The sequence below is a fragment of the Vipera ursinii genome, assembly GCF_947247035.1.
Source record: "Vipera ursinii genome assembly, chromosome: 8".
In the NCBI taxonomy this organism is placed as follows: Eukaryota; Metazoa; Chordata; class Lepidosauria; order Squamata; family Viperidae; genus Vipera; species Vipera ursinii.
In genome coordinates, this window is record NC_139519.1 from 1,142,891 (window position 1) to 1,203,838 (window position 60,948).

The following is a 60,948-nucleotide window of genomic DNA, read 5'->3' on the forward strand; positions in this document are numbered from 1 at the left end:
AATCAGATAAGGCACATCTTCTTGCGCAGATACTCGTGTTGGGCTGTAGGAAGTGGCTTGTTCAGCATATCAGCAATTTGGTCATGTGTAGGTACATACTGCAATTTGACAAAACCTTGTTTAACTGCTTGTCTTATGTTTTGGTAACGGATGTCAATGTGTCTAGACCTGGAACCTGTAAAGCTATTCTCAGATATATAAACACAGATTCGTTGTCCTCCATCACAGTGATTGGTCGAATCGGAGGTGTCCAGATATCTGTGACTAAGGCATCAAACCACGTTAGAGAATTACATGCATCTGAAACACAAGCATACTCAGCTTCTGTAGAAACAAAATTCTGTTTACGCACATGATGATGATAACTTTATTGTCACTTTGAATGTACATCAATTGGCATACATCAAAATGAAATTTCGTTGCATACAGCTCTCAAAGGGTCACCACCTCCGATATATACTCCTTGTTCGGGGCCCGCTCAAATTTCACATTGTCCATTTTAGTCTCTAGGGAGTGAACGATGGCAAACAGGACAGATGGAAATGGGGCTCCATGTGGATTAGCCCTCAAATTCGCTTGTATTCTGACAACCTCGCCTTCTTTCCTTTTTCTGATCCTGACTCTTCCACCCTTTCCTTAAAGAGGCCTTGCTTCTTTTCGCCCCTGGAGCACGCTGCTGCCGCCGCCACCAACTCCTCCAAAAGCTCCTCTCTCTTCCTCTGGGCCTGCCGACAGCCTCATCCAGTTCCTTCACTCCATAAGCTCCAGGTCCTCTCCTCCTCTGTCTCCTCTGTAAACAGCCCTGATTTGCAGTAGAATCCATCACTGGGCCAGCAGTCAGATCTTGCTGCTGGCAGAACAAATTCAAACAGCGCTAACAACTTTTAACGGTCTCACCAACAGTTCCAAAACAACTAGAAACTCGCTAGGCCAGCAAAGATTGTCGGTCGTATGTTACCTTAGTTCCACTATGTTGCTCAAACACGTTAAAATCTTCCTGATCATGTGGCCTATAGCCCTTACTATCCCTCCCAAAACTATTCACCTTCAAGAGCCAATGCAGCCGCAGCCATTCCAGGCGCTGCCATCTTAGAATAATATAACCTGCCAGTAAACAGCACATCCATTCAAAAACATCATATAACCTGAAGTGCTTTTATGTGATTTCTTATCACTTGCCCAATCTGAATCTGCATAACAACATAACTCTGCATAGTCAGTATGTGTGGGTTCTAACAATAACTTCATGTCTTTGGTGTGTTTTAGATACCTCAATAATTTCTTTACACATGTCCAATGAAACTGTTTTGCCTTGCCTATGTGTCGTGATAGGAGATTAACACTAAGTGCAATGTCAGGTCTAGTCCAACTACTAATATATAGCAGTGACCCAATGACTGAGCGATAAAGTGCTTGATCCTCGAACTCAGGACTTGGTTCATGTGTCAAGTTGTGAAAGTCGGTTTGCATGGGTATACTCACAGGTTTAGCATCCTTCATGTTGCAGTGATGCAATAGTTGTTCAATCTTATCTTCCTGTGTAAGACTGAACCCCTTCTGAGTTTTGGTAACTTGAACACCTAAATAAGTGTTAATATGTCCTAAAGACCTCAATGTGAAAAACTGTTGTAAAGCTTTAGCAAAAAATTAACTCATCTGCTTATTTGGACCAATATAAACAATATCATCAACATAAACAAGAATTATCTCATACCTATTATTTATTTATTTATTTATTTTATTGGATTTGTATACCGCCCTTTGCCAAAGGACTCAGGGCGGTTAACAGGGTAATTAAAACAAGAAATACAAAAATTAAAAACAATTAAAAAGATTATAACAGTCCCTGAAAAAGTAAAAACCCCCAATTAAAATTAGAATTAAAATTCTCAGCCTGGGCCAGAGAGCTCGAAGAGCCAGGTCTTCAGGTCCCGGCGGAATGAACGGAGGTCGGGGGCAGTCCTCAGCTCCACGGGCAGCTGGTTCCAGAGGGCAGGCACACCCACTGAGAAGGCTCTCCCCCTGGGTGTTACCCGCCAGCAATCTTTTACCGGCGGCACCCTGAGAAGACCCTCCCTGTGGGAGCACACTGGACAAAGGGAACTTGATGCTGGCAGCAGGTGTTCCCTCAGATATCCCGGACCCAAGCCATTTAGGGCTCTATAGGTCATTACCAGCACCTTGAATCTCACCCGGAGGGCAACCAGAAGCCAATGCAGCTCGTGGAGTAGAGGTGTTACATGGGAGTATCGGGAAACCCCCATCACAACTTGCGCGGCTGCATTCTGCACCAGCTGAAGCCTCCGAGTGGTCCTCAAGGGCAGCCCCATGTAGAGAGCGTTGCAGTAGTCTAAACGGGAGGTCACGAGTGCATGAGTGACTGTGCGTAGGGCATCTCGGTCCAGGTAGGGTCGCAACTGGCGCACCAGGTGAACCTGGGCAAAAGCCCCCCTGGTCACGGCTCCTATATGGTCTTCAAAATTGAACCGGGAGTCAAGGAGGATGCCCAAGTTGTGAGCCCTATCAACGGGGGGTAACACCTCACCCCCCATTGTTAAAGGTGGAACCAGAGTTAACCCGAGATGCCGATATTATCAGATCTTTTTGTAAACATGCATTCATCTGTTTCGGACTTAATAAAGCCCATTGAATTTAGTTTGTCAGAAAGACATAAGTACCACATTAAACCAGACTGTTTCAGACCATAAAGACTTTTGTGTAGAAACCAAGTATCCCCTTCTTGCTGTCGGAAACCTGGAGGACCTTTGACATAAATAAATAAAAATAAATCTCTTCATCAAGATCAGCATGTAGATCAGCTGTTTCAACATCAAACTGGAAAACGTCTAGACCAAGGATAGTTGCAGTGGCTAAGGCAATTTTCACACTCTCAGTCTGCACTGTGGGTGAATAGGTGTTTGTATAGTCCTCAGGATAACGTTGAGCGAAACCCTGGGCTACAAGTCTGGCCTTGTACAACGACTCACCATTTGGCTTCTTTTTAATTCTGTAGACCCATCGAGTGCCAATGACTTTCTTGTTTGCTGGAGAACTTGCAGGCGTAAACACCTGAAGTTTCTTTAGACTGTCCATTTCAGCCTGCATTGCCTCAAACCATTTATCTTCCTCTGATTCAGGAAGATGTTTGATTTGTGTGAACGTCTCAGGAGGAAGTGTAACATTACAAATCAAAGGTAAAGGTGCTTTCGTTACTTGCCACGAATATCGCTTTGGAGGAATTCCCTTTGTGGTCCTCTTGGAACGTCTCGGAACAACCGTCCATTCTTCTTCCGTTTCATCATCTTCATCATCGTCGCCAGCGGCAACATCGGTGGCTTGCGAAGACAGAACAATGGGTTGAGAAGAACTCGTGGAAGGAACATTCGCCTGTGCATCAGGCTGTGTGGCATCAGCAGCATCATCTCTATGAAAATAAACTCCAGGATCGTTAGAATGAATCCTGGACCAGTCAGCATCTTCCTCAAAAATAGCAGATTGTGAAATGACTACGACGTGATGAGAGTCCATGTATTTGCTCCATTTTGAATTATCATCAATGCCCATAAATCTCATCCTTTTTGCTGCAGGACCCCCTTTCTTTCTTTGGGCTAAAGGAATATTGACCATAGCATAGGAACAAAAATATGGAGACGTGAGAGGTCAGGCTTATGTCCATATAACATGAAATAAGGGGTCTGATTTATCACACTACTCCAAGTACGGTTGATGATATGGTTAGCATATTTGATAGCTTCACCCCAGTGTGGAAGACTGAGGTTAGCATCTTCAAGAAGGCAACGCATCATGGTTTGCAGAACTCCATTTCTGTGTTCTGCCACTCCATTTTGAGCCGGAGTGTAAGGAGCTGAGGTCTGGTGTAGTATCCCATTCTTGCTCATCCAGTCCTGGAAACGCTGAGACATGAATTCAGCACCACGATCACTCTGAATTCTGGCAATGCTGACTTCGAATTGGGTATAGGCAAGATTGGCAAAGTCTTTAAAGATCTGAAAGGTCTCAGATTTTTCTCTCATAGGAAATACATAACCATATCTAGAGTAATTATCAACAATTGTCAAGAAATATCTTTTACCACCAATTGTTGGTGCAAAAGGACCCACTATGGCAGTGTGTACCAAATCAAAAATGCGTGTTGACAGGCATGTAGCGCGTTTTGGAATTGCTGCTGCTTTAGATTTGGCTTTCTTGCAGACAGCACAGTCCAAGAACACCTTACACCCCTTTAGATCCAAACCTCTTGTGAACTCTGGCATCTTCTTCAGAACACGGAAACTGGCATGACCCAATCTTCTATGCCACTTATGGATACACCTGGAATGCAAAGTTTTACCTGTTAGTGAATTCTCAACATTACCATTTTTATTAGGAACCTCAGGCTTGCTGTGAGCAACCTGTGTCTTATTTGTCCTTTTATTGGCTTTAGGAGCCTTTGGAGTAGCAACAGGATCTCTCTCTGGGACATCTCTCACTGGGCCTGTGCTCTCCCTTTTTGGAACTGGTATACTTGCCTGCTCTTGCAGCTTAGACTTTGGCTTTATATAATAAACACCACCAATCAACATTGTTTCAGCAACAATATCTCCATCTTTAACTACATAACTTGCTTTTTCGAGATGATGGACCTGGAATTTCGATACCCTAGACAAGTGACTCTGACTAAGCAAACTACTATTAGCTGATGGTACGTAGTAAACATTGGGAATGAATGCACCAAGCTCTTCAATGTAGACAGTTCCTTTTCCCATGACCTGAACAGGATGATTTGAAAAAGAGTACAGTTCACGAAGTTCAGGTTCAGGCTCATGCATCTCTGTGTAAAGCTCTTTTCTGTAGGTAACATGTAACGCTGTCCAAAGTAGGCATCTGTCGTACTCTGGTTGAGTCTGTGGATCGTTGGTTACAACCAATGTGGCAAGTGGAGCTTGAGGATCACGCCTGGGACCACGACCATGACCTTGTCGTCTGCCTCTACCTCTGCGTCCACTGGAATCTGTTCCTTTGGGCTGGTACATGGCGGACGCTGGGAACCGTTGGGGACAATCCCGGGTGGCATGTCCCACATGATTGCAGATGTAGCATCTTGGCATCCTTGGAACATAGGCTCTTCCACAGAAGGGACGCCTCACTGGAGCCTTCGATGCAGGTGGTTCCCTTAAATGTGGCACAGCTTGCTTAAGTGCCTCTTCTTCGGTTAAAATTCTGCATACATGATCCACTGTGTGTTGAGCAATAGGCACTTGATTAATCTTGGAAATAGCATCTTTCCATTCATAATTCAAAGAGTTAATGATAATGCTGATCATTTGAAAGTCATCAATAGGATAGCCTTTTTCACCCAGTTCTTTTCGTATTCCTTTCATTTTAGTTAAGTATTCTCCAATATGCTCACCAGGTTTTAATCTAGAACCATGGAACTCAGACAAAAGCAAACAGGTAGACTCAATGGATGTAGGCCGGTAACATGCTTCTAATTGGGCCCAAATTTGTTGGGCAGTTGCATCTTGTGAAAATGTGAGCTGCAATTCAGAGTCCATTGACATCAATAATGTTGTGCATGCTCTATTATTCAAGTCCCATATGTCAGGAGGCCATGGCTGGGCAGGAGGATTAAACACCATCACATGGGTACCTTCTCTACGAAGCAAAAGTCCAACTTCACTGACCCATGCCCTGTAATTCTGTCCTGACCGCTTCAGTTTTGAATCACCAGCCAGTGGTACAATAGAGGGTGCCTGTTGAGGAACATGCAATTGGGGTACTGGCTGTGCAGGTTGTGCAACTGGGACTTGGCCTGCAGGAGGCACAGGTTGTGCAGGCTGTGCCATCCGGACGTAGCCAGCAGGGGGCACCAGTGGTGCCTGAGCCAGGGCCTGCGGCAGTTGCATTGAAGCTGCTACAGGTACTGGTGCTGGGGGTGGCTGTACTTGAGCTGCAATGCCACCCTGGCCAGCAGAAGGTGCTGGTGCTTGAGCTGCTACAGTAAGTTGGCCTGCAGTTAGCACTGGCCTGTGTATTTGAGGAACCAGTGGAGGCTGCACTTGGGGCGAAGGCTGCTGTGCTCCATCTGAGACAGGAACTTTAATAGTAGCAGGCTTAATAGGCATTCTAGCTGAAGCTCCCAATGAATGAGGAGGCGTGGTAGCTTGGAGTGATGCCTGCTGAAGGGACATCTGTGAAAATGCATTCTGCATTCTTTGAAATGCATCTTGTAAAACAGATTCACCAGCAGATGGTGCTATAACATTGGATTCAGGCACCATTGTATCCTCATGTGTCATTTGACACAGAAGGCAGTCAGGCTCCCATTCCTCTGACACAAGATTCCACTGTGGGCGTGCCTCTGTCTTTGAGGAAGAAGGCAAAATGGTGATCCCTTGTGGGTGTGGCTTTGCTTGTGAAGAGGGAGGCAAAATGACCGATTCTGACAACTGAATGCCAGCAGAGGCTTTCCCATGCTTTTCATACCATGCTGCACACAACTTTGTATTTAGCAGCTCCTGCTCAAAAACTGCAATTTGTTCATAATAACTTTGCAAAGCCTTCTCCTGCACAGTTTGCTCAGGGCTTGGAGGATAATAGCTCACTTCCTTCCCTAGTGAAGCCTTAGGTCTAGCACCAAATCTCTCATAATCAGCCTGATCCCTATGAGCAGAGGTTACTACTGGGGCATCAGCTTGAGAGTCTGTAAAAACAGGGACTTCTGGGGCTGAGGTCACAGCAGACAAGCTGGAACATCTCTTCGGATCGCAGTTTGTTTTCCCGATACTGTGCGGCTCTACATAGCCATCGCCAGCTGGGGATCAGCAGGCGAAGAAGAGAGGACGCTTGGCAATTGCAGGGAACTTGCAAAATCCCTGCTTAACAGTGAGAAATCCTCTCGTGGTGCCGGTATTGAAGGCACCTGAAGAATGGCTGCCCTGGAGCTGTGACTCAGCAATTTAGAAGGAAGCTACTGACATTCCAGGCAGAGTTAAGAGTGAATATCAAAAGAGAATGAGAATCCCCCCCTTCGTTTGTTGATCGTTTGAGAGGTGAGCAGCATGAAGTATTATCCAGCCTTAATTGATTAAAGCGGCAGACAACAATACAGGCTTTTAACAATAGCCGCCTTAGAGTGACTCACAGGCTGATTTGAGGATTCCAGTTACTTCTTTGGTGTTCTTCTTCGATGGACAGACTCTTTTTAAAAATTTTGATAAGTGTTTTTTTTCTCCTTTTGAAATATCTGGGATCTGGATGGTGATTTGTTAATTCGTTAATGCATAACAGCCTGGAGACCTCCTTTTCTATTTGCTCTGGCATCGGGTTTTTTCTTTCTGCTTCTTTTTTGGAGGTTTAACATCGTAACATTTGTCAGCAGAGAAGAGAAGAGGAACTGAACTGAACTGAATTGGACTGCCACGCTCCCTTGAAGAATAAGGAATTTAAATATACTGAACTGGGTTACATCCCCCCTTTTTGAATATTGGCTTATTCATATTATTACTTATTTCCTTTCTTTTTTGCCATTGATAGGGCCTATTTACTATATTCTCTCTATATTTTTCTTTTTATGCCTTATATAATAACAACATATTTAACCCCTACTTTAATAAACTTAGAGAAGAAATTGGGTGATTAGGATAATATTGAGAGTACGAGGTGCTTGGGGAGGAGTCTTGGAGATTGAGTAAGTGTAGGCTATTTTGGAAGAGCACCAAAGAATAACAGAAATGGTGACCATAACAACTTTTGCCAAGAAGAAGACCATAGTGCCTGTGCCCACACAATCCCCGTCAACTGCACCCCTGACAGCTCGCAAATTTCCGGATGAGACAGTGACAGGGAATAAAGACGCTTTATCTATACAGGGAGTTCAGGATATGTTTAAGTCACGTCAAGACTTAATGTTGAAAAATCAGGAGACTACAGCTATAGGATTTGAGGAGTTAAAGAGGGAAATGAAGGCTGAGATGGGTAACCAGATGGAAGGTTTAAAGGGAGAAATAAGGAGTATACATACGAAGCTCCAGGAAATGCAGGCAATGGTAGTGAGTCAAGAGGAACGGATCCAGGTGGTAGAAACGAGAATGGATAAGACAGATGTAAAAGTGGAAAGTATGGAACACCGGCTGGTGATAGCTAATAAACGCCTGGAGGATGAAATAATTGCCCTTGAATTAGATAAATCTGCCTTCTTCCTACATTTACAAAACATTGAAGAGGAGCAGTTGGAAACTATTGTGACACTATTGAAGAGGAGCAGTTGGAAACTATTGTGACAGAGATTTTGGCTGGAGTGCTTGAGGTGAACCCACAAGAGATATTGAGGGATATAGATGACGTATTTCGGGTTTACACTAGTTATGCACGTCAAAACAAACTCCCGAGAGAGATACATGTCCGACTGAATAAAACATCAGTGCGGGAGCAGGTCCTAAGGAAAGCAAGAGAGAAGACTATATCCTTTAAAGGAAGATCAGTAATTATTCTTAAGCAGCTACCAAGAAGAGTGAGAAATCAGAGGAAAAAATATGATTTCCTAACAAGTCAGTTTAGGAAATTTGACATTCGCTACCGATGGCTGATTCCAGAAGGATTGGCTTTTATGTGGCAGGACAAGAGATATCGTATTGATAACTTACAGGATGCCCATGTATTTTTTGAATCTCAGTTCAATCAGGAGAGTGAGGAGGAGTTAGAAGGCAAAAGCCAGGAAGAAGTTCAATTGGATTCCAAGGGGAGAAGTGGAGAATTAAAAGAAAAGAAGAGTATAGATAAGGAAGATGCTGGGGAATTGGGAGGCTCAGGCAGACACGGTTAGCAAAAAAAATAAAGAATACAGCGAAGCAGTGACATTCAGGAAGAGGTTCGCCTTTTTTCTGTCAATATTAACGGTCTTAATGCTCCTACTAAGAGGGAAAAAAACTTGGTCCAAACTTTGTAAATTAAAATATGATATAATTTGTATCCAGGAAGTCCATATCATTAAAAGTCAACAGAATGTACTAGCGTGTCCAAAATTGGGGGAAGTTTTTGTGTCCTTGGCAGAACAAAAGAAAAGGGGAGTAGTGATTTACGTCCAGCGAAATATTGAGGCCCACTGGGTGTATTCAGATACAGAAGGTAGAGTAGTGATGGTAGAACTTCGATTGGCTCAGAAGATGATCTTATTGGTAAATGTGTATGCACCAAATTGTAATCAGTGTGCCTTTTTTCAAGGTTTATATAAAGTAATAGCAGGGTTAGAATACGAGCATATATGCATCGTAGGAGACTTCAATGCAATAGTAGATGTTGATAAAGACTATACCCCGGAGCAATGTTTACTTAAAGGGGTAAAAAGAACATTGCCTAAGGTATGGGATCAAGTGAGGGAGGAATTAGGTATATGTGATATATGGTGAGATTTTCACAGGGAAGAGAGGCAATATACTTATTTCTCTCCCAGGCATCAAACATGGACCCGAATTGATATGATATGGGCATCCCATGAATTGAAAGAGATGGTTAGGGAAATAGAGATTACGACTAATGACTGGGCAGATCACAGCCCGTTAGTTTTGGTTTGGAAAGGAGAAAAGAAGAGGTATAGATGGACAACGAGAGCAGCTCTTTTAAAAGAAGAACAATTCAAAAACTTGTTGAACCAGGAAATGGGATACTTTTTTGAGGAGAACAGAAGGGAAGATACACCAATTCAAATTATATGGGAAACTGCGAAAGCAGTGATTCGAGGGATAGCAATTAAGTATTCGGCATATAAGTGGAAGAAAGAGAGGGTTAAGAGATTGGAGTTGATGGGAATGTTGACAAAGGCCGAGGAGGCTCTTCAGAAAGACCCATCCTCAGTAATAGCGAGGGAGAGAAAAGATATTACGCGACACGAGATTTCCCTCCTGGATCAACATAAATTAGCAGAGAAAATTCAAAGGAATAAACAATTTTTTTTTAACATGCCAACAAGGCTGGAAAATGGTTGTCCTATAGGCTTAGGATGATACCACTCTAATGGCAGAAAGTGAAGAAGAACTAAAGAGCCTCTTGTTGCGGGTGAAGAAGGAGAGTGCAAAACTTGGGTTGAAACTTAACATTAAGAAAACCAAGATCATGGCATCTGGCCCTCTCAATTCCTGGCAAATAGATGGGGAAGAAATGGAGGTAGTGACAGATTTTATTTTCCTGGGTTCCAAGATCACTGCAGATGGGGACTGTAGCCAAGAAATTAAAAGACGCTTGCTCCTTGGGAGGAAAGCCATGGCAAATCTAGACAGCACACTAAAAAGCAGAGACATCACCCTGTCAACAAAAGTACGTATAGTCAAGGCTATGGTCTTCCCAGTAGCAATGTATGGCAGTGAAAGTTGGACCATAAGAAAGGCTGAGCGCCAAAGAATTGAGGCCTTTGAACTATGGTGCTGGAGAAGACTCCTGCGAGTCCCTTGGACTGCAAGGCGATCAAACCGGTCAGTCCTAGAGGAGATCAATCCTGACTGCTCTTTAGAAGGCCAGATCCTGAAGCTAAAACTCAAATCCTTTGGCCACCTAATGAGAAGGAAGGACTCACTGGAGAAGAGCCTAATGCTGGGAAAGATCGAGGGCAATAGAAGAAGGGGACGACAGAGAATGAGGTGGCTGGATGGAATCACTGAAGCAGTAGGTGTGAGCTTAAATGGACTCCAGAAGATGGTAGAGGACAGGAAGGCCTGGAGGAATGTTGTCCATAGGGTCACGATGGGTCGGACACGACTTCGCAGCTAACAACAACAATAGGCTTAGGAAGCGAGCAATCGCGAGAAAAATAGAATGGTTACAGGATGGGATGGGAAATATGGTGGGATCAAATGATCAAAAGAAAAAGGTGATTCAGGAATTTTTTACTGCATTGTATAAGAAAGACCCAATTTTAGAAGAAAGGATTGGAAGTTACTTAGAAACGGTGGATTTACAGGAGGTTCCTGAGAATGTAAAACAAATTTTGAATTCAGAGATCTCAGAAGGGGAAATAAAGGAGGCAATTAAGAAACAATCGAATAGGAAAACCCCGGGAACGGATGGACTCCCGGCGGAATTATATAAAGAGATGTTGGAAATGTTTAGTGGCCATTTAAAAGATTTATTTAATGAGGTTTTGAGTGAAGGGAAAATACCCCAGTCATGGACAGAGGCTTATATATCTTTGATCCCAAAGGAAGATTCAGATCGTACCTTGGATAAAAATTATAGACCCATTTCGCTATTGAATGCAGATTATAAAATTTTCTCCTCAATTCTGGAGGGCAGGCTTAAAGTTTTCTTAAGAGAATTTATACATCCAGATCAGAATGGGTTTCTTCCAAATCGGCAAATAAGAGATAATTTGAGAATAGTGATGAATACGTTGGAATATTATGAGATGCACCCTAGCAAACAGTTGGCAATGATGTTTCTTGACGCTCAGAAAGCATTTGACATGGTTAGTTGGGAATTTTTAATATGTCATGTTAAGGAATTTGATGTGCAGAGGTCTCCTTGTGCTACCAAAGAGTTGCACAGACAAGGAAGGGTACTGAGAGTAGTAAAAGTAGTTTACTTTTGAGGTGGTGTAAGAACAAAAATGCACAGTCAAAAATAAACAGTCCAGGTCATAAACAATAGCAACAGTCCAAGCTACAAAATCTTCTTACCGGTCCAGAGGTCAATACACAGTTTAGGTTACAACAGTAGTAAACCAACAGCAGAGCAAAAACAGTAACAGTAGAGAGCAGTGAATTCAGAGAGAGAAAGAAACTACGTTCCTAGCTTCCTCTTATGGCCATGAGAACACTTACACACCCATTGGCCAATTAACTTCTTAAAGACATAGCATTATGGTTAATATATTTTCAACCCAACATTGTAGGCTAACACCATATGCCTAACATTCTCCCCTTTGGGTAGAATAATATATAACTCTTACAATCTTATGCACATTCTTTCACAATTAGCATTGTGTTTCACAGCACTTTGTACCTTCGTAAAATGGTCTGCAATATTTACATCAGATGAACAATACTCTAGCTGTATTAATTTATCTTTGACACATTGTCTGACATTTAAATAACGAAGATCAGTATATTTAGATCTTGTTCTTACTGCAGCATTGTTAGCCATTTTTATTGCAGCTTTCCATGATACCTGTTCCTTTTCAGGATACATCCTGATCTCATCATAGTTAGAAGGTTCTACACTAACTTGACATACTATACTTGCTTCATAGCGATCAGGTGGACGTCTGATACGCGTTGAACGCCAAGGAATTACAGGGTTTTGAATTTCTGACTCCTTTCCTTCCTCTGATTCCTCTTTTATCTCCCCTATCTCCTTTTCATCTTTTATATTTACAGGAGATGTATTATTATTACTAGTTATATTATCAGAGGAGTCCTCAAACACTAGAGGATCAGTATTAACAGTTCCTTGCTCTAACCTATCCCAACCAACGTGCTCAAGGAATTTTGCACACGCACTGTTATATACATTAGTTGTGCCTCGTTCCCAGAAACGATAGGATCTATGGTTAGCTTCATAACCTATAAAGTATAATTGCCTAGCCCTATGTTGGCCTTTACTCCTGAGTTGTGCAGGAATGTGTACCCAAGCTGGGGTGCCAAACGTGTGCAGGTAATCAAGGTTTGGTCTTCTACCATGCCATATTGTATATGGTATTTTACCAGTAGAAGTATTAACAACTAAATTCAGAACATGGTTTGCACATTTTGCTGCCTCCCCCCACAGTCTATCTGTTAAGCCTGAATCTCTTAACATGGTTCTCATCATGGCTTGTAATGTTTGCCCACGTCTCTCAACAAATGCATTATGTTGAGGCCTATAAGGAGCTGAACGTTTATGCTCAATGCCAGCAGATTCTAACATATCAACAAAGCGTTTATTTGTAAATTCAGTACCATTATCAGTAATTATGCACTGAACCTTTCTCTTTGTTTTTCTCTCCACAAACTTCAGCCAGTTTGCAAATTGTTGGAAAGTGTCTGCCTTTGACTTAAGCAGATAACAAAAACCATAACGAGAGTAGTGGTCCAATATACTTAAAATATAACATGACCCTCCTAAACTTGGTTTCATGGGTCCAATTAAATCAGTAAACACAACTTCCAAAGGTACAGTTGTTTTGAAGCTGTTTATCCTGTTTGCAGGAGTTGCCTTGCTCTTTTCCTGATTACAGGCATTGCAATTCAAATACTTACTACATGGCTTCAGTTTAATTCCTACTAACTCAACTGTTTTACATAGTGAGTTAAAGTTTACATGCCCTAATCGCCTATGCAATAAATGTATACATTCATCATGTGGCTTCTTGTTCTCACATATTGAGTTAGCTTTAACTGTACTAATCTGGTTACTTGTGAGAAAGAATAAACCATTTTTCAAATTAGCAGTTACACAGGTTCCATTCCTCTCAATAGTGCATTGCTCCCCTCTGAATGTTACCACAAACCCAACTTTAACCAATTCCCTTACAGATAACAGGTTGAATCTTAGTTTAGGTATATAAACAGGTTCATCAATGCATGGACAATAGGAATTACCTTCACCAGAGGCCTTCATCCTCCAACCGTTGGCTAGTGAAACATATTGGTTGCTGTTTTTCATATTAACAAACCTATCCTTCACTTTAGTAATGCATTGTGAAGCCCCACTATCAACAACCCACAATTCATTATTTCTGGATGTTGATTCACCAGAAATAGCCAAACCAATGCCCTTCTTTGCCTTTCCACTGCTATTTACATTCTGTTTTTTACCCTTCCTATAGAATTTGGCTATATGCCCTCTAGCCCCACAAGAATAACATTTCTTGACGTTGTAAGCAGTGGTAAATGGTTGCTCCTCTTGTAGCTGTGTCTCTCTCAGCTGGTCTCTGTCACGCCTCCTTCTGGACTCTTCCAGCAGTCTCCCAGTAATGTTAGTCAATGTCAGTTCCTCTCTGGTCAGGACTTCCAAAGAAGAAACATACTCATCATAACTCTCATCCAAAGATGACAAAATAATGTAGACCTGATGCAACTCTGAAAAAATCAGCTCCTTTTCATGAAGCTCTTGAAAAGTTGCCTTCATGTAATTTAAATGGGTCAGCATATCTCCATTCTTCTGCAGACGAGCCCTAAACAGCTTACGTGTAAGGTGTATATGTGCACCCACACTGTCTCGAACATAAAGCCTTCGCAAAACGCCCCAACACCTAGCAGCAGACTCCTCACCACGAATATGGACAAGCTGCTGGTCATTCAGTGTTAGTCCAATAATGCAAAGAGCTTTCTCATTGCTACGTTTAAAGTTGTCTAACTTCTTTGCATCCTCTTCGTCATCTGGATCCCAAGCAGTAGTATCAGGTGGGTTATTTACAACAGTCCATAGTCCTTCCTTGCGCAAAAGCAAGCAGCATTTCGTGGACCAGGAAACATAGTTTGTCCCATCCAACCGGGATATCCAGGAGATGCCTGACAACAGTTCTTGTGCCATTTTACACCAAAAAACTAACACAAACTCAGCTAGGAATACTGTGTGTACTAACTCTCAGTACAGGCCTGGGCCCATAACCAGTGTTAAGGAATTTGATGTGCAGAGGTCTCCTTGTGCTACCAAAGAGTTGCACAGACAAGGAAGGGTACTGAGAGTAGTAAAAGTCACACACAGAAATACACTGAGTTCTAAAAACAAAAAGTAGTTTACTTTTGAGGTGGTGTAAGAACAAAAATGCACAGTCAAAAATAAACAGTCCAGGTTATAAACAATAGCAACAGTCCAAGCTACAAAATCTTCTTACCGGTCCAGAGGTCAATACACAGTTTAGGTTACAACAGTAGTAAACCAACAGCAGAGCAAAAACAGTAACAGTAGAGAGCAGTGAATTCAGAGAGAGAAAGAAACTACGTTCCTAGCTTCCTCTTATGGCCATGAGAACACTTACACACCCATTGGCCAATTAACTTCTTAAAGACATAGCATTATGGTTAATATATTTTCAACCCAACATTGTAGGCTAACACCATATGCCTAACATGTCAGATGATTAAAATGGGATTTGGACCAAATTTTGTAAGAGCTATACAAACAATTTATACTACGCAATCTGCCCGAGTATTATTCAATGGTGAAATGACTGGGAAAATTGATATACAAAAAGGTACGAGACAGGGATGCCCCCTTTCACCTCTACTGTTTATTCTGACTTTAGAGCCACTATTGATTATAATTAGGCAAAATAATAATATTAAAGGATTAAAAATAAATGATCAGCAATATAAGCTTCAAGCTTTTGCTGATGACTTAGTTTTTATTTTGGAAGACCCATTGGAATCAGGCCCTAAATTATTGGAGGAAATTAGTGGCTTTGGAGAAGTAGCAGGTTTAAAGATTAATCGAGATAAAACTAAATTTTTGGTAAAGAATATTGGAACTGAATCCAAGGTACAATTACAAGAGGTGATGGGGATCCAAATAGTTAAAAAAGTTAAATATTTAGGTATCTGGCTATCTTCAAGGTGTCCATCTATAAAGGAATTAAATTATCAAAAATTGATGACTGAGATGGAGAAGAAATTAGACAGCTGGAAAAACATTCAACTCTCAATCCTAGGATGAATAGCAGTGATTAAGACTCATATTTTGCCAAAGTGGTTATACCTATTCCAAACTACTCCTGCAAAACTAGATAAGAAATTTTTTAAAAAACTACAACAGATAGTTGGTAGATTCATATGGAATAATCGAAAGCCGTATATTAAAAGAAGAATGCTGCAGGAGCACAAAACAAGGGGAGGACTGGAGCTCCCACATTGGGAGCTGTATTACCATGCCTCTGCCTTGGCTTGGATTAGGGACTGGGTTGTGTTAAAGGTGTCAAAGCCGTCCACGCTGGAAACAAGACAATGACAACATGGCACGGTTGACGGCAAGGATCTCTTTACTTCAGAAGTTCCAAGCAGTTACAAAGTCAGCGTTGGGAGCCAGTCGTCCCAACGCGCTTTTTAACACTGAGGGTTATCGGCCCCACCCTCCCCCGGCAGACCAGCATCCGGCTGAGCCTGCGTAAAACCTCGCCCCCTTCCCATCTCCACGTGTGGTGTCCCGCCCTCTGCTCCCGAGCCCCATATGGTTTGGTGAGGAAGAGGAACATGATGGAGATAAGCCAACTCTATTGCCATAGTAACAAGGGGTAAAACATTTTAAGTCCAGATAATTCAGATCAGATGTGGAATTGGCTTGGGCAGACAGCACCTTAATTCACCAAACTGTAGCGAGAAGGAGGAGTTCCAGCATCATCAAACTTCCAGGGTTCTGTTTTATGGCCCATGTTACCTTCCCGTAGAATTGCTTTCTGGGGCTGGTCTGCCTAGTGGGGCTGACACTTGACAAATTTTGTTTATATATTTTTATTATATTAGTTAAAATACTTGGATACTTGACTACTCTTAACTAAGATGCCTTGGTGATGGTAACTCAAGCCCTGATTGCTATACTGTATAGAACTAGCAAAATGTTCCATGAGAGAACCTGGAAGCTCCAATTAATCCAGAAGTATTTAACACTACTGAGAAGAGTCAGCTAGATTTTAAAGCAGCCTACATGATCAATGGATTAAACTAGAACAGGGGTGTCAAACTCAATTTCATTGAGGGCCACATCAGCATTGTGGTTGCCCTCGGGGGGCCTGGTGGGTATGGCCAGGGTGGGCGCGGCCTACTGGGTGGGCGCAGCTTGGAATGCGTAGGGCCTACTGGGTGGGCATGGCCAGCTCTACATCATTGGCATCAAGGGTGCCTATGGGGGCCTGGGCAGGAGTGGGACAGATCTGGGGGTCTCTGGCAGAAGGAGGGTCTCTGGGCCAGGGCAGTGGGGACTGTTCCCTCACTGTTTCCAGGATGGCTTCGGGGGCCACATGAAACCACTTCGCGGGCCGAATCTGGCCCCCGGGCCTTGTGTTTCACATGTCTGAACTAGAAGCTGATCCTGATACAGGAGGGGAAGTAACTTCAGTGACAGTGATCAGGTTTTGATTTAAAAGTTCTTTTCTTCCAGTTTTATCAGTAAGATCAAAAATTCCTCTCAAGAAAGCTACAGTTTAATTTAGGGAATATTTATTATACAGGCAGTCTCTGGGTTAAGAACATCTGTCTTATCGACAACTTGTACTTATAAATGGACTGCCTATTAGTAAAAATGCCAGATAGTATTCTGTGTCTTCGAGTCAACACACATTGAAGCCAGGCAAGGTTTTCATGAACTGCTGAAGCTGTGTGTTTTTAATTTATAGACTGTTTTCAGCAGTTTTCATAAGTACAGGTTCCAACTTAAGATTGAAAATTGATTTAAGGCACACTGTCAGGGCCCATTTCAAAACCTCATCCTAAGAAAGCAGAACTCATGGAAGCAGTTTCTTCCAAAAGAAACTTTTATTAGGAGAAGCTGATAGCAGGCCTAATAGACAGGATCTGAGGGTTTCCCGCTCAGATCAATAGGTTAAAAGTGTTCCAAGTGAACCCCACCCTATAGTTCATCTGGTCAGTTCAAATGGGCCAATCCCCAGGTGTTTATTCCATTGTGGGAAAGAGAAGATAACACCAGGCTGTCTCAGGGTTGCAGCAATGTTTTGTCAGCTCTTCACACCTTCCCTTGCCAACGCAGAGATAACCCAGTTGCCGGAGGCACATTCCTTTCTTCTCCCCCCTCTTTCTAGCTGACATCAAGGGGTAAGATAGTTCACAGAGGAACTATGCAGAAACAGCAAAGTGTTACAATGTAGCAATAGAGGAAACCAAGGTAATAACCTGCAATGCTCTTCCTCCAGGAGTATGGCAGAACCCAGAAATGTAAAGAGAATAGAGTGAGTTAAAGAAAGAAAAGAGATCCCTTAGAATGTGGGTTTTGACACACACTTGAGAACACATCTCATTTTTAACCTGGGAATTGTCCTGACTGTTGTTTATGGAACTCAGGGTGACAAAACAAAACAAAAATCCAGCACTGAAGAACTGAGCATCAACCAGGTGTCCACAACTGTCCCCGGTAGAGACTTTTTTGGACAGAGAATTATCTGTTCAGTTTGGTTGCCAGGCCCAGATTGTTTGCCTGCTCTCTCTTGATTAGGATTTCAGACGAGGTTCCCCCATTCTAGATGGAAACCAAATTCATGCAGTGTTGAACAGATACAGACAGAAGATTCTGAAGGGTCTTATTTTGGGGCATCAGCTGCTAGATATACACATGTATCACAGTTTCCTTGGCAAGCCCCTCTTGGTTTGGATATAGTCAGCAAAATTTGGCTTGAGAGCCAGTTTGGTGTAGTGGTCAAGGCACCAGGCTAGAATCAGGAGACTGTGAGTTCTCCTCCTGCTTTTTAGTGGCAGGAGGAAAAGCTGCTGCCAAGGTGTTGGTCAGATAAAAGAGACCTGACTTGGGGCAAAAATGGAAAACTATTTTAGACAGATCCTTCCCTACTTCATATCCTCCTCCCCCTAAAGGGAATCTTGCAACATTCAGTGTTACAAGATTCTGTTACAAAAGGAAGATTCTTCTTTACAATAATCTTGTGCTGACTAACGGGCCCTGGTTTCCTAATGTGGTCCACCTTAAAGGGCTGAGACTTGGGCATGAAGCCAGCTGGGTGGCTGGGCTGGCCTCTCGGGGCAAGCAGCTTCCAAAGATTTTGCCAAGAAAGCTACAAGACATCCATCAGGAATCTTACCTGATAGTACCTCATACACACACACATGCACACACAGAGACATGGTTTAGCATGTCATGTGAACCCAATGAGTTGTAGTTTTATTAAGTAATCTATTAGTAGTTTTATTAAGTAATCTATTGTTAAACCATGGCTTAGCACAATGTGTGTACTCGCGGCCAGCTGTAACTAACTCACTAACTTGCCTTTATCCAGGATTTGTTGATGGAAGTCACACAATTGGCTAGGATAACACAGCATTCTAAGCCACAGATAAGTTATCTAATGGCCCAACGTGATATGTGAAACTAGCTCCTTGCATGCTGCAATTGAAAGCAGGAAGGCCTTGGCCTCCCCTCACTGCTGCTGTTCCACTCTGCTCAGGCTGGCTGCCGACGGGGCTGGCCTCTTGCCAAAGCTTCTCTCCTGCAGACCGATGTGGAGGCTTCTAGAGGCCAGCTTTGCCCAGGTCACAACTTGGGGCTGTAGCAGGCTGTGATGCAGAGGTCTGGTCGATGTCAGGAGCTTCAGGGACGGATGGGGTGTTCATTCTTGGCTGCAGCTCTGGCCTTGCTTGACAGACCGAAGGCCCTGAGAAGAGAGCAGGGGAGTCAGGATGGAGCACAGAAGGATGCACCCGAGTGGGATGACGTCTCATCTCTCTGTAGGGCTCGGAGCTCCTGTGTTTTATTAATGCCCACAATCAGATTGAAGCTGCACAGGTGAGATCAAGGCCAGTTGAGCAGCAGCCTCCCACCTGTCCTCTTCAGCAGCATTTCTGTCAGCTCTTTGACAGACACCAGACGGACATCATCTAGAACTAGAACTAGAACTGCTTCTATTGCACCAACAGAATCCTGCAACTCTGAAATGTGCCTCCCCCCTCCCTCCCTCCTCCCTGCCTTTAACCTAAAGAGGAGGGTCAAATGTGAGCTGTTTTCTCACATTACATCCTGCAGATTTTCCCTTCCTCAAGGTTATTTGCACAGCCCATTATAGTTTACAGCTCTTGAACAAAAATATATTATGTCTTTCTCCTCATTTGCTAGAGAGTCACAGGCACCAAATAATGAAAGCGCTACAAGGAGGCGGAATGCTGCTGATAAAATAATACCTAATCCTAGGAGCAGTTTGTCAGAGGAAGCCCTTGGCAAAGGGCCATTTCCTTTCCAGGATAGGTTCAGGGCAGCCTTTTGGATTCTGGTCCCCTCCAGCCTTCCTTCAGGGAAGAAGCCCTCCCTGTGCCACACCCCATTCTTCAGCATGCATGCACGCACACACGCACACGAACATACACATACACACACAGAGCCATTGACTAGGAGGCATTTCTGTTTTTTACTGTAATGTGAAATGCAACCACACCTATAGCATGTTTCCTACTTCTGGTTTTTGAGCCAGGAGGAAAGTTCCAAATGGAAGACCAGGACAACAGACAGACCCTTTCAACAAGTCTGCAGAGGCAATTCATGGAGTGTGGAGAGCCTCCTTTGCTTTTATAGGGCAGAGAAGCCACAGGATCTGGGGAACAAGGAAGAGAAACATACCAAAGTAGCTGAGGATGACAGGCAGAAACACCAGGCCGTGCAGTGTTCCTAGGAGTGTGATGATGAGGTTCAGGCGGAAGAAGAAGAGTTGGATCACTTGAGCCTTGGCAAATGCCAGGACCAGAATGCCTGGCAAGTTGGTCATTGCCACACCAGCAAACACCTACAAGAAGGGGAAGGGCACTCAGACTGGTGGGGATCAGGGCTGCTCCTAGGAATCTCAAGGGAAGAAATTCCTTTGCCCTGGAGAACATTGGATTGGCAGACTTGAGATCACCCACCAGCACCACAGGTAATGGGAGCAACAGCTGACCCCATGGCTGCAAACTTGAGAAGTGAGAAGTGGTCATGCACAGCTAAGGCCAACCAGGCAATCGGAAAATAGCTGCTCCTTTGGGAAAGCTGCACTTGGCAGCTTCTGAAGCCTAAGCAATGTAGCCAGTGAACTGCAGGCAAGAGACCAACTGGGCTCAGAGCCTCAGAGTCCCTGGAGATGCCCAGAAGCAACAGCTATCGGAGCTGCTATCTCCAATCCCAGTGCCCACAATACGTGCCATTTGTGGCACACACATCCCTCCACCCCAGCTTATTTAGCCCCATTTTTGCCTCCTTCTCCTTACCGCACTTCCCATGTTGATTGTGGCTTCTCGGGAACGTTCTAGTTTGGTAGGTTGTTTGCTGATAGCAAATGAGTGGGTGATGTGGGAGACAAATTCCACAGAGATGCCCACTGCCTGCAGGAGAGTGGAGCAATTAGTAATGAAAGAACATCTGTTGCATATGCCATTGTTGTTTACCCATGCAAGAGTATTGCCAATCCTTTTTGTGGGAGAAGAGACAAAAAGGATCAGGGATTCTGCTATCGGAATTTTATTTCTTTCCAGCTTCAGAATGCAAATTCTGACTGAATGTTTGGAAAAAGCTTCTTCAGAGAAATAAATCTAACTCTACAGAAATGGTGGGTTCCCGTTCACTTGATAAGTTGAAGCAGAGGGTGGAAAGGAATGCCTGGCTCAACAATAACTCTGAGACAGATCTAGGACTCCTAGTGAATCACCACTTAAGTAGGAGCCAGCTATGTGCTGCAGCTGCCAAAAAAGCCAATCCAGTCCTTGGTTGCATCTACAGATGGATAGTATCAAAAGCACATGAAGTATTAGTATGACTTTTTGCTGCACTGGTAAGACCACACTTGGAATACCATGTCCAGTTTTGGTCACCATAATACAAAAAAGATGTTGAGTAGCTGAAAAGAGTGCAGAGGCTGCAACAAAGATGATTAGGGGACTAGATGATGAATTATATGATGAACAATTGCAGGAACTGGTATATCTAGTCTAATGAAGAGAAGGACTAAATGTGACATGTTAGCAATCTTCCAATATTTGATGGGCTGCCACAGAGACGAGTGCTTCAGCCTATTCTCCTAGTCACGTGATGGCAGGACAAAAAAAGTGGTGGATGGAAGCTTATCAAAGAGAGATTCAACCTAGAATTAAGGGAAAATTTTCCAACAGAACAATTAACCAATGAAACAGTTTGCCTCCAGAAGTTGTGGGTGCCCCATTGCTGGAGGCTTTTTAAAAAAGATTGGATATTCATTTGCCTGGAATGGTATAGGGCAGGGGTAGGCAACCTCGGCTCTTTTATGACTCATGGACTTCAACTCCCAGAATTCCTGAGTCAGCAGCTGACTCAGGAATTCTGGGAGTTGAAGTCCATGAGTCATAACAGAGCCAGGTTGCCTACCCCTGGTGTAGGGTCTCCTGCCTGAGCAGAAGTTGTACACTAGAAGACCACAACATTCCTTTCAATCCTCTTACTCTTGTCCTATTTCTGACATTTTGGCAGCAAAGGTACACACAAAAGTCAAGGCTAGAGGTTGGAAAAGCCCAAAGGGGCAACATTGTGCAGAGCAGAGAGGTACCAAGACAAAAGAAGAGGTGCAGTAAGTTTAGGGTAAAAGTAAAAAAATAATATGAAAGGAAAACCTAACTATTTCACCCTCTGTGTGAAAGACTGTGACTGAGGAAACCAAACAGGCCTGGAATTGGCTTAGCAGGAGCTGCTTAAGATCTCCCAGCAGCTGCAGATAAGGGAACATCCTTGAAGACAGAGAAGTGGAATCTTTGCAGAGTGTAAGAAAAGTGAAGTTCTGCCTCTTTGCAGCTCTGAGACAACAAAAAAGTCAAAAATCACGCATCGATTTGAGTGCTGCCTTTCCTGCACTGAAAGGGATCCCAGACAAAAAGCTTCCATAGAAAATAAAAACAGTTCCTAGAGTGAGTTTTTAAAAGGCGCCATTCTACGGATTTCATACGTTTGGGGAAACACTGATGCTGCTTCTATTCTCATCTCATTTTTGTGAGGTCGATTTCTCCCTCTGCACGCCTCCAGAAATCTCCAGTGAGAACCCTGGAAGAGGATACTCCAGAAAAGTACTAAGCACAACCAGTGCAGGCTGCTTATTTTCAAAGCTAGGCACATCTGGCAAGACTGGTCCCAGCATGCCGTTGGTGCCTGTTCCCTCCCCCCCCCCCCCCGCACACAGCCAGGAGAGATGGGCTTACTGTGACCAAGTTGATGAGGGAGACGGCATTGTAGGAGATTCCCCAAAGATTCATGGCACCCACAGTGTCCACAATAATCATGATGATGGTAAGCAGATTAATGAAGGCTGAGCGCAGGTCCAGGCCCAGCAGGATGTAACAGACTGCAAAGGTGGGCACCAGGCACAGGGCCAAGTTGATGATGCCAACGGTGGTGATAGTCAGGTACTGCTCATAAAACACATAGGTGATTCTGTGGAAAGAGAAGTGGTTCGTGGAAAAGCCCACCACCCTCCCTGAGAAGGGAGATTAGAGATCATCTAGTTTAACCCCTACCCAGTTCAACCACAATATTTATAGTGTCCTTGACAGATAGTTATCCTGTCTCTACTTAAACACCCCAGGGAAGGAAAGTCTAACAATTTTCAAGGCTGTTTCCTTTGGTTCAACATCAGAATCAGAATCAGGATAGAGCTGGAAGGGACCCTGGAGATCTTCTAGTCCATCCCCCTGCTCAAAAAGAAGTCCCAATATCTTTTCAGACAAGTGGCTGACCAATCTCTTCTTAAAAACCTCAAGTCATGAAGTGCCCATGTCTGAAGGCAAGCTGTTCCACTGGTTAATTGTCCTCACTGTTATGAAGTTTCTCCTTAATTCCAGGTTGCTTTTTTCTTTGGTCAGTTTCCATTCCTTGTTTCTTGTCTTGCCTTCTGGTGCTTTGGAAAATGAATTGACCCCCTCCTTACTGGAATTCTGCTATCATGTCCCCCTTAGTCCTTCTTTTCTTTAGACTGGCCATTCGCAAATCCTGCAACCATTCTTCATGTGCTTTAGTTTCAAGGCCTTTAATCATCTTAGTTGCTCTTCCTTGTACGTTTTCCAAACTTTTTCCCAGTGTTGAACAAATCTACTTCCTTATAATTTAAACCTATTGTTTCTTGTTATCTTTTGGAATAATTTTGACAACCCTCTGCATGACAGCCCTTCAGGGACCTTGGAGAGTTGTTATACATCCCCACAGTCTTCTCTACACTTCAGCTTTCCTCATATTCTTTGATCCTCTCTCCAGGCCCCTCTTGCATTGACTGCTCTCCTTTGCAGTATCTTTTCTTTTTCAAGACTGTTCTTACTGACCTCAACTTTTCTGTCTGAACTGCTATCTCAGAGTGTCAATATACCTCAAAGGAAGGGACTGAAATTGTCCAGATGTTGTGTGTCTGTCATCCTCAGCTGGATTATCTCTTATCTCAACCTGCATGGTTCTTATGAACTTCCATGCAAAACAGTGCATTGAGGTCAGTCCTTTGAGGTTGGCCAGGTCAGGAAACAGGCTCTACACAAAGTATCAATATTATTTTATTTACTTGCCTTTGTTTATATCATGACTTTATTATTTTTATCAAGAACTCAAGGCAGCGAACATACCTAATACTCCTTTCTCCTCCTATTTTCCTCACAATGACAACCCTGCGAGGTGGATTGGACTAAGAGAGAAAGAGCGATTTGCCCAAAGTCCAGTCTCCAGCATTCCTTCTCCAAGGCCTTGACTATGGCTCTCTGCCATTTGGCAACTCAGGGCCACTAAGCCTCAGGGCCTTTGCTCATCAGCCATGCCCATTTGCTGGTTCATGTCAGTAGAGGATCAGCTTTGGACTCTTCCAAGCAAAAACCAAGCCCAATCACGATTTCACAGCTGGGACAGGTAGCCCTCTTAAGGCAGCTTAAGAGTAGATGGCTTCTGGATCCTTCTTGCCCCATGGCGAGGGGCACTGCAGTCCTTTCCTTCCTCAGCTGCATCCCTCCCCATTCTGCCAGGTTTCTCCTTCCTGCAACCTACGTGTATGGGAAGACCTGGAAGTTTGGATCAGTGCCGGGGACTTCCCTCAAAGTAGCCGTAATATTAGCTGCCAGCTGCCGCATCGCCTTCAGCGCTGCCGTGTGCTGCTGAGAGTTCCTCAGGGGTGTGTGGTAGGCCATGAACCGGGAAGCTGTTGGGGACAAGAGAAGTGTTGTTCCATCCCCACCCCAGTCTTCCTCCAGAAATCACAGTCCCACCTCCAAAATTAGGCAGGATGACATAAAACTCAGGACTATTTGCTGCTGGCCCACATTGATAGTGCCTTCCTTCGATGTGGTCTACTCACCCAAGATCTGCCCATCAGAACCCAGCCGCACCGATGTGTCATAAGCTCCACGGCCCCTGTAGAGGGAGGAAGGGATGAATGCGACAGGAAGGCTGATGTTCCTCTGGACTGCATGGGCAAATGGTGCCAAATGGAAACAGACACGCAAGCCATGTTTGTGGCACTCACCCCTTGGGACAATTGAGGTTGGGTATGTCATGGAGGAACCAGGGCAGAAATTTGTTGAACTCTTCTGGGTTTGGCCGGAGGGTGCCTTGCAAGCTGCCCATGCATTTGGTGAGAGAGCAGGAAAAGGAGTCTACCAAAAGGAGACAAACTCTTGGACATTGCCCAGAGCCCCCCACACATTTTGCCACCTGCCCTGAGATGAGGTCAACTTTTGGTTTGTCCAATCCTGCCAGTTCCCGCCTCTCCCCATGCAGAGTTCCTTACTGATGGTTGAGGGACAGAACTTGCCCTTGTCAGGGCCAAAACTGTAAATGCGGCAACATTGGGATAAGGGGTTCAACCAGTCAATGAAGTCATCTACCCAGGAAGAAGCAGGAATGGCCAGAAAGTACCTGAAAGCACAAAGATAACTGAGGTCAGGACTGAGGGAAGGGCAGCCTCGACAGAAGCCTTAGCCAGCCTTAAACATCTGAGGTGCTTTTGATGCCTGAGTTTTAATCGATGCCACTCCAGTCTCAGCCAAAGTGTTGAGTCTGGGACATGCTGGGCAATCACAAATGTGACTGAGCAGCTTTCTACAGCTCTTGTCCTTACAGGCACATGTTTAAAAGCCATAAGGTAGCCATGCTGTTACTTTGGCTTCAAACACTATTAGTATCTTTCATATGGAAAATTGAAAACAAAGTGTATTTTTTAGTAGAGGGAAGGCAAGCATAATACAAAAAGTTTAATTTTGAGTTGAAAGCAGCTTCAAAGTGGCTTACTTCTCGGGGAACTTGGTGGCCATTTGGATCTTCTGCATCATGGAGTTATTATTACACCCAGAACTGGAACAGATGCCGTTCATTCCAGGCACCGTGGAGTAGTTGTAGCCACCAGTGGCAACAAAGAAAGTTGGGGCGCCCACCATAAAATATTGGTTGAAAAACTGGAAGAACTGCAGCATGTAGGAGTCCTGAAACAGCAAAGAAAAGAAAGGAAAAGTTTAGCCACCCCTTGGCCACATCATTTGCCTTTCTGAACATTTTCCAGAAATGCAGGATTGGTCAGAGAATGCCATTTCGTGGAATGGCTTCCTTTTTCTCCATCAGTCAGGAGAGAGTTTAGCTGACTGTTCTACTGCCTGAACAAATGGTAGAAGGAAGATTAATGTAAAAATGCACTGAAATTCTATGTTTAACTGGTGAGTTGGTTGGTTTGCTTAGAATAAGATGTATGGCTTCATTCATTTCTCACTTAACTTTCTGCATCAGCCATAAACCATCCCAGGTATTGGTGCTTAAAATAATTGAGAAGGAAGGCAGATTTTCTCAGGACAGGCCTCAGACAAGGGCAGGGGTGAACCGAGCCTCTCCTGCTGCTGGATCGGCCACTGTCCTCTGCTCACCTGGGGTACTGCCAGTTCTTGCTCCAAACCCACATCAATGTGGAACGTCAGGTAGATGCCAGCACAGAAAACCAGGGCGAAGAGCAGCACCTAGAGATGGGAGAAAGTGCCAGAAGGAAAGCTGGGAGGTGGCTCCCTGTTCTGCTCATACCCCTCGACCCCCTTCCAAGCCATCCCGCCCAGGCAGGGCACTCACCACCAGAGCCCGGACTATGCTGCTGCCGAGCAAGGCTGGCGTGTAGATCTTGCGCATGAATGTGCGGAGGAGCCCCTCATATGGCTTCATGGGGTCACACTCAGCCAGGTGGAGGCAGCAGCAGAGATCAGCCCGAGAGGCCTGTGGGCAGAGGGACGGAGAGCTCATGGCTGGCTCTGCAGTAAAGACGCCCCCAGGAGCAGCTCAGCCCACCCCTTATGCCCTGCAACCGGCCTGACCTTCTGTCTGCGGATATCGAGGGACATCAACGCCACAAAGAGTGACATCTGGAGCAGGAAGACGAAGAAGACTGCCAGGGCTGCGGAGAGGGCAAAAGTCTGGACCGCAGGCATGGGAGTCAGGGCCCCTGGAAAGCCAGAGAAAGCGATACAATGGAAGGGATCACATGTGGGGCTCAGGTCAGATGAGGAGGCCCCAGCGTTCAGGACATTTAGTTTTACTTAGTTATCTTCAATGCAATGAGCATGAACTTGGACAGACTCTAGGACACAGGAGGGCCTGGCATGTCTTTGGGGTTGCAAAGAGGTGGACACAACTTAGCAGCTGACAACAACAACAACAACTTATCTTCAGTCTGGCTAGTTTTGCGTAATTTGGCTATTGATTTTTTTCAGCCTATAATAGTACCCTATTTCCTGAGTTAAACCTAATATACTGAAATACACATTTTTAAGAATGGCATTCACGTGTCACAGAGAGCATCCTCCCAATGCTCCATCCACTTTGCCTGCAAGGTCTCCCCCCCAAAAGCCAGTCAAGGCTGCCAGGGGGTCATCAGCTATCCAGGGGAAATAGAATCTCTGGGCCAGGATGTGGGAGAGCTGCCTGAGCTGCCTTCAGCTTCACTCACCCAGGAAGAAGCAGATGACTTCAGAGAGGCTGCACAGGAGCATGCTGGGGGCAACCTTGCCCAAAGTGCGACCAAGGTGCTGCTCTGGGGTCTCCCCAGGCGCTGGCTGGGATTGCTGCAATGGCAGGGGAGGGGGGGTGAGAAAGACTGCCTGAGCGGCCACTCCAGCCTCAGCTGGGCAACACATACCCAGATTCAGTCTGGTCCAACAAGAGTGGTCCATTTCCATTGCTCCATTTCTCCTCCACACCCCAATTCAAAACGGGAGCTTTGGCTTGTTTTGGACAAGCCCCCCATCTTGGGGGATGGGGAGGCACTCGCACCTGGTGTCCCAACACAAAGATGAAGATATTATCAGCACCAACTGCCAACACCAGAAAGGGCACCACTTCAATAATGATGAGGGACGAGGGCAGCCCTACAAAGCTGTAGAAGCCCAAAGACGACAGCACAGCCCCCAGCACCACCACGATGCCTCCCAGAGCAAGAGTCACCTTGGCGTCCACCTGAAAAGAAGAGGGTGAGGGAAAGCCACAGCCCAGCAGAGATACAGGCCCACCTTTTCCTCCCCCAAATGGCCCGAAGGGCATAAGTGGGCATTAAGGAGGGAAATCCCCGAGGGGTCCCCACAGACTGGGGGAGCAACACACGAGCCGAAACCTCCCCTCCTTTGGGGTCAGGAAGAAACCCCTTTTCAGCCTGCCTGGGTAAATTAGACAGGAAACCGACTAGATAGGCGAATTCTGCTTTATCCTAAGGCTACTTTAACAGAATCTTGCAAGTCTGAAAGACTTCCTGCCTCCACTTTTAGCCACTTGATCCATTAGGCGGGTTTCTTCCTCTGGCTGTTAAGCCACTGGGGGTTCCTCCGTCGCTTGCTGATTGTTCCATGGACAGCATCTCTTTCCTTTCTCTTCCCCACAGGTCATCCACACACATTCCATTACAGTCAGAGGAAACCAGCCCCAGGAGAATTGTGAACTCTGGCCCAGTCAATTGTTTGTACCCCCAGAATTGTGCTGGATGGAAATCACACTGAAATGGGACAGCTAACAACAAATGGAGGCAACTGAGGCAGAGGCAACAGCTGTCTCCTTAATCAAATCATTTAGAAATAGCAGGATCCAGTGTGTGTGTGTGTGTGTGTGCGCGCACACATGCCTGTCTTTCTGTCTTTCCATCCTACCAAGATTTTCCTGCAGCTGGAGTATTCTCCGAGGGCCACCGTGATGTATATGAAGATCACCAGATAGCTGACAGCAAAGATGGGGAGGTCTTCCCACGTGGTTCTGCTCACTTCATCCTCGAGAGAGCGCTGCAGTTGTGGGAACAGAAGGAAAGTTGAATTGGCTCCAGTGGGAAAATCAGATAGCAATAGACCAAGTTAGCTCAGCATTTGTAACTTTACACATCCACTTTTAGCTTTTCTTATCATTCTTGGTTGGTTCTGAATAAATGAAAATCAACTGCAAATGGAAGGGAATCTTTAATGTCAACAAAATTATCTGCACAATCAAAGAAACAGTATTTCAAAGCAGGCTTCCCATAACTATTTCTTTAGGTTAGTATCAGGCTGGGGTTACATTCTTGCAATCTGCTAACCTTGGCTAGTTCTGAGCCTTATTTAATTTTTTATGATGTGTTTGCTCTGCAAAAACAATCTATTTGGTTCATTTATGTATTTTGAAAACCTAGAAAATGAGTTCAAAGATACCAACTTAAATATTCTGTGTGAAAAACTAAAAAGAGTTGTTTAAATGAACTTCATTTTGTTTCTGTTGCTTTGTCCACAAAAAGAGTAAGTAACAAACTTCTAAAATTAAAATGCCTGCATTCTTCCAATCTTTGTTGGCAAAAGTACCCCAGAAAGAAGATGGGGGATTTGATGAGCTGGCATCAAAATGACCTCCCTGAAATTCTTGGATGCCAACTAGCAAGAACTGGCCAGGTCTTTCTTGTTCTCTTAGCACAGAGCTATTAAGCCAAGGCTAAATATGGTCCTGGATCCAGACAGCTTAAGCTATACTGATTTCCCAAATAAGCTCCGAGGACATTGCTACCGCTTCTCTCTGTGGGGAAATGGTTGACCCCAAGCTCTACAGTTTATTGGGGGCTAACAGAAGAAGCCACCTGTATTGGGCAGCCTAAACTGCCACTTTATATGTTTTCAGGTATTGCCATTCAATGCCCTCTGGAAAGGGGGGGGACAAAACTTCTTGGCACCTGGAGAAGCGGCAGCCCAAAGCTTCTCCCCCTACTTGTCTCACTAGGAAGGAAAGACAAGAAGCAACGGATGGAAACTAATCAAGGAGAGAAGCAACCTAAAACTAAAGAAATTTCCTAACTGAACAATTAACCGATGGAACAGCTTGCTGTCAGAAGTCACTGGAGGTTTTCAAAAAGAGACTGGATAACCATTTGTCTGCAATAGTAATGGGTCTTCTGCTCGAGCAGGGGGTTGGACTAGAACACCTCCGAGGTCCCTTCTAATGCTATTATTCCGTGTTCTACGAAGGTTGAAAAAGAAACAACTGTGGCCATAGCCTAAAAATGAATCAAGCAGAGAAGACAAATGCCAGGAATCTCAGGAAGATCCCCATTAAAAGGGATAAGGAGGAATCAAAGGGGCTGCCAAGGAACATCAGCAGGCAACAGACCACCGAGGCTGGCTTTGGAGTGCAAGGAACCCCACCCACTCGCACTTGGGATCCACAAGAAGGCCTTGGCAGGAGTGGGGGGGTATAAAAGGAGTCTTCATGCTCTTGGAGTCCAGCTTTGGCAGCTTTCCTTTCTCCAGCAAGTGCCCGGCTAGCCTAGTGGAGCAGGAGCAGACAGACAGGGGGTGAAGGGAGAGCAATTTCCTTCTTCCATGGGAAAAGCTGTGCTGTGCCTTCAATTTGGTAAATTTCTGCATGTTCAGTTAAAAACCTGAGCATCTCAGTGGTCATTTGAAAGCGACAGGCCAGTACTCTTGACTGTCGACCAGGGCTGGCAAGCTGGTTGGGGGTGGGGGTGGTATGCAGAATCTGCAAACCTGAACAGGCTGCCAGGTGGAGCCAGGGGCTGTAAGTCACATGTGGGACTTGCCACAAAGGAAAACCTGGGGCAGGAGGGCTTGACTAGGGCCAGTTCTCCAATCCCCCCAAGGGATGGTCGGGGCTCAGAAATGTGAACTTTCAAACTGCAGAAAACATCCTGCACTCTTGACTTGCTCCTAGTGCAGTAGAGGGCAAGTCAAAATAATATTTTTCTTATTACTCTGTTTCCAACAACCATAAAAATCCTAAAGAAACTTAAAAAATCCTTGTTAAAAATGGTTTGTTCTCTTCCAGTATAACTTGGAGAGCCAGTTGACATGGCAGACCAGAAGGCTGTGAGTTCTAGTCCTGCCTAAGGCAGAAGCAGCCAGCTGCATGTCTCTGGGCTAGACCTTTCCTCTATTCCAGGAAGAAAATCTTGCCCTGGAAACTGTGGCAGTTGCCAGAAGTCAAGGCTGATTCAAAGAGACACACCAACCCTCCAAAGCAAATCTTGATTGCAATAACTCCATCTACATAATTAGCTTTTATTTGAACACTCTGAAAAGGAAACCAGAACATCTTTCTTAAAATCCAGTGACAGACTTTGAAATAATCTTTTGCTTGCACAACTCAGGGTGGAGCAAAATCTTAAGCTAGCAAGAGCAGTGGTCCCCAACCTTTCCGGCTTTGCAGACCAGCCTGTGTGTGCGTGTGTGGGAGGGGTTATGACTGCTCATGCAAATGGAGCTGTGCACGCACACTCACTTGTGCAGCCCAATTGTGAATGGGCTGTGGCCTAGTACTAGGCTGTGGTTCAGGGATTGGGGACCCCTGAGCCAGAGGACTTTTTCTTTTTGTCCCCTCAGTGTGGGAAAGACTGGGCCCACCAAGACCCATATCAAAGACGGTCAAATTATGATGTATCACTGAAATACATTTGCCCGAAGAGCTTTTTCTGCTTCTGCTGCCTCTCTGGGAGCCAGGAAGTTGGTTTGATTGCTGAAAGCAGCTTTCCCCACGCATGACAAAAGGTGGAGGCAGGTAGGTAACTGGAGGTTCTGTTGACATTTGTCCCAGCATCACCATGTGTGCAACAGGCACGGGTCATTTTAAAAGCGTAGAGGGAGCCTTCAGGACCTCCTAAAATGCAGCTAAGTAACAGTTTCTAATGTGAGTAGTTTTATCATTTTATTATGGATTTTATGCTGTTTATTTTTGATTGGGAACTGCCCAGAGGTGGTCATAAGGTGGGCAGCTACATCAATGGTTCAAATAAAACCATAGATAATATATGTGCCTTTCCCAAGGAATTCTACTGTATTCAGAACCTGGAATTGTGCCAGCACTGAGACACTTTTCGCCCCGGTCTCCCTTACTGGCTTCCCAGGGCTGAAAATCCAGTCTGAATCCCTACAGCTGGATTCAGACTACCAAGCAGGAGAGGGACAGTGGCACTCATTACCTCTGCCATGTAGGCGATGGCATATGTCTCGGTGTGATTTTTCTGAAATTCCTGTACCACCTTTAGGAAATGCTTCTCCCACAACAGCACAAAGTCAGAACGTGGGTCACTGGAGAGAAAGTTGTTCAAGGAGAAGGTGAGGATGAGAGCTTCTGCTTCGGAGTACTCCAACCCTGCCAAGCATAGAGAAAAGTCACCAAATGCCGGAGAGGCAGACGCACCTTCTCATTACAACGAATGCTTCCAATGGAGTCCCCAGGCCAGTGAGGACAAGGGCCCCACCCACCCCCAAGAGGAAGCCCAAAGAGGCCCAGATTGGGCCCTGGGTTCTAGCTGGTCCTGTTAGAAAATGGCTGGTGGGAAATACATGGACCAGATTATTCTGGACTCCCATTTCTCATCAGAATAAGTTGCAAACTCTACTTTAGCCCTGATTCTAAAAAAGCTACTTTTCAGCCTTTCAGGATTCTAATTCACACAAAAAGACCTCACAGCCCTTATTAGTGGTTAAGCTCAGAATTAGTGATGGACCACAAACGTCACACCTTGTCACAGAAAACAACAGTCGTTGTGTGATCCATGTGAAAACTTTAAAGCCACTGTCTCTATTTCTGCTTTTCCTTATTTTCCTCCCTGCCCAAATGCAATGAAATACACTGACAAGCATTCCTTTTTTTTCTGTTTGACCAGCTGCTGCGTTGCCATCTGTTTCTGCTTCCCATCCTGTCCAGTTTTCATATTTTTTTAACAATGTAAGAATAAGAATACAAGGGACGCGGTGGCTCAGTGGGTTAGGACGCTGAGCTTGTCGATCAGATGGTTGGCAGTTTGACAGGTCAAATCTCGAGTGCCGCATAACAGAGTGAGTGCCTGTTACTCGTCCCAGCTTCTGCCCACCTAGCAGTTCGAAAGCACGTAAAAATGCAAGTAGAAAAATAGGGACCACTATGGTGGGAAGGTAACAGCGTTCCGTGCACCTTTGGCGTCTAGTCATGCTGGCCAAATTACCACGGAGACATCCTCAGACAAGCGCTAGCTCTTCGGCTTTGAAACGGAGATGAGCACCGGCCCCTAGAGTCGGAAAAGACTAGCACGCATGTGCGGGGGAACCTTTACCTTTACCTTTAGAATAAGAATAGAATAGAGCTGGAAGGGACCTTGGACCTCTAGTCCAGCCCCCCCACTTGAGCCGGAGAGCCTATTCCATCTTGTCCAGCCTCTTCTTGAAAACTTCCAGGGATGGAGCACCCACAATCTCTGGGGGCAAAGCTGTTGTTGCCAAGAAAAATCTTCAGCCTCTTGTACAGGGAGTCCTCGACTTACGACCCCACAACTGAGTCCAAAATTTATGTTGCTGAGTGAGACCTTCGTTATGTGGTTTTTGCCCCATTTTACAATTTTTCTTGCTACAGTTGTTAAGGGAATCACTGCAGGTGTTATGTTAATAACATGGTCGTTAAGTGAATCTGGCCTCCCCATTGACTTTGCTTGTCAGAAGATCGCTAAAGGGGACCACACGACCCCAGGATGCCACAACTGCCATAAACCTGAGTCAGCCGCCAAGTGTCTCAACCTTGACCATGTGACCATGGAGATGGTCATAAGTGTGAAAAATGGTTATAAAGTCACCCCCTTCACCTCTCTTGTAACTTTGAATGGTCATCAAATAAACTGTTGTAAGTCAAAGACTAGACTGCAGTTGCAGGTAGTCCTTGATTTACAACTATTCATTCAGTGACCAACTGAAGCCAACAAAGGCACTGAAAACAGTGGCTGAATGACCATCTCTCACACCTCGACTGTTGCGGCATTCTCACAGTCAAATTTGTTTTGCTCTAAATCTTAAACATTAAGATTTCTTTCTGAACTGCTGATAAATCTTTTCTCTGTCTCTGCTGCTAATAACCTGTGGCACTTATACTGCACTGACTTTTCTGTAAGAACCCGAGATTCATTGCAAATTCATTGTGATAAAATTCTCCAACTGGGTATGAGTGGTCCTTTCTTTCTACACATATACTTTCTAGAAAAGCATATTTTTAATCATTTTTTCTCCCATTGCTGCTGTTTCATATCTCCATAGGCAGATGGCCAGTGGGTTCTTTCTCACAACTGTGTTAGTGCATTCTGAAAAATAGATAGATACCAGTTGCACCACTCCTGCAATTGAGCATCGCTGCACCTTGGCAAACTAGTCCTGCAGTGCCATCTGGGACCTACCATAACAGTGGCAGGATGGGAGGGCTTTGTCCCACTTCTCCCAGGTCAACCAGATGGGAAACGCAACCCGATGAGCTAATTCTACTTTACTGTAAAGTTACATTAACAAACTTTGCAAGTCTGAAAGTACAGATCTCCCACCTTCTCTTTTCTCAGTCTGATCCTTGAGAGTTAGGGTCGTTCCTAAGTTCCTTTTTCTGCCAACTAAGGTCAGGGGGCTCCTCCTCTTCTTGCTGATGTTCCCTTGGCCGCATCTTTTCCTCTTGTGTCCCAAGGACCTTCCCATGTGCCATTAGACTTGGGCCTTTCCTTCTAACTTCATCCCACCCCTTTCCCATGCCTCATTCGTTGGCCAGTCACCCAGATTTTAGGGAGTGGGGAATACAAAACAGAAGAATCCCAGTTAGAGCTCTTCTAGTTAAAAAGTGAGCTTTCTCTGCATGACCCTGCTTCTTTCTACACCACGGTTCTCCAAAATCATCAGTATTGATCCCCGAAGGCTGATGGGTGGTGATATTATTATGTATACTAGCTGCCAGTTCTTTAGCTGATGTTGGTCTTCATACACATCAAGTTTTTCCCAAGAACCTAGGATGTCATGGCTGGCCGTGTAGATAGTCAGATATTGCAATTGAACTTAGCATTTTTATCCAGCTACTGAGACCTTCTGAAGGACCTGGGATAGGCAGATATTGTTAGATGGTATAAAGCACGGGTGTCAAACTCACTGTGTCATGTTGTTTTGACATATTGCAACTTTTTTTGCATTGATGGAGCTGGGGTGGGCGCAGCCTCTGCACGATGCAACTGGCCCGCAGGCCAGCATTTTGACACCCCAGGTATAAAGGGTATAGCTGCAGGATATAGGCTGTTCTGAGTAAAGTTGCAATTGATTGAGAATGATTTTTGTCAATGCCAATGGTTGCTCCAGATGTTTTGGGAAAGCACCCAAGGGGCCTATGACTATTGATGCTACTTTACTTTCTTTTGCCACCATTGTTCTATTTGCAGGTCTTTGTATTTTGTGATTTTCTCCAGTTCTTTATCTTCTATTTTGTTGCATCCTATTACTATTATTAGTTGTAATACTATCAGTTTAAGTATTATTCATTACATTATTTACATATAATAAACATTTAGGGATCAATGAACAATCTGAACCACCATTATGGGGTCAATGAGCTGAAGAGTTTGGGGACCCTTATTCTATACCTTTCAAACACCTCACTGATAGATCAATTGTGGAGAAATAAAATAAAAATCATTACCACTATTATCCTTAGAGGACTATCATTCTTCTGGAAAATTAATATTTCTGGAAAAATGAGGCTTGAAAGCCAGCAACCTCCTCACACTTAGAAATATATTCATATTCTATATATCTCATAACAATCCTATGGGTTTAAAAATACATCCGGAAAGCACTATATGATGCCAAATAAAATTTTAGCTAAACTTCATTATTGGAGGAAAACTATGATGAGGTAGAATCTATCCAACAGAATATCCCCTTCCTTTCCCCATCAGTAGCAGTTCAATTAAGCAAATATCCTGGGGCCAGCATGCCAAGAGAACCATTTCAACCTGAGGTACAACCATCTATCAGGAAATTGATAGACTACAATTAAAATACAATACCATAAGGCTGAGATGGGGGAGGAAGAAATCTTCCTCTGTCAAGAGTTCACTGAATTCCTTGGATGATGATTTGTGAATGAAAGGTGGGGAACTTTCAATGGGAAGAAAGGGCATGAATGCAATAAACACAACAAACGATGCTCAGGTAGAGGTCCATGCAGGTCCTCATTTTTTAATCCTCTTCCATATTACATTGGCTCAAAGATCTCACCAAGAGTTTTTTGGCCAAAGTCCCAGGAAATTCTGGACAAGAAGATGCTCCCAAATCTCCTTATGCCTTATCTTATGGTTTCTCTTTTTAGCAAAGATGTGACTTTAGCTTATGTGCAAAGATTTTGAAGATAATCCTGAACTGAGAAATGTCAAAGCACATCTTTATATGTATTTCAGCAGTTATAGATTTCTTAATTCAAATCTAAAGAAGGCACAGCTGAGACCTCAAGAAACAGAAAAATAACTAGAAAGCAATGCCAGCTCAAGGAAATCCACTGCCAGAGCCCGATGATGACATGGACCTTCCTGCCACAGCTGGTTCACTGAGTTTATCAATGATTCCATTCCAGCTGACCTCACTCTCTTCCCCTGACTAAACATTGGGAATGACGTGAGAGAGATGGCCACTGCTGTCTGGACTTAGCACCTGGGAGGGAGTAGGCTCTCCTACCTGAGTAACCACCTACAGCCAGGAAGGGGAACACAGGGGCTCCATAGTCTGCCATACAGCTCAGCTTGAGCTCCGTGATATCTTGAAAAGAGGCTGGAGAGCTAAGATAAGAGCAAAGAAGAGAAGAACACACGTTGTAAGATGGGGGTGTGGTGGGAGAAGGGAAGAGCTTTCCCTTGCAGATGTGGGAGAAAGAACAGCCCAACAGCCCCATTAACCAAGAAAACACCTTACATGGAACACCTGCAATGACTCTGCAGGCTTTAAACAAGGAAGCGGAGGGGGGTAGAAGAGGCAGGACCAGCCAGTGTCTGTGCTTATTGGTCAGGCTCCCCATACTGTCAGTTGCAAAGTCCCCCCAAAAAGTGGGCAGCAGCCTGTCACCTTCAGTCCTGCTTCCCAATCACCAGGACCCAACCAAGGGTGGGCCACTCATCTGTTCCATTCAATTTAGGCTAGCTTCGGAGGTGCCAAGAGCAGGTGGGTGGAGGGGCAGCCACCCAGTTTAAAAAAGTCCAGCCCATCCCTATCCTGGTGCCACGCCTGGAACGACATAGGGCCAAGGAAGGCAAGGGGCACACTCCCAAAGCAGACAAGGCCGGTTGCTGGCGCACAAGAGGCAGCAGCAGGACTGGCATAGAAGACAGCAACTTTAAACTGACATTCTTGTGCCAATTCAGAGATGGGCGGAGAAGACGAATGAATGGATGGCAATGAAAAGGAAACAATGTCACCAAAACATGGCACCAGCATTTCCTTCCACCTGCTACCCTGAAACAAATTCACCCCCCTCACACATAGAAGGAGGCTTCCCAAATGCACACTCACTGGATGCAGTAAAGGAAGTGGTCTCTCCAGTCAACTGTGCCATTCTTCTTCCCCACAGTCTGATTGGCTTTCATGTCCAGGAGGGTGTGATTGTTCTGGAAGAACTGCAAAAGGCTGTTAACACAGCAGTCCGAGAGACTGGCATTCTGGGGATTCAGAGGTGCATAGCAAATGTCCTGCAAGGTGATGTTCTGATGATGCTTTTCAGACCAGATCTTCAAGTCCTGCAGTTTGATCTGCAAGTTCATCAGGTCCAATAGCACCTCTTTAGAGAGGACCCCACTAAAGTTCTTTTTGCCCCAAAAAAGAGAATCATAAATGTGGCTTGAGCGGTTCTTGGCTGTCAGGATGATTTGGTTGGTCCGGAAGAAGGGTCCAAAGTGCTTCTCGTAGAGTGCTTTTTCCTGCCGGGCCTGGCTGTCAGGAAAGGCCCAGAGCTCCAGAGGGTCCGTGGTGAGTTGCATCCAGATCATTCCACTAGAAAGTCCTGCCACAATGGCTAGAGAAATGATCATGACTTTGATGGGATTAGAGGCTACCCATGTGCCCCAACTGCTGAAGGCCTCAACTAAGAAATCATACATGGCCTGACTCACCTTCTCAGAGGCAGTCAACTTAGTCATGACATCCTCTCTGTTGTGTCCCTTTTGCTTCTCAGATGAGGGATGCCTTTGCCATAGCAGCAAGGCCATAAATGATAATGCAACAACACCAAAGAGAAGAACACAAACAAACAGGACTCCATCCATGCTCCCCACTTTGAAGGGCTGATATTCAGAAGGAGGAAGCTGGATGGCCGGACACGACTGTTCACAGTCCGAGCAGGAGCACTTTGTGCTATTATTTACAGCCTCACTGCATTTCCAGACTGTTTCATTGAGTGGCAAAATCTTTCTCTCCTCAGTTGCCCAGTCCCCTGGTTTCAGCTGGAAGGAGATGGCCATGGGGGCCAACCCATTGCTTGTATCACCTTGGAAATCTAACCATCGCTGAGTGTTGCATGCAGCTGCCCCGTACTTGCCACACATGGCACTCGTGACATAATCTCCAGTGGCTGGCATCCTGACTCCCTGGCATGACTGAAAGACTCCCTCAGCAAACTGCTGGTTGTAGTAACACTGAAACTCCAGCACGCCCTTCACCGGAACGTTCAAGATGGTGTGATTGAAGTACCGGGTGACGTTGATGAACAGGCTCTGGTCTGGGCTGCAGATGTTTTGGCAGTGGATGTTGGAAAAGTTCTCCGTGCAGGCTGGGCAGCGAGACAGAATGGCCCGGGTCAGCGAAAAGCTGATCTCCATGGAGCGTAACTGCTCTTGCGAGCAGCAGGCGTAGGTGCTGGTGGCTCCCTTGAACAGCATCGGGCAGATCTTCTTCAGGAGGTCAAGGTGGGGCCCATGGAGCAGCCGGGCTGGGGTGTTGGAAAGGCAGGGCACCGTGCGCTCGATGAGCCCGGGCCCAGCTTCAGGATTCTTACCACAGTCGCCATAGGTGGCGCAGTATCCTGCCTGATGGATTTCGGTCAAAGCAGCAGCCTAGAAAGCAGAGACCCCAGAGAGGCAGGGAAAACTCGTTACTCCCATGGCTGTCGAGGGGGGCATATTTGCGCAGCTGGGAGGGGCCAAGGAGAGGTCCCTCTGCCCCAATAGGTTGCAAAAGGAACAGAAGATAGGACTGCAGATATGACCAGCCTGGGATCAAAGCAAGGACCTTTTCCCCTTAGCAAGCAGGGCTTCTTCCTCTTCAGAAGTTCAAAAATTAAAGAATGGAGCACATGGAACATTAACTGCTAGATTTTTTTGGTAAGTCTTAGAATCAGGGGTTGCTGTCTTTCATTTCCCTCTCCCCCAGATCTTCAATGTTTTATTTCGCCTTTTTCTTCTCACAACTAAGAAAGAATCAGAAAATGGAGCCCTTTCCATATTGCATTAGGTTCTTAAGGAGGGATGGGCAAACCACAGCCCGGGGTTGGATGCAGCCTCCCAAATCCTCTTTTTGTTGTCCTTGGAACCATCTTTAAATATGATGACTTAAAACTGATTTCCTGGCATTTTGAGGTGAAAATATTAATTAAATTTGTATACTCATTTCGCAACTATATGAAAACTGTGGGATTAGCCTTAAATAGAAATGTAACATCTGAAAAACAATTTTCCTCAGGTTTGCCACCAAATTCTCTTCCCCCCCCCATATTAAGTGCAGCCGCTGGCAGACAATAGTTTGCCCTCTCCTACTTTAAAGGAAAAGCAGAGGATGGTGGCCACATATCCACTTGGAGAACATGACTAGTAGTTATCCCCTATTCCCACCCAGGCTGCCAGCCAGCCGTGCCCTTTCCAGAAGATGCCATTCATCTTCTGTGGCAGGAGCAAAGCTGAAAACCTTGTTTTACTGGTCTTTGTTCCCAGAAACGGGAAGAATCACGCCAGCCTTTGCTTCTTCATCCCAGAAGGCCAGTTTCCAGTATGGCTCTGGCTTACTGAGACTTTAGCCTGCCGTCTACTTGAAATGGACCGTGAAAGGCTGGCCTCATAACTTGGAACAGCTTGTCTATGACTGGACAATCATGGGACAATCTCCTGTTGAATGAACTTAAAGATTATTATCTTAAACTTTTTGTGTGTACAAATCTCCAGTTGCCCAAAACTACTGATGTATCAGTTTAGGGAAGCCTTAAGCAGGAAGTGGTACTTTGCAGATAAATTGAGCCCGATTGATGTGCCCCTCCCTTCAAAGGACTGAGGGAGGGCCTTATAGTTGGGGGGCCTTATAGTTGGGGGCACCAGGTCTTTCAAAAGCATACCTTGCTACTAAATCCCTCCAACCCATAGCCTCCACTGCTGCCATCATCACTGCTCACTGACCTCAGTCATCAAGTCCAGACTGGCGCTGAGCACCACTAAGGCAAACAGGACCATCTGCAGCATCCTGGCAAGTCTGGGCTGCCGGCAGGGCTCCTCAGAGAAAAGGGAGCGCCAAGGTGCACGCTCACTCTTCATCCACTTTCCAGATACCACACACCAATCAGGCAGCACCAGCGCCATATCCTGGTTTATCATTTACCTGGAGATAACATTGGGGTTCTTTCTATGCTGGGTTAGTCCCCACCTACTCCCCCCCACCCCCGGCTTATTTGGGATGTTGGCTTTGACCCAGCTGGGAATCTGAGGTGTGCCTAAGCAGCAAGCATTGTTTTGACCGAAAGAAGGGATCGATGGGGGCAGTTGCCTTAACCCTACTGCCAGATACCTGAAGTCTATAAACGTACACCCAGGCTTCCTCATATACTGGGTCCACCTTATCATAGCATAAGCAAGGGCTGAGACTGCCTCATTATCAATCTTTCAATTGGAGCTTTTTCGGCCTGATGAATAGAATTGAAACAAGAAGTGAAATCCATTCCCAAGGCATAATACTGTGTTGGAAAAGGGCACAAAGTTCTTTTACAAGTCCCAGAGAGTACCTGCCTATTTCTTTTTAAAAAGAAATTGCTCATCTATATATCTGCAATCTTACACATTCTTAACAGTCATTTTTGCCTCTGTAGTTTCCTCCATGACATGAGCAGAGCACTTGGTGGAAAGTTGCAACTCCTGTAGAAATTTAGCAAATGCAAAAACGAACTTGATGGTTCAAGGTGTCTTGGTGGATTAGAGGTACAACTCAGGCCAGCACTGCAATGCAACTGCCCAAACCCCCAAAGCACCCCTGGGCTGCATCCAAATAATATAATGTCAAGTTCAAGGGAACCTTTTATTTGGCTTTTATAGCCTTGGTGCAGAAGCTTTAGAAACGGGGGAAATGGCTTGGCTTTCACCAAGTCAAGCAGCCCCAACAGCTGAAGGAAGCAAGAGGAGAGGGGAAAGCCTCAGTCGGGCCCTATTCTATTAGGCGGTGCAGAAGGGAGGGAGGGTTGGGGCAGCGAAGGGCAATGGAGCAACGGTCATGGTCAAAAACACAACACAAAAAGAACAGTGAGATAAGGACAGGGATGCACGTTCAAGGCCATTGTGAGACTGAAAGGTAAAAACAAAGGAGCCCAGCTTTGTTTGATCTTGTGGTGCATACTCTTCCATTGAAAATGATGGGCGAAAGCCAACTATCTCGACAAAGCCACATCATTCTATTGCCAAAGAAAATGGGAGTTTTGAATCATTATCAACAAAACCACTGAAATAACAACAGGCTCTAAGAATTTGAAATGGAGGAACTGAAAGACAATTATTTGCTTGGGCTTCAGGCCAAGGGGAAAAACACCATAAAGTGGATATGCAAGAATGTTAAGAAGGGAAGCATCTAAAAGCTCCCCCAAATGAATGGAATTCTGTCACTGAATAAAGAAAAGACCCAACCCAGACTGGCTCCAACCAACATTGCTCACTTCTGCAGAATTGGATTTCACAGGTTATTTTCGACAGGACCTGTTCGGAGCAAGCATAGCTGCTACACCTATTTAAACAGGGAACATCAAATGGCTTCCACCTGTCACTTTTCAGCAAAAGGTTTGACACTCCTTGGATATCTGATCAGCTGCGAGGCTGTCGTTTCAAAGGGAGGCCAGACAGCCACTTGTCCGGGATCCTACTTTAATTTGGATTCCTGGGCTGAGCAAAGGCCAGACTCAGGGTCTTCAATGGTCCTTTTCCCTCACATGCCAAGCCTTGCCATTTGCCTTCCTTTTTCATGCTTCAAATTTTTATCAAAATATAAAACACAAAGGAAAATAAAAATAATGGGAAACTAGAAGGAAAAAAGAAAATGTGGCTCTTTTTAGCACATAAGATAGCAACATTACAGCCTCAACTTTTTACATTTACACATTAGTACACACTATCCATTTCTATAATAACAAATCTCTCTAATCAGCACAACCAGAGTTTCACTTTTTTTCATCCCAAGCACAAAATCTAGAAGTGATCTTCTGGTGAAGAAGGCCCTTTATATATGCCCTGTTAACCGCCCTGAGTCCCTTGGGAGAAGGGCGGTATAGAAATTGAATAAACCTAAACCTATCCCCTTCTCTCCAAGGACACAAAGCTGCACAGAACGGCCTTTGGCCATCTGCCTTCCTGACAGAGCATCTGCCCAAAGCCAAGGAACTCCTGCCCTCTGCCCCCTGCCTTTTCCTTAGGACACCTTCCTCCTCCCCTCTGAAATATCGCACAAAAATTGCCATAGCTCTGGCCCTTTAATAAAAAGGGGAAATCCCCCCTCCTTTCTAGGTGAAATTTGGGGCTGTACGAAAATGGGGGACAACACAGCCAGCCACTCCAAGGGTGGGCCCTTTCTGCAACCCTGCTTGCCCTCCTGATCCCTGCTGTGCAACGTCACATCAGACCAGGCCACACAAGGGAACACCCTGAGCCTCTTATCCTGCTTCTTCAAGGTTTACAATCCTGTCCTGGCCTTGACGCCTGATAAGGCCACCAGCCCGGGCAAGAGTCCACCAGCTGCATCTCAGCCCACTGGTTGGCAAGGTGCCCTGGGGTCGGCTGCTTCAGCCTGCTGAGGGGAACAGGACTTTTTATGGCAACAGGCCCTGACCAGCGGTTTCAGTTATCTTGCCTTGGGTCATACACGCAATCCCACGCATGTAGATCTATTTATGTGAAGATAGTATACGCCTTTGCTCCATGAACTGTACTGGTTCCCAATGTGCTTCCCTGAGCAATTCAAGGTGCTGCTTGTCATGAGACTGAGCTGTTTGTGGGATCCCCTTCCCCACTTGTCTGCTCCTTTAAATTCCACACACACAAGAGCATTTAACACAGTAGAAGTCAGAAATTAGCATGAGCTACTCGTCACATGGTCTTTTGTCTTGGCAAGTGTAAACTGAGCCAACTGGAATTTATTTAGCAAGAGGAGCCAAGTGACTCTTAAAAAAAATGAAAACAGGAGAGGGTGGTTTTATTGCACTTCTGACATCTGGGAAATGAAAACCAGACTCTTGATAACTTCCACTCGTTCTGCAGCTGGTAGGAACCAAGGTCTTCAGAGGCTTATTTGAGCTTTGCCTAGGTCCGCGATTTCTTCTTGGTGTTCTTGAAACTGTGCAAGGGGTTCCTCTGGCTCTGCAAAGGGGGTCGTGGCATTAGCCCCCTCAGGACAACCTGAGGCACATGGCTGAGAGAGCTCCGGCCAAGCCCTGAGCTACCAGGCTCAGCCCGTGGAGTTGCTCTCCTGGGAATGGGGGGGTGTGTGTTAGCAGAGAAGAACACCCACCTGGCTAGTGAAGGCCGAGCATTTCCGACGCTTGCGTTTCCCAGTGAGAGGTGGAACTGCTGGCCGGAGACCGTGAGGCACTACAAGAGGAACAGCCTGTCAGATTCCAGAAAGGCAGACCTCCCCACCCCATTTTGTTCAGACCCTGCACATCACACCAATGGGCTTCAACATCCTTGGGAACCCAGTGAATACTTCTATCAAAAATCCCAAAGGTGAAAAACCCACTTAAAAAGAGAAACACACATATATACTAGAAAGAGGGGAAGTGCCAAGTCTTTCCTAAATGCGGGGAGATCTTTTCTTTCCCTCCCAACAGGGGAGGGAGATGCCTACCCAAGTATTCTGGGACATTGCGCAGGTGAGGCTTAACAATTGCCGGGTGAAGGGGCTTGTCATGGCGCAGCAAATTCAGATCCCGAGGATTGTCTTCAAAGTATGTCTGAGAGAAAAAGCCAATGGGCTGATCAGCCTCCATCAAGCACAGAACTGGACAGATGCGACTACTGGGAAGGAGAAGGGAGCAGGGAGGATTGGGGCCAGCTTCTCTATCCCAAACAGGATACCTTGAGCTTCTCTGAGTTGAGCAATTCTTCTTTGATTTCACGGAGTTGAGCTTCTTTGATAGCCTGCTTGGTGACTGACCGCATGGCATCCTGAGGGCGGTGGGGGGGGAGGAAGGAGAGGAGAGGAGGGAGAGAAAGTGCTAGAGGCTTAATAATGCAGTGCTTGCTTCATGCCTTAAACCAGGGGTAGGCAACCTTGGCTCTTTTATGACTTGTGTTTCAGGAATTCTGGGAGTTGAAGTCCACAAGTCATAAAAGAGCCAAAGTTGCCTATCCCTGCCCTAAACCAACCACTGATTTTGCTCAGACTCTGCATAAAGGCCTCTGGAATGTTCTATCGTGTCTCTCTGTTCTACTATATTTGGCCTGGATTCCCTCCAATGCTTCATCATAGCCACTTGCTACAGAAAATAACTTTCTTTTCCAGAAAGTTTCTCTTGGAACCCTGATGGCAAAGATTCAATGCTCACGATTCTCAGCAAATGCCCCAGCTTCCGTTTTTCCCCAGGAGACAGCAATGGCAATGCAGCTCTTGCTTACAATTATGTAGGTGAGAACAGCAGCTGGTTTTCAATGCAGCCATGTCTTTCCCGAGGACCCATGTTGGTCTCCTCCATGCATAACTGTTATTACCTGACAGCGGTAGCGGAGTCCTTCGATCTCCCCCATCTGGAACTGGTAGGGTGTCAAGGTGTACTTGCTTGCGCTCTCTAAGGGACCAAACAAAGAAATGGGTCTGGGGGAAAGGCATGCATCGCTCACAACACACTGTGACCCCAAAGCTGGCCAGGGAGGAAGACACCAAGAGACCTGGCCCTCAGTGCTCTGGCTGATTTCTCCAGAGCCTTGGGGGACACCCACCCTCTTCCCTGTCCCCCAAGCTCTTCCCTCACCCACCGGCCGTAAGCACCTCTTCAATCTTGGCAAGCAGAAGCCTCTCAGAGGGCAAGACAAAGGTCAGGACGGTGCCTGGGTTGTGAACACGAGCTGTCCTGCAAAAGAGAGTCAACAGCTGACACACCAACACCCTGGGCAAACAAGGGCTTCAAAAAACAGCAAGAGGAACCCTTGTGCCTCAGGAAATGACGGGTGAGTTGCAAGAGGGAGGCTAGGATGGCAGCTGCCTCTGGTCAAAAAACAGGCAGGAGAGCAGCTGAACTTCCTTGAGAGCACCAGCACCTGGTCTGCCTGTGCAACTTCAAGCACAGCACTTGCGCTTACTTTGTTCCCAAGTAAACCTTTGGGGATTTCAGAAGTTTTCACCTTATTTGCAATTTTTGGCTGTTTAATCCTCTTCAAAGACAATTAAGATCTGGGTGCATCTAGTCCTCCTCTCTCTCTGAGGTTCAAATACTCAGGAGAATTTGAAAAGCTGCATTACACCCACATTTTAGTTATAGGAAGAGCAAAACAGATCTATGGTAAACCTGTGTTAAGCAGAAGCAGATTTTTTTGATTTTTCAAATAAAACCAGAAACCTATACCCAGAACAAGGAATATGAGTTCTTGCTGGATTATTTATCATCCTGGGGAAAGTACATGGCAAGATCTTAGTGGGAAGTGGGCAGAGAAATGCTTCTAAGGAAACAGAGTTGTGTGGAACATGGAAGCATTCTCCGCTCCACGTTAAAAAAAACCTCAACAGGTTCCAAAAGCAACAGAATGTGCCTTTTCAAAGTAACCCAGAAGCCAAGTTTCGTGCCAGATTCATTACTAAAACTGCACACGTTTGGCACACTAGGCCAGAGCCTTGAGAGGAGCTGGGCATTCCTGCATTGCCACATTTCTGCAAAAGATGAACGCTGCTGCCACTGACCTGCCTGCTCGGTGGATGTAGGATTCAAAGGAGGGAGGGAAATCAAAGTTGAAGACCGCGGACACATTGTGGAAATCGATGCCTCGGGAGACCCCGTATTCCTGATCTTTGCCCCTGAAAGGCAAAGCAGAAAGACAGATGGAGACGAAGTCCAAGGAGGCTACTATGGCCTGGCTATCAAGACAAAGAGGAAAACCTGAGGCCTCTTGAATCCACACTTGCATATGAAGAATGTGAAGAATTCCGAGGGGAGCAAAACTCACTTTTCTCCTTTGGTGCCCTTCTTCCTTTTCCTGCTGGTCCCCTCTGGTTCTGCCAGGTCCTGCTCGTCTGTCGCAATGATGTAACTGTAGATGCCCCGATTGAACTGGCTGATGATGTGGAATCTGGTAGATTATTAGACCAGGAACTTTGTGGGTTAGGATTAGTGGGTTCTTTCCAAATCCCTGAGATCATCAAGCCTCCCCACTTCCCAGCAGCTGGAAGCATGGCTGTTTGTTTATTCATGTCAGAAGCATCACAACTAAAATAAGGCATACTATATGACACAAAATGTAAAATATAAAATACAAGCTAAACAGATCTTGCCCAGAAACTAGCAACATTCATTGTGTTCTGTCGTGCTGTCATGAAGTCCTCTAACCCTAAACCGAAGAATGCTTCTGTTAACACATTCAAGCGTCCTCCGGGCAACATCTTATGGCTGGGCAATCCTTTCAATCCAGAAGCATCCGAAGCGGAGTGAGCAAGCAGGGTATTTCCTGGGAACACAGCTGCACCCTATCCAGCAAATATCGGCCATTTCTGCCAGCAGCCTTTCCTCACCCAACCCCAAACTCATCTGTGGAGGCTCACCGGGACTGAGCGGGGAGCTCTGAATTGAGGACACAGGCAGCGATCCCAAACTGCTCCAGGAAAAGTTTGAGGCGGTAGCAGCGGTCAATCCTGCGGACAAAGAGGAGAACTTTTCCCCGCACCAGGGAAAGCTTTAGGAGGGCATAGAGGAGCAAGAATTTGTCCTCTTCGGTCTCGCACTGGATCTGGAACTGGCTCAGCTGGGAGCTATCTGGCAATGGTGATTCTTGCAGCCTGAGAGTCACCTGCATAAGAGAAGCATGAACATCTGCTTATTAGACAACCACAAGAACGCAGCAGGTGGCTTCTTCCAGGCTCCATGCCACCACAGCTGGGCAAAAGCCAAACCCAACTCAAGGCTGGCAAACTGCAGTACAACACCTGTTAAGTCAGGCAAGTACCAAGCCAACCCATTCCTTACAGCGTTGTGCAGCACCAGCTCCTTCAGTGTCTGCACGTCCTCATTGAAGGTAGCTGACATGATGAAGGTCTGGTAGATCTTGGGCAAATGGCTGCAGAGAAACAAGACCGCATCAGCTATACGAATGAATGGGTTGGCAGATCAAACCCAAAGCGCGCCATGCCCCACCCACAGAAGAGAATGAAATGCCTCTGAGACAATGGCCGCAGAATAGTTTAGTGCAACTATTCTTGCATAAAATAATAAATCACATAAAAGCCTTAATGTTATCACAATGGAGCTATTTCTCCACCTTTTCCCCAATAACAATATGCTACGTTTTTTGAGATCAAAACATTCCAGGTTTGAAATAAATGTTTCAAATGCTTCAAAGTCAAAATAAAATATCTCCTGTTCTACCGTTATACTTCAAGAATTCCTCCAAAAAACCCCAACAAGAATTGAGTACAATCCCCTCTTTGTAATGCAAGCAACAAAATTAGGCAGGGAGTAAATTAAAGCTGAGTGTTGCCTTCCAACCAGCCTATTAAAAGTTGATCATTTGAAAATTATCACAACCAATAACCATATTTAATTTTTTTGTCCCCATAATGTTTTAAATAAATCCAGCTTTTAGTACCGAGGCCCCAAGCTGTGAGCTAAATAAATACAAACAACAGTATTGATGGAAACTTGAACATGCCTAAATCCATCCAGTGTTCTTCTGAATCTTCTAAATCAGAACCACAGACTTTTGGAAGTTTCAGGGCAAGTATGATGAACTGAAGACTTCTCTGCAAAAGCAGAACCAAGATCTGTGGTAAAGACCAAGGAACTGGGAAGCAGACCAGTTCCTAGGAAACCTTACAGATAAAAAGAGGGCAGGAGATTGCCCACATGTGCTCCAGACAGCTGCTCCTCACTATAGGACAGCAGTTTTCCAAAGGTTTGAACACTGGGAGACAAGGAATCTGCCACATTGCTCACAACCGCAGTGGGTCCTTTTAAAGGAGACCAAGTTTGTAAACCTCACTTTCTAATCAGTGTACGAAACCATCTTAAAGCTATTAGAGACTTTCGGAATGACGTTTAAAATAATCATCAAATGAGTTTTATCTTCAGCTCTGCATAAACGAAAATTTAATTTTAAGCATAAGAAGTTAAAGAATTTGAAATAAATAGCAAAAAAACTAAATAAGATTTTGGAATTAACTATAAAAAATAAATTGCTCCTCATGGGACACAGATTTATTGTGGCTATCCTAGCTACTACAAAGTCATAACAAAGATGTTACTTTATGATTTTAGAAACTGGATGGTAGAGGGGACTAAAAACTCTAAGAAGAAGGAAAGAAAACATAAACCTGTTCATAGTGTCTGTTCATATTTGGGCTTACAAAATGACAAAAAGCATTATAATACTGGAAACATTAAAGGAGACCTCTGAAAAATGAGCCAGAAATTAGTAATTACATTAATAATGATTAATACAGTCATGGCCGAAATCGTTGGCACCCCAGAAATTTTTCCAGAAAATCAAGTATTTCTCACAGAAAAGTATTGCAGGAACACAGGTTTTGCTATACACAGGTTTATTCCCTTTGTGTGTATTGGAACACAACAAAAAAAGGGAGGAAAAAAGCAATTTGGACATAATGTCAAACAAAACTCCAAAAATGGGCTGGACAAAATTATTGGCACCCTTAACTTAATATTTGGTTGCACACCCTTTTGAAAAAATAACTGAAATCAGTCGCTTCCTATAACCATCAATAAGCTTCTTACACCTCTCGCCCGGAATTTTGGACCACTCTTCCTTTGCAAACTGCTCCAGGTCTCTCTTATTGGAAGGGCGCCTTTTCCCAACAGCAATTTTAAGATCTCTCCACAGGTGTTCAATGGGATTCAGATCTGGACTCATTGCTGGCCACTTCAGAACTCTCCAGCGCTTTCTTGCCATCCATTTCTGGGTGATTTTTGACGTATGTTTGGGGTCATTGTCCTGCTGGAAGACCCAAGATCTCAGACGCAAACCCAGCTTTCTGACACTGGGCTCTACAGTGTGACCCAAAATCCTTTGGTAATCCTCAGATTTCATGATGCCTTGCACACATTCAAGGCACCCAGTGTCAGAGGCAGCAAAACAACCCCAAAACATCATTGAACCTCCACCATATTTCACTGTAGGTACTGTGTTCTTTTCTTTGTAGGCCTCATTCCGTTTTCGGTAAACAGTAGAATGATGTGCTTTACCAAAAAGCTCTCTCTATCTTGGTCTCATCTGTCCACAAGACGTTTTCCCAGAAGGATTTTGGCTTACTCAAGTACATTTTGGCAAACTGTAATCTTGCTCTTTTATGTCTCTGTGTCAGCAGTGGGGTCCTCCTGGGTCTCCTGCCATAGCGTTTCATTTCATTTAAATGTCGACAGATAGTTCGCGCTGACACTGATGCTCCCTGAGCCTGCAGGACAGCTTGCATTCCTTTGGAACTTGTTTGGGGCTGCTTATCCACCATCCGGACTATCCTGCGTTGCAACCTTTCATCAATTTTTCTCTCCCGTCCACAACCAGAGAGATTAGCTAAAGTGCCATGGGTTGCAAACTTCTTGATAATGTTGCGCACTGTGGACAAAGGCAAATCTAGATCTCTGGAGATGGACTTGTAACCTTGAGATTGTTGATATTTGTCCACAATTTTGGTTCTCAAGTCCTCAGTTCTCTTTCCGTTGTCCATGCTTACTGTGGCACACACAGACACACAATGCAAAGACTAAGTGAACTTCTCTCCTTTTTATCTGCTTTCAGGTGTGATTTTTATATTGCCCACACCTGTTACTTGCCCCAGGTGAGTTTAAAGGAGCATCACATGCTTGAAACAATCTTGTTTATCCACAATTTTGAAAGGGTGCCAATAATTTTGTCCAGCCCATTTTTGGAGTTATGTTTGACATCCAATTTGCTTTTTTTCCTCCCTTTTTTTGTTGTGTTCCAATACACACAAAGGGAATAAACCTGTGTATAGCAAAACATGTGTTCCTGCAATACTTTTCTGTGAGAAATACTTGATTTTCTGGAAAAATTTCTGGGGTGCCAACAATTTCAGCCATGACTGTATCATTAATGATGATGTCTGCTTCTATGGATAGAACATGTCCAAAGGATATTAATGAAGGAAGGACAGATGTGGAACAAATTTTATCTGTCTGGAAAAAGTACTGAAAGTGGAACTACAAATGACGAATCAAAAAAATGATTTAGGAAAGAACACTTTACTGGATATACAAAAGAAAGTGTCTGAAGTTTTAAAAATGAAAAAGGATAAACCAAGAGAATCACCTGGAAATGTTTTTCATATTGGACTTACAAAGGTGGCATGTTAAAACCTTTGAAGAAAACTACGTGATGGGATAAAGAGAAATCAATTCTTTCATTTTCTCTTATACTCTTTATTATTTTTTCCTATTCTCTTTCTCTCTGTTTGTATTAGTTTTTACCATTGTAATTAAAGTTCTGAATAGAAATTATGCTGAACCACAGAATCACAGCACTTCAGATTCAGAACTCACCAGAGGAGATTCTTCAAGTCTTCCTCAAAGCCAAATGAAAAAAGCAAGTCAGCTTCATCTATCACCAAAATTTCTAATGAATTCTGCAGTCTCAAGTTTTGCATTTGTAGATGTGCCAAAACCCGTGATGGTGTTCCTATCACCACATCTGGTTTCTCCATCAAGAGGGGTCTGCAAGACAAAAGACTGGAGGGTAAAGACCAAGTGCTGGAGAAATCACAGGCATATCCCTTTGAAAGAGTGCTGGGGACACTCAAAGCCAGCGGCATCATGCAGATGGGAACTCTTTCCTCTAAGATTTTATTAAGAATTGTGATTATAATAGTAAAATGCAAACTAAACTTAATTTACTTACTGTATGGTGAGATGACAGATACACAAACACACACACACACACACACACACACACACAGAGAGTCCACATAATAAATACAATGAATAAAAAATATAGAGAAAAATGAAGAATGTATATTTGAAGTATTACAAATTAACTATATTTTTCTACGTAATTTTGCCTTTAGATTCAAATTACCCATGTAGAGAGCAAAAATGAAATTATTGTTCCTTCTTTGGATAAGTCATTACCTGATGACATTTTATTCGATAATTTTGTTGATCCCCAAAATATTTAAACATTAATCACAATTATGTGATCAATCGAAACCATATTAAGGTTCATTGTTTGTTTTTCAAAAGTGATACATGTTCAAATTTAACTTTCTACTTCTGAATCTGATTTTTGGTTGGGTGGATTGCTTTCAATTTATATCTCATTTCTATTATTATTGTTATTATGAGCCATGGTGGTGCAGTGGTTAGAATGCAGTACTGCAGGCTAATTCTGCTGACTGCCAGGGGTTTGATCCTCACCAGCTCAAGGTTCACTCAGCCTTCCAGTTTTCCAAGGTCGGTAAAATGAGGACCCAGATTGTTGGGGGTAAAATGCTTACTTTATAAGCTGCTTAGAGAGTGATGCAAAGGACTGTGAAGCAGTATATGTCTAAGTGTTATTATTTTTATGAGGCAGACCACAATGCATCCTGGAATTTTGATCATAAATTGTTAGTCATAAGTTGAGGAAATGCATCTGGCCTTGATTTTTTTGACTAAAGTGAATCAGTGTGGAGGTTAAGGAAATCACCTGAACATTAAATGAAGCCAGCATATCCAGTGGGTGGCTTTTACATTTTTCTACTGGAAAATGGCAAAAAACATTGGAAATCACAGTCACATGACCACAGAATGCTGCAACTGGTCATGAACACAAGCTGCTTGCCAAGCATCCAAAATGCGATCAAGCGACTACCAGGAGGCACTGGCAGTTGTAACTTCAAAGAAAGGTTGTAAGCTACTTTAAAAGTCCACATAACTTTGAATGATTAAATGACAGATCATACTTCAAACTTGTACATCTGCTTGAGTTTGCCATAATTAATTGTCCAATCATAGGTACAGCATGCAACCTTTTTTTAACTATTTCTGTTAAGTAGGCTTCAAATAAAGCAATCTTTATCTTAAAATTTCTTTAATGCAGAAAAGAAGGAAGTCTTCTATTATGGCCACAAAACAGAAAATATACAGAACAATCCAGGGCCCTAGAAGTCCAGTAGTGGCAGAGAGAAATGGCAATCCTTTGCCATTTCAGAGCTGCAGAGGGACAGATAACAAGGGTCTGTCTCTTGGTGGTGCAGTGGTTAGAATGCAGTACTGCAGGCTAACAGGGCCAGTGGTACTTCCCAGGAAACTGGGCTGAGAAAGGGCAAGTGGATCATGCGCCTCTAATTCATTCTCACATTAGAAAACATAAGCGCTAAACTGCTGGTTTGGGGTTCAAATGAGACACATGTTTCGGCCCATTTAAGTTTTGTTTTGGATACAAACTAAAATTGGGTTTCCAAAAATAGCTTGAGCTATTGGGTGTAAGAACAGAAAAAAACCCGTAAGTGTTGGGGCTGCCTAACTACTAATTATATATATAAAATGAAACGATAACTTCCTCACCATTAAAGAACATACACAAGAACAGAAGTAGGTGCCAGGGAAGAAAATTTTAGATATGACCAGTTTTTTATCAGTACATTAGCCGCTCAGTGAAGAACCAAAATGCTATCAGGTAACAAAGAAAAGGCAGTTACTCTTTTTTCAATATGTTTAACCATGAAATTGTGAAAAGCTAGATGAAGGAGCAGGACTGAGGTTTGAGACTGGTATCTTTTCTGTGCCTCCAAATCAGTCTCATCCCCTGATGACTGCCCGGACAAGTCCCTGTAGTTTTGGTGGAGTATTTTTGAAATGGTTTGCTGTTGCCTTCTTCTTAAGGCTAAGAGGCAAGGACTGCACAAAATCACCCAGCTGGCTTTGTAGCCAAGGCAGGACTCAAGGTCCCTTAGCTTCTAGCCTGGTGCCTTTAACCATCACACCAAATGGATTCTATGTTTCACTTAAATGTCCTGGACAATTGTATCGTAAGACTGAAAAGGAACTAGCAAATCCCTTGGCTGAACCCTCATGGGTTGGTTCTCTATTGCGACTACGTGTGGATAATACGGCTTCCTTTAAGTACCAGAAAACACACAAAGCAAGGTGAATTGTGTTAAGCAGCTTAATGTCTCTCTTCCTGTGGGGACCGGGCGGGCAGCTTCATTCGCGTGGCTGCCGGCCGCTCGCGCACATGGAGCTGGATGCCAAACCCTTTCCTCTCCGCGCCAGTCCGCAAAGCCCGAGCTCGCGCTCTGCTCACCTCTGGACGGCCGGGTCCTCCGGGCCGGCGAGGTCCACGGCGCGCACGTCCCGAGCGCAGTAGGCGGCCAGCCGCTGAAGCATCCGCAGCGCCTGCCGCGCCAGCTCCCTGGTGGGCACCAGCACCAGGCCCCGCACCGCCTGCTCCGCCACCAGCGCCGACTAGAAGGGAGCAGCCCGTCAGGCGAGCCCGGCGGTACCCCCTCCCCGCGCCCCCGGAGCGCTGAAGGCCGCGGCGCACTCACCGCTTTGGCGGCCAGCAAGCGCTGCAGCAGCGGCAGGGCGTAGGCGCCCGTCTTCCCGGAGCCCGTCCTGGCTCGCGCCAGCAGGTCCTTGCCCTCCAGCGCCAGCGGGACCGCCTTCTCCTGGATCGGGGTCGGTGCGGCCCAGCCCAGCTCGGCCACCGCCTGCGGGAACACGCAGCAAGCGCCCCCGTCAGCACCAGCGCCCAGCGGGGCCGCCGCCATCCCGCCCGGCCGCCCATTCGCCCGCCCGGCCGCCCGGCCTGCCTGCAAGATCCGCGCGTCCAGCCCCATCTGGGCAAAGCTCCGCTCCTCCGCCGCCGCCATGCTCTCGTTGCGCCCGCGCGCGCCGGAAGCGGCAGTGGGGTCGTCGGGTGCGACCAGAGAGCCGCACAAGCAGAGCGCCCCGGTACTGCCACAGCACCCTCTGACGGTGGGCGGGCGACACGGCAGCCCCTCCGGAGGCCCCGAAAGCGCCTCCGCCCCTCGACCGAGAAGCGTTGTCCGGTCCCGAAGGCGGCCCGCCCCGCAGCGGCTCCCTCTCCCGGGGCTTGGGAGAAGGCGAAGGTCGGGCGGCCTGCTCTCTGAGCCTTCCGCTGGTGCGGGCAGCTTTGCCGCCCCTTTTCCAGGGCCGGCCGGCCGGCCTTTATTTGCCGCCAGCGGCTCACCCTCCGGAAACCCGGAGCCCCCTGCGGTGACGGACAGGTCCGGCCTATGGCGGGGGCCGAGGCTGCCGGCAGCAGCCCTCCCTCTGCCCGGGCGATCCCGCGGATAGAGACGAGGCCGCGGGCGCCGGGACCCGCCTGCGCTCATTTACGTTGACCAAGCGGGGCTTTCCGGCCGACACAAACCAACGCAGGCGGCCAGTTGATGGCTTGTGATGGATTTCAGAGCCCAATAAAGGGGCATATTTGTAGCTCAGAGTTAAAGCAAGCCTTCCTTGGTATGCTGAAAACTTGGTTGTTTTCTTGTACACGTTGCATTACCCAAAGTAGGAATCAGGCTCAAGCTGACAGCACCGAGGTATTTCAGAGCACAACACAATTCCAAGGATCTGGCTGTATGGGGTACAACACTGTGATAGGAGAAGGGGGCTACGTATTTTTATATACAGGTGGTCAATTTACAATTTACCCCTAAGCAAGACAGCTGTTAAGTGAGTTTTGCTCCATTTTACAACTTCTTGCCAGTAGTTAAGTGAATCATGAGTTAAGTTACATGGTTGTTAAATGAATTTTGCACATCAGGTGATTACATGACCCTGGGACACTGCAAAAGAATAGAATAGGAATAGAATACAGCTGGAAGGGACCTTGGAGGTCTTCTAGTCCAGCCCCCTGCTCAAGCAGGAGAACCTATACCACTTCAAACAAGCAACTGTCCAGTCTCTTCTTAAAACTCTCCAGTGACGAAGCGCCCACAATTTCTGGAGGCAAGCTGTTCCACTGGTTAACTGTCCTGTTAGGAAGTTTCTCCTTAATTCCAGGTCGCTTCTCTTTGATCAGTTTTGAACCATTGTTTCTGTGACCCTCATAAATATGAGTCAGTTGCCAAGCATCCAAATTCTGATCATGTGATCATAGAGATGCTGTAATGGCCATGTGAAAAATGATAGATCACGTTTTTCAAGGCCGGTGCAATTTTGGTCACTAAACGAACAGTTGTAAGTTAAAGATTACCTGTGAAGCAAGAAACCCTTGGGTATGGATCCTAGCATTTCTTGTGGAAGTGGCTAAATGGATTTTTTGGCCTTTTTGCTGTTAAAAATTTGTGGACGTTTACAATTCAGCAAGTTTTCATACTTGCTTTTATCTACTTTTCCCACCAACATATAAAGCCTCTTTCAAAAAAGCTTTATTTTAATCCAAAACTGTAACAAACGGGCCTCAAGACAAATTTGCCCATGCAAACAGAGAAGGAAAAAAATGCCCATTTTCAGTCCTGCTACTTCAGAGGTCCAATTCTGCTGCCAAACTGCAACAGGGTTGTTCTGTAGCTGGATTATTTACAGGTTCTATTTCCAAATTGCAGAAAGGCTGGTAAGAAGAGGTAACACCACCTGATGGAGAAAACCCTTTCTGTGCTCTTCAAGGAATATCTCCATCTGATAGCAACTCTTAAGTCAAACTATTTACAAATTTAAGGGGCTTCTTTATTCAACATTTACAACAAACCTGGAGGCAACTTCTACTACTCCCTCATTTGCATTGACTCCCCAGCCAAGACAATTCTGTGCTTAGAAAACAGAGAACTACTAAGAATTGAAAACACTGCAAGAAATCCTTCGATCCCCTGGATGCCTGACAACCACTGAAATGCTAAACAATATTTCAAACAATATTTGAACAAGGAAGGCGTGCTAGACAGTTCTGATGTACATTTATTTTTCCCTCTGATTGCATTCTGTTGAATAGTTCCTAGAGTTATGGGGGCCTTTAGAAGAGCTTTTAGGCAAACTGCAGCTACTACAAAAGTAATGGAGGGAATCCTTTCAGTCTTTTGTAAAGCAGCTTCTTGGAATGTTCCAGGAAGCTTGACAACCGAGGAAAGCTATCCTTACTCACCGCTAGCTTCACATGCTTCAAAGCACAAAAATATGGTAACGTTTGAGATGTTTTCGTGGATTTATATAATTAGGCATGGGCATTGCCTGCTGTGCTTCTTTCTCAGTTTAGTACTTAACTTAAAATCAAGATTTCTTCAATGGAAAGTAACAACAGGGCATTGATGAATAATGACCTATGTGATGCTGAAGACATTAAACCAGTTTTTTGGCTTCAAAGAAACTCTTGAGGTGCCTCATTTGCCAAATGCCCGTAAGGATAAGGATGACTGTCTGCGCAATGGACCACCACAGCACCCGCTGGTTGGTGCTCTCACTGGTCATGCGGAACCTCTCCTCTCGGAACTGCAAAGAAAACACAGCGGCCAGTATCAGAACACGCCTAGCCCAACTCTTCCTGTCACACTTCATTCACTGTTGCCATCCACCTGTCCAAGGACTAATTGAGATGCAGAACCTTTCCAGTTTTGCATTCAAAGCATCTTGCACCACCTTGCCTATCTTGTTCCATGCAGAAAGCCAGCAAGTTTACCCAAAGTAAAATACTGTGGGCTTTTTCATCCACCTCCATCAATAATAGCTTAAAACACTACACAGCAACCACTTTCTTCTGGCTCAAGAACAACACAACTTCTAAGGACCTTTCCGATTTCCCTGGGGTAATCACGTCATGACATCTTTCCTGTTGTGTCCAAAAGTGACACAAGCTTGACAGCCTTAGCTGTTCTGGCATCAAAACATTATTTTTCCAATGCCATCCACAGGATGTCTAATGTCAGTTTGGCCACTCTTTATCTTGGAGGGAAATTAGGGCTGCAGTGACTGGCAATGTACCTGTCATTTCCATCAAAGCAGGAAAGCCCCCCTCTTGGCTCACCCCGTGGCCGGGAGCCAGCCTGGGGGGAGGGGCTGGCAGGCTCACCCTTTGGTAGTTCTGCTCCTTCTGGATCTGCTCCACCTGGTCCAGCAACTGCCTGGCTCGCAGCTGCAGCTCCGTCAGCTTGTCCTTGGCAGCAATCTCTGGGTAGTTATTGGCGTGCTCGCCCACCTGGATGTCCAGATGCACCCGCTGCACCAGAGACACAGCGCGTTGGGGCGGGGCCGCCGGGGCAGGAGAGGGGCGCGGGGAGTGTGTGTGGCTTCCCCGCCCGCCCGCTTACCAGCTTCCCTCCGGCGAAGAGCGCCAGGCGGGTGGAATTGGAGTGCAGGCAGATCTGGTGCTCGCCGGGCGTGTGCGAGGTGAAGGTGAAGCGGCCCTCCGAGCCGTACTGCCGCGAGAGGATCACCTGCGGGGCGGAGGGGGTCAGCGCCGCGGGGCCACTCCCCCACCCAGCCCCCCGGCCGGGGCAGGGGCCGCCTCACCTTGGCGTCCGGGTCCCGGACCTCCACGAACATGCCTAGCCCCGGCGTGGAGGGCAGGAAGGCCTCGGCCTGCTTGTCCCACAGCTGCGTCCTGTAGTTGCCTGGGGGAAGAGGAGGAGAGGGGGCGGTCAGCCGGCGGGAGGGCGCGCCCGGCCCCCTCGGCCCCCCGCCAGACCCCCGCACCGATGACCATGGTCTCGTCCGGGATCTCCTCGATGAAGCAACGCTTCTCCGTCTCCCCGATGTGGAAGTAGAGCGCCCGCGCGGCGCGGCCGGCCAAGAGCAGCGCGACCAGCAGCGCCACGAACCTCCCGGCAGCCATGGCCGCCCGCCCGCGCATGCGCCCCCCGTCACGTGGCGCCCTCCGCAGCCTGCCTGGCCTCGGGCGGCAGTTGGCCCTTCCTCGGCTTCTTCGGGGAGGCGGAGGCCGAGAGATGGTGATACCTGCGCGGAAACTCCGGCCCTGACTTGCTATGGGGTTGAACATCTAGTCCACGGGTAGGCAACCTAAAACGCTCAAAGAGCCACTTGGACCCGTTTCCCACTGAAAAGAAAACACTGGGAGCCGCAAAAGCCTTTTGAAAGATAACGCTGTGTGTATCTTTTTTACCTTTATGCTATGTGTAAAAAAACTATAGTGTGTTGCTTTTATGAAATCAGTGAACTATAAAGAAAACATTTTTTTATGCCGGAGAAAGAGGGGAAAAAACCCTTTTTCCTTCATTCCAACAGGTGAAAACAATTTTAGTAGCTTATCTATCATGTTTAAATATTTATCCCTATATTTCACCTCTTAATTTAAAAAAAATCAGTTTTCATTAAACGTTCTTTACTAAAAGTCCAGTAAGGACAACCACATATACTCATATTTTCTCTCCCTCTTTCCCTCCCTCCCTCTCTCTCTCTCCCTCCCTCTCTTTTTTTGCCCTTGGTCTGCCAGTCCTCTTCCCCCACTCTGTGTTTTGTGTGTGTGAGAGAGAGAAAGAGGCACTTGCCCTTCTCTCTCTCTCTCTCTCTCTCTCTCTCTCTCTCTCTCCACAGAGTTTGCGCCAGAAGATGATGAAACAGGGCGCTTCCCCCCCACCCGCTATTTCTCTTCCTTCTTCCATCACTTCTTCAGCGCGCACTTGCTGGGAGCCCACCCAGATCTGAGCATCTTGGATTCTGACTCTTTCTCCCCCAACCTCCTCCCCCACCCCGACATTGGCACAGCCCACCCCCTTTTTCCCATCCTTCCCGTGAGCATGTGGGGGTGCGCCTAGCTTGCGATGGGACCAGCATGGAAGGCAATGCCGCTGCCGCAAAGAGGGTAGCAGCCCAGGCACAGCAGCCAGAAGGGTGGCTGAGTGCCCCCTCCTGCCCCTATTAAGCTCTCCCCTCCTCCCTCCCTGAGCCCAGCCCTTCCCCATTACTCTTGAGCGCCATTGCGAAGCTTCAGTGCAATTGCGAGAGGGGCAATCAAGGGGGCTGCGAGAGTGTCAAGGTGCAAACTTTGTGCGGTGCCAGGCTTAGGGTTTTTTTTAATGTGGCATAAAATCAGGAAGGGGAGGGCTGGCTGGCTGGCTGGCTGGCTGGCTGGCTGGCTGGGAAAACTCCCCCTCTTCTGCCTTCCCAGGAGGAAAACAGCATCTCCCCTCCCCAAATTCTCTATCCAAACTAGCTGCTGGCAAGAGCTGAGATGATGCGACTCCCACCTGATTTGACTCCTGCTGGCGCCCTACCTGCCAACCCTGACGCCGCTACTTCAGTCTTTTTGGGTAGCCCCTGGCCCAGCCAGGAAGGGAACTTCTGGGGATGGTGTCCCGGAAGGGGGCCTGAGAGTCTGTGCACACAGCCCAGCTTGCGATCGTGCTTAGAGAGAGACAGACAAAGACAAAGAGGCACGATCAGCTCACTGACTGGGGATCACAGGGGCTCTGCTCCCTTGGGGCCGTGGCTTGTGGGAGGGCTAGCCCGCTCAGCAGAGGTTCCAGCGGGCCACTCCCAGGGGGGATCCCAGGGCTGCCCGGCCACATGCACCTCAGACAGGGCCAGGCCAGGAAAGGGAATTCCTGGTGGGGCCCCCAGGCACAGGGCCAATCAGGAGCCCTGCAAGGGGCAAGTCCACATGGAGAGAGAGAGAGAGAAGGAAAGCACAAGTGCCTCTCTCTGTGTCTCTCTCTCTCTGCAAATGGCAGAGGAGGCTGGGAGCCGCAGGAAAAGGCTGAAAGAGCCACACACAGCTCCAGAGCCATGGGTTGCCGACCTGTGATCTAGTCAAAATACAGAATAACAAGAGTTGGAAGGGACCTTGGAGGTCTCCAAACCCAGTCCCCTCCTCGAGCAGAAGACTCTGTTCCATTTCACACATGGCGCTGTCCAGTCTCTTCTTAAAAGCCTCTATTGATGGAGCACCACAACTTCTGAAGGCAAGCTGAACCCTGATTAATTGTTCACACTGCTAGGAAATTTCTCCTTAGTTTTAGATTGGAGCTATGTTTGTTACTTCTTGTCCTGCCCTCAGGTGCTTTAGACTTAGAGAATAGGTTGACCCCCTCTTCTCTGTGGCGGCCCCTGAAATATTGGAAAACTTCTATTATGTCACTCCTAGTCCTGCAACTATTCTTCATATGCTATAGTCTCCAGTCCCATAACCATTTTTGTTCCATAACCATTTTTGTGCTGTTCTCTGCACACTTTCTAGAGACTCAATCTCTTTTTTATTTCACAGAGACCAAAACTGGACATGGTATTCCAAGTGAAGAATGAGGCAGTACCAGTACTTCATGTGATCTTGATACTATCTGTCTATTGATACACACTAGGACTGCATTGGCTTTTTTGGTAACTGCAGCACATGGCTGGCTCTTACTTAAGTTGGTGTTCACTAGGACACCTAGATCCATGTCAGAGTTACTGCTTTGAGCCATGTACCACATATTCTATACTTTTGCATTTGGTTTTTCTTGCCTAAATGGAAGACCTTACTTTAATGGATCCCCCATTAAGAAGCAATCCTAGGAAGGAATAAAAACTTAGAAGAATGCATGTGCAACATGTCAATCGAAATGAAGGAAATGTAACAACAGATACTCAGAATTACGAAGTTACAAAGTTGGTAACAAAATAAGCAGCAGAAATCATAAGTAGAGACAAAAGGACACGTAAAGCTTTAACCAAGGGACAACTCCGTAGACTAAAAGCAAGGTAGAACTCCAAACAAGCTTTGTGAAATGT

At 45.7% G+C, this 60,948-nt stretch overlaps 3 protein-coding genes across 4 annotated transcripts; all 3 read right to left on the reverse strand.

Annotated features, from left to right (window-relative positions):
• Positions 1 to 18,805: 18,805 nt before the first annotated feature.
• On the reverse strand, positions 18,806 to 40,497 carry NPC1L1 (NPC1 like intracellular cholesterol transporter 1). Its single transcript, XM_083368643.1, has 19 exons — positions 40,265 to 40,497; positions 37,401 to 38,935; positions 36,573 to 36,673; positions 32,051 to 32,223; positions 28,755 to 28,883; positions 27,892 to 28,074; positions 27,569 to 27,683; positions 26,937 to 27,064; positions 26,698 to 26,838; positions 26,502 to 26,591; positions 25,879 to 26,069; positions 25,379 to 25,506; positions 25,115 to 25,244; positions 24,947 to 25,002; positions 24,640 to 24,790; positions 22,824 to 23,055; positions 20,874 to 20,987; positions 20,254 to 20,416; positions 18,806 to 19,297 (listed from the first exon to the last, which is right to left on the reverse strand). The coding sequence occupies exons 1-19, from the start codon at positions 40,457 to 40,459 to the stop codon at positions 19,155 to 19,157; spliced, it is 4,098 nt and encodes a 1,365-aa protein (XP_083224769.1). The 5' UTR covers positions 40,460 to 40,497; the 3' UTR covers positions 18,806 to 19,154.
• Positions 40,498 to 43,206: 2,709 nt separating this feature from the next.
• DDX56 (DEAD-box helicase 56) lies at positions 43,207 to 54,635 on the reverse strand. 2 transcript variants are annotated; one of them, XM_083368647.1, is made up of 14 exons: positions 54,075 to 54,635; positions 53,811 to 53,972; positions 53,567 to 53,727; positions 50,827 to 50,997; positions 47,281 to 47,371; positions 46,860 to 47,104; positions 46,268 to 46,390; positions 46,005 to 46,118; positions 45,086 to 45,180; positions 44,822 to 44,898; positions 44,189 to 44,278; positions 43,959 to 44,064; positions 43,623 to 43,702; positions 43,207 to 43,471 (listed from the first exon to the last, which is right to left on the reverse strand). In XM_083368647.1, exons 1-14 carry the CDS (start codon positions 54,618 to 54,620, stop codon positions 43,415 to 43,417), a joined length of 2,118 nt encoding a protein of 705 aa, XP_083224773.1. In that variant the 5' UTR covers positions 54,621 to 54,635; the 3' UTR covers positions 43,207 to 43,414. The 2 variants fall into 2 exon arrangements, 1 of the variants encoding a protein (XP_083224773.1); XR_014493194.1 differs by lacking the exons at positions 43,207 to 43,471; positions 43,623 to 43,702 and having other exon boundaries at positions 45,099 to 45,180.
• Positions 54,636 to 55,645: 1,010 nt separating this feature from the next.
• Positions 55,646 to 58,109, reverse strand: TMED4 (transmembrane p24 trafficking protein 4). Its single transcript, XM_083368844.1, has 5 exons — positions 57,916 to 58,109; positions 57,733 to 57,833; positions 57,531 to 57,656; positions 57,293 to 57,439; positions 55,646 to 56,715 (listed from the first exon to the last, which is right to left on the reverse strand). Exons 1-5 carry the CDS (start codon positions 58,070 to 58,072, stop codon positions 56,566 to 56,568), a joined length of 681 nt encoding a protein of 226 aa, XP_083224970.1. The 5' UTR covers positions 58,073 to 58,109; the 3' UTR covers positions 55,646 to 56,565.
• Positions 58,110 to 60,948: the final 2,839 nt, after the last annotated feature.

Coding starts and splice junctions, on each gene's coding strand:
- NPC1L1 (XM_083368643.1), bottom strand. CDS start 40,459: ATGATAAACCAGGATATGGCGCTGGTGCTGCCTGATTGGTGTGTGGTA. Junction 27,065..27,568: donor AGTCATCTGCTTCTTCCTGG/GTGAGTGAAGCT, acceptor CTGGCTTTCCAG/GGGCCCTGACTCCCATGCCT. Junction 25,507..25,878: donor GCCACCAAGTTCCCCGAGAA/GTAAGCCACTTT, acceptor TTGTGCTTTCAG/GTACTTTCTGGCCATTCCTG.
- DDX56 (XM_083368647.1), bottom strand. CDS start 54,620: ATGAGCGCAGGCGGGTCCCGGCGCCCGCGGCCTCGTCTCTATCCGCGG. Junction 50,998..53,566: donor GAGGACCCGGCCGTCCAGAG/GTGAGCAGAGCG, acceptor TTTGTCTTGCAG/ACCCCTCTTGATGGAGAAAC. Junction 47,105..47,280: donor AGCTGGTGCTGCACAACGCT/GTAAGGAATGGG, acceptor TCTCTTATGCAG/GTGACTCTCAGGCTGCAAGA.
- TMED4 (XM_083368844.1), bottom strand. CDS start 58,072: ATGCGCGGGCGGGCGGCCATGGCTGCCGGGAGGTTCGTGGCGCTGCTG. Junction 57,834..57,915: donor GGACGAGACCATGGTCATCG/GTGCGGGGGTCT, acceptor CTCTTCCCCCAG/GCAACTACAGGACGCAGCTG. Junction 56,716..57,292: donor AGGAGCAGAACTACCAAAGG/GTGAGCCTGCCA, acceptor TTTTCTTTGCAG/TTCCGAGAGGAGAGGTTCCG.